Below are 72089 nucleotides of genomic sequence, written 5' to 3' on the forward strand. Positions count from 1 at the left end.
ATATATACATATTACCTAGTGTTGGTCGCTAGTGGGTAGTTATACTTAGGATCTAGTTTCCATAGGTAACTTGTTTTTTGACGTGCCTATATCTTTGGTGCCATTTGAAGAATCCTAATAGAATGTTCATAACAAAGAGGCATATTTACGGCAGAATGGAGAAGCATGGCATTAAGCAAACATTGCCAATGCCATGCTTCTCCATTCTGAAAACGTAGGGATGTGCCGTATTCACAAGAATGCGGCGCACCTCTGCATTTCCCCTGAGTTCAGCTGCCTAGCGCTAATGCAGGCACCCATGCACTCTAGTGGAAGGGTGTCTGGGTTGGGGAAGATTGTTTATGTGCAGGAAGGTCACCCTTCCTGCGTATAAACAATCTATAAATGCCGTTTTGTAACTTCTATGAGGGACCTTCCTGTACATAAACAATCATAGGCAATTTGCTGTTTCTATGTGTACTGCCTTGTGCGGCACACATGGAAACAGCAAAAGCAAGGAGAAATAAAGCATTTCTCCTCGTTTCGCCTGTTTAAGACATGGTTTTCCCTGGTCTTGATTTTGGCGCTGCCTCCTATTTATGCTGCTCTTGTAAATAGGGGGCAGCTTCAAAATCAATGGGTGTTGCGGTGGAACACCCACGGCAACACCCATTGCCCTCCCCTTTCACGCTAAACACAGTGTGAAAGGGTGCCTCATTTACAAGGCAGTGTTAAGCCACGTTAAGGGGCTTACCGCTGCCTTGTAAATAAGGCGAGGCCCCTATCACCATCACAACGCCATTGAAAGTGACGTTGTGGTGGCGTTAGGGTCTTATAAATATGCCCCAAAGTGCCCTGGTGATTCTTGTTGTACATGGAAAGTTTCGGGCAATCAGTCAAGTGGGGCCTGAGAAAAAGGGGGGAACAAAAAAGTGTGATTCCCATGTTAATAGGAATTTTAGACACGACTACAGCCTGAACCACTGAACCGAATAACACCAAATTTGGTAGAAAGCCGTTGGTCCAGAAAGCGACCTTTTGTCAATTGGTGTAAATCTGTTCAGTAGTTTTAGAGAAATTCCCAAAAAAGAAATTGTATATATGGGGACACAGATTCTCCGAGGATCCGACAGTCCCTATGCTGAAATCTGTTTGGCTGCTAATACTTCAACCAGAAAGTGTTGGCAGCCATATTGGGACTTGGCTTCTGCCAAGTGCCGCAAAAACTTTCTTCTTTTTAAAGAAAAAAGGGCAGGGTTGGAATACCCTCACCTCCTTACTGTATTCCTGGGGTCCGCCTGGAACCCCTTAGGGTAGAAATGCATTTTTTATTTCTTTTTCGGTGAGATCTGCAGATCCTACCAAAAAATAAAAAAAAGAAGTGCAGGCTCCCATGTTTCTCTACTGTTTAGCCCCTGGGTAGGTCAGGTACTGGGGTCATGCAGGACAAAAAAAAGGAGGGGGCGCAGGGGGCCCTTTTGAGGCTCTTTTAAGCCCCGGGGACCACATCCTCCATGGGGCTTTCATAATATAATGGGGGGGGGGCTGCACAGACCCCCCCTTCATGGATTCTTTTGAGCCCTGAGGACCACCACCTCCTCAGGGCTTTATTTTAAATTTGATGGGAGCTGTATGGACCCACCCTTCTGAGGCAGATTCAAGCCCCAGGGACACCGCCTCCCCGGAGCAAAATGCTAAGAAATGGGGAGCCTCCTGAACTCCACTGAACCCCGGGGACCGCCACCTTCCTGGGGCAGGCCCTTGAAAATCAAAGGAAGGTGGCCGTGCTGCTCCCCCCCCTCCTGGAGCCATGGAGCCATACATGGCCCTTGGGACTCCACCTCTCAGGGTTGGCTGCTGCTTTGTCCCGGGGTGCCCAACCCTGGGACATAGCTGTTTGCTTTAGCTTAGAAAGAGGCTCCCCCAAGCTAAAGCCAACACTCCGCTTCCAGCAGGAGGGAGCTGTCAACGTGCTCCCGCCAACTGGAAGCGGAGGTTTCATCTCTTTCCCTGCCCACAGACATGCAGGCAGGAAAAGAGATGAAATGATTTTTCCTGCATGGGGGGAGATGCCTTTCCAGCAGATCAATCCGTGCAGCAGCCATGCCGGTTCCCACAGGAGGCAGTAGGCGACTGCGGGGGCCTTGAGGCTCCCCCCGCATAACAGAGCTGGTTCTCTCACTGACATTATTGCGGTGTGGCGAAGCCATGCCTCTGTGTATTAATACTCCTGTGTCAGTGTTACATTTGATGAGATCCCCTCGTTTCACATATGACTTAACTGGTCCCACTCTGCAATACGTGGCTTTCTGCAAGTGAACAGTGACTTATATGAGAGAGCAATATTTAGCAGCACTGCCACAGTCTGTGTGTACGTACACCACAGCAACCATGAAAGTGTTGCTTCCTACGCATGCGTGGTTATTGTCCCTGGTCAGGGTAGATAAGGACCGCGGACTCTGATATCACGTGGGTAGGGAGGGACACTGGGGCAGCTGACTGCATTTGGCCGCCAGGAGAGTGAAGCACTGGAGCAGATAGCGTGCACTGCAGCAGGAGGCTAAGCAGCACCCCTGAGGGAATTTGAATAGGTGCACTGACAGGCGAGGCACTGCCAACAGCAGGCTAAGAGTCTGCCGGTGCGCAGGGCTGCACTGCGGCAGACAGTAACATGGCAGGTAAGTGCACCCACTGCCTTGTAGAGTGTGCTTGAATACACGGTTAGTGAGCTCTACCACTTCAGTTATTCCCTATGTGTCCTCTTTCAAGCTCCTGGCTACGCAACTCCAGTGTTCACATTACCTGCTAGTTTCAGAGTTGGCAATATGTTGCGCTGTATCGGGGGGGGGCATCATAACCAGCGGAAGAAAGACACCAGCCCTGAAAGAGTCAGTTGGGGAGGAGCGGTGACCTTCAGAGACAGGTCTGCCTTTAACTGGTGAGAGGAGCGGGAGACAGCATGGGTGCAGAGACATGGATGGAAGAAACAGAGATAGCCTGAGGCAGCAGAGGGAGGAGGAGGAGACAGAGGGGTGGTGGCCGACCAGAATGAGCTGTGAGTGCCTTGCAATGGACTAGGCTGACCAGGAACAAAAGCATCACTTAGTGAAATCGCCTGGGCGTCAACCAGGCACCCAATGGAGGGCCCAATAAAAAGCCAGCATTTCTGAATGGCACAACAAAGAACGAATGGCAATCGATAGGCGTGGTTTAAGCCCATATTGTACTTACACCATGTCTTGCAGACAGTGCATGCATGCTGCCAAGGCTTGAACTAAAAATCAGCCCCATAATGTTAAGGTAACAGAAAATGAGGTATTATTGAAGTTAGTAATAGACATGGTAATGGAAAAAGTAGTTGTGATGTAGATTATTTTGTCTCATTTTCCACCCTTTACTCATATATCTGTGGCATCTACAACCCCTGTTCCTTAACAGGCTAACCCTGCTTTCTTTCTCTGAGTTTTGATTCTCCTAGAATTGCCCATACGAAAGCACACTTAGGCCTGAGTACTGGCTGGGTGCAAATTATGTGCCCTAATTACCAGTACTCTGCCTAATACCCCTTCAGTAGCTTGCAATTTTGCAATTAGAAGTTAAACCCCATTTAACAGTGACTTTCTGAGTGAACCCATTTGTACTGTACATAAAACCACAGGAACATTTCAATTCCATGGGTTTTAACATTCACATGTACCCTCTAATCTGGGGACGCCACTTGGCTGCTATTGCAGCTGCAGCTTAAAGCAATTTTGTCAGCTGTTTTTCCGGCGAGTAAAATAGGGTCAAGTGATCCCACCAATGGGAAGACATGTATTAAAACACTGGGCCATTCTTGAACTGGAGGAGTGGAATTCCACACTAGAATTCCACTCTGCCTGACTTGTATGGAGGGCCTTAAAGAGCTCCTTTAACTCAGACTTAGCACTATGCAGATACGTGAGTACTTACAAATGTTTATATGAGTACAACATTCCATGCCACACCTTTCCCAATTCTGGGTGATGTGAATAGCAGGTCTTATTATTACTCGATATAGTGGTACTCAATTCTCCAACATCAGGAGAATGGACAACTGAGTTCACATTGCCAGGATTCAAGTGAGTGGTCTGCAGATAACGGCAGATAACAGCAGCAATAGTTTCACTACTACAAGTGTCTTAAGATGGTCACCGTTCCTACTAATGAAAAAGGTTTTTACTGATTTTGTCCACCTCTTTAGCCAATATGTGAGGATTTTTCTTTAGTCCTGTTAATAGAGAAAGATAATCTAGACTTAGGCAGAAAAAGAGTGACTTGGCTCCTTGAAGACACCATTGCTATCATATTGGTAGTAATCTGAACAAAAATGTATTGTATTTGGATATTTGTAAAGCGCAATCTTTCGCTCTGAAGGGAGCATCTTGGCGCTGAGCATGCGAATAGGGAAGAAGTGGTGAAAGATCTAAATAGCTGCCAACACATAGGTATCAGATTGCTGATAAACCCAGGTCTTCAGTTGTTTCCTAAAGAGACACTCGGTCTCGGTCAGTCTAAGATCTACGGGCAGTTTGTTCCAAGCCCTTGCTGCCAGGACTGTGAAGGTTTTTCCACCCCTAGTTTTGTATTTGTACCTCGGGATCTTAGCAAGGTTGGCCCCTGAGGATCGCAGGCATCGTACGGGATCATAATGAATGAAACGATTAACGAGGTATTTGGGACCTATGATTTTCAAGGATTTGAAAACTGTAAGTAAGAGTTTGAAAAGGATTCTCTTATGCAGTGGCAACCAGTGAAGAGAATTTAATGCAGTTGAAGCTGAAGATTTCCTGGGAAGTTTTAACACTAGTCTTGCCGCCGCGTGCTGTACACTTTGCAACTTCTTCAGAGTGGACTTTTTCACTCCTGCCATCAACCCATTGCAGTAATCTAGTCGGGAGAGTATCAGTGCTACCACGACCGATTTCCTAGAAGCAAGGGGTAGGAAGTCAAAAAATTTCTTTAGGGATTTAATGAGTCTGAAACAGCAACCGGTCGTGATCCTGACGTGATCGTCAAAGGATAATGTTGCATCAAATTGCACGCCCAGATTGCGCGCAGAAGACACAGCACTAGGTGGGGCCTCTGAGTCTTTGGGCCACCAGTCCTTCGGGCAGAAAAGTAAATCCTGGCCCAATGGTATGATTTCAGTTTTCCCACTGTTGCACTTCAAGTGGTTTTTATTCAACCACTGAAATACCTCCGTGAGACAATTCTGAAATCGCAGCTCTGTATCCGTGCGGTTTTTGTCGATAGAGACGACCAGTTGGGTGTCGTCAGCATATGACGTGACGAGGATCCCACGAGACTCTATCACAGCAAGGAGGGGTGCCATATAGATGTTAAAAAGAAGTGGACTTAATATGGACCCCTGCGGTACTCCCGATGTAATGGTTTTTTCACTGGATAGGTAGGGACCCAAAGATACAGATTGGGACCTATTGGACAAGAAGGATTTTACCCATGCCAAGGCTGTGTCTGTCATGCCAATCTCTCGCATCCTATCACTCAAGATGACGTGAGAGATAGTGTCGAAAGCTGCTGTTAGATCAAGCAGGATGAGGACGGCTTGCCTTCCCTCATCCTGCAAGAACTTGATGGAATCAGAGAGTTCTATCAGGCCCGTTTCGGTGGAGTGGCCAGGGCGAAACCCAGATTGCTGGGGATGCAGGATGTTATGGTTCTCCACAAATGCTTTTAGCTCCCAATGCACTATCCGTTCAGTGATCTTTCCTAGAACAGGCAGGAGTGAAATGGGGCGCATGTTCGTCAGATCCGTTGGAGATTTGTTCTGCTTTTTCATCAGGGGTTTCACGATGGCCTTTTTCCATTCATTAGGCACTATCCCTGATTCTAAGGATGCGTTTATAATGGCGTTGATGGTAGGATTGACTACCTCAATTAGATGATGCAGAATGCGAGGGGGACAGGAGTCGGTTGGTGCTCCTGATTTGCAAGCCAAGATCGCCTTGCGGGTCTGTTGAAGGGAGACCGGTTGGAAGCTGCAAAGGGAATGGCGATTGTCGACTACATGTTTTTGGGAACTTAGAGTGGAGGAGATCAAAGGAGGCAAGAAATCCTTTTGAATATTTGCAATTTTTTCCCCGAAAAAATCTGCAATTTGGTTGCACAGAGTTTCGGAGGGCGGGATTTCGGGCTGAAGAGCTTTGGGGTGAGTAAAGGATTTAACTATAGAGCAGACGTTTTTTTGCTTCTGGTGGGCATCGTTGATAGCTTTAGTGTAATACACCTTTTTGGCAACCTTTATGCTAGAGAGGTATGATATCCTCTGCTGAACATAAAGGGCTCTTGAGGCCTCGTCGTATGTTTTCCTCCACTTCCTTTCTTTTATTCTACAAAGTAGATGACTTTCAGTTAAGGCCTGGGTGTACCATGGGGCACTTAACTTCATTTTAAGACAGTTCACGCGATCGCCTTTGGAGTTAGAATTTTCCGAAATAATCTGATCCATCCAGACGTGGAAGTTGCGAGAATCGACCGATACGTCTCCCATCAGTTTAGGAGCCTGGGCCAATGGCTGAGTGTCCAGCTTAATACGATCAATCACCTTTCTCCAATTTACCGAGAAGGAAGGTTGAGGGCGCTTTGTTGTTAATGAAGCTAGAACTTGTTTCTTGATGTCAAAGGGAATGAGACTATGGTCGGTCCAAATTTGCGGAATGGGGGGGGACGTAGTCATGGTACTTAAGTTGGAGCAGATACCATCAAGAGTGTGGCCGGCTAGGTGGGTAGGTGCAGTCACTAGTTGAGCCAGTCCAAAAATATTCAGGGTATGCTGGAAACAAATAGCATGAGGGTCGACACGTGATTCCAGATGCATATTCATGTCTCCTAATAGAGTGAAGTGGGGGTAGCGTAACATGAGTGACCCGAGAACTTCATCTAGGGAGTCCAGAAAGGGGGTGGCATTGCCTGGAGGGCGATAGATTAGGCCTCCCGAGAAGGAGGTAGAGGCATTAAGTTTAATCGAGAAGCCGATGCTCTCACTTCCTTTGAGAAGGCCCAGATCAAATGTATGACACAAGAAGGACTTTTTAACAATGAATGCAACCCCCCCTCCTCGCCCAATTGGTCTGTCCTGCCTGAAGATAGTGAAATCTGGAGGAAGGGCAGTAACCAAATCAGGATTGGAAGAGTCGTTGAGCCATGTTTCTGTTATAAAAAGGGCATCAAGATCATGACACATTATTAAATCGTGTATGTCTTGGCTGTGGCCACACAGAGAGTGGGCATTGATAAGACCTCCCTTGAAGCTATTACCGCCGTGCATAGAGGGAACAGAAATTTTGGGCATCTCTAGGGATGTCCCGGGAGGAGTCCATTTACAATGTAAACATGAGATGGGGCCCCAGAGAAAATCAGTGGGGGGACAACCCTTACACAGAGCCCCCAACTTAGGACGAAGTGCTAATAATGCCCTATTGTCGTACCTAACGGTGAGTGGCTGTTGCCCGGCGTGCCCTGCGGCCGGCGCGATCCTGGCGCAGACGGGCTTGGCTTAGGCGCGGCTTCGGCGCGCATCCGGCGCGCCCGCTGCGCCAGCCCGCTGCGCCGTCTGGCCGGTCTGCACATTATATAGGGAGAAAGCAGGGCGGGAGGACGGCGCGACTAGAGCGCTCCCCCAGCCTCACCAAAGATGGCGCCCACCGCCGCCGAGTGTCAGCTGAAAAGCGGCTGTGCAGAGTGAAAGGAAATCACAAGATGGTAAGAATGTCAGTGTGCCTGGCTTAAAATTCCCCTTAACGCTATTAAAAGCCCCCAAAGATGAAGACACAACAAATATAAAATCGCTCCAAAGTGCATTCAAGATCGTTGCTAGTATAAAGATTGTCACCACATTCTGGTAACACGCAGCTCGCAGCCCCAGTTACCCTCACTAGGGAGAGCCCCTCATAAGGTGGAATGGCACACAGAGGTAGGGCAACCCGAAGCACACAAACACATACATTCACACACACCACAAACACAAAAGCCTGCATGTGTATACAAGCATTGACACCACCAACACACACTCACACAGTAAACACACAAACTGTTTCACAAAAAGATAATGATCAGTGTTAAGGTAATGAAATCGCACAATAAGAAGAATTGAAAAAAGGCAAAAACTAAAATTTAGGAAAAAAACTCAACATGTGCAAAATAATTCTTATCAAGTTTGAAGTTTCAAGTTTAAAAAACATAGAAATTCGTTTTTGGTGTTAGCCTTTTGATACAGCTGATCATACACTGTAGCACAAAACACAAGGTAGCAAAAACATAAACACAAAAAGTAACTAAAATATAGTTGTGGGGGAAGAGCATTAAATGGGCAAAATAAATAGTTCTGTTAACTCTCCGGGGTCTGTGCCAAACTGTTCAAATAGCTCATGAAGTTTCCAAACTGCAACACAGTGCCCAGTGGTTATCTTCATGTTAGGTACATTTAGAGGAGGTGCACATAATTCTTGTGTTATCATTCTTGCATTGGGTTTTGTCTATGCTGAGGAAATCAATGTCCCATTTTGAGGTGTTTGTTTTATTTCAAATCTTCTTTTAGACATAAATAGTGAAAATGTTTCCGCTACAACAGCCCACTACTATATTATTTTTCAAGCAGATATGAATAGTTAACAGACACTTTTCCTTTGCATTTTGGTTTTTAGTGCACCCGCAAGTTCTCTGTGGGTCTGTCTACATTCTTTTTTTTTTTGATTATGTTTGAAGTTCTTTTAAGAAGCTCCTTGCACTGTTGGATTTCATTGGAAGCCTCTTTCTCTTTTGCCCTCTGGGGAGTTCATGCTCCCTATACCAGGACGACAGAATCTGCGCCCCCACTTGGAGGGCATGTAACCTAGATGGATGCACTGCTGAGCTCCTCTTTTTCATTCCTCTACTGACTGGTCCACACTCTGCATCCTGTTGCCAGGGTAACAGCCTTAGTCCCTCACAGGCAGAAGTATCCTTGAAAAGAGAGGATGTAAAATAACTGCGAGAGCGGTCGACCTCGTAGCTGGAGAACCGGGTTCTAGTTTCAGCAGGGATTTTCAACATCCTCTGATTCTGGGTAAATCACTTATTCTCCCCATGCCTAACAAAAATGAATGTGTCCGACTGTAAGGCAACTGGTGTTCATGCAAGGCGCTCTGATACCTTTGGGTCAAGTTTGCGCTTATATAAACCGCCGCCCCAAAGAAAATGTCTAAATAATTCTACTAAAGGTGTACCAATGGCATCATGCCCTGCTGCGCTTGTCCACATGCCAACCAGGTGGAAGTTGAGACACTGACCAAGGTGTTCCTATCAACTTTGCCTTGATCAAGCTTTTCTTTTATCTTTTCATTGCCATCTGGTCTGCTGGACCTCTCCTGAGGGCCTGTCTTTGGACGTTTAATGAAATCATTAGCGAAGTAAACCCACTTCAAACAGTAAATCTCATTTAGGTCCCTTTACGTGTTAGTAAATGTGCTTTGTGCGCCAAAGCGTAGTCTTTACATTTATGTTCTCATTGCAGGCTCAACACTGGTTGTATTGTTTGTAATGGAATGCCCCAAGGAGCCACCAGAACCAGGCATCTGTTCAATGATGCTTTCAACCCATACTACTATTCACCTACACAAGGAGCATGAGATTAACGGGAAGTCATGGCTAGCAATGAAAATAATTTCAGCAACTCCCAGGGAATGGGTTATTTAGAGTTTGGCTGATTTGGTAGTTTTCCTCTGTTTGCCATCGTGTTCATTTCTGCTAATTGATCCTCCTCTGCTCCTTCCTCCCCTCCTCTTTCTCTTCCTGTATTGCTCTCTTAGGGGATCACTGATACAATATTGTGGTAAACCATATTGTTGACAAAAATATTGTGTCAAAAATATCGTTTACCACAATAATGTGCTCCTATACTTATAATGGAAGCCCCAAAATATCGAAAACAAATATTGTTAGGACTAATATCGTCCACAAATATACAAATATATAGATTTTTTTAATGTGAATAGTTTAAACAGTGAATGTTAAATATTTTAAAATATAAATTTAATTTAATGTAAATTAAATAAATTCCACTAATTTTAAATACTATAAATACATTTATACTTATATAGATATATAGATATACAAACAAATAAATATATGTATTTGTGTTTACATATATATATATTCAGTGAAAAAACCATAGGTTTCACACATGTTATAGTTAGCTGGACATTTTACTCGTAAAAAACCAATGAAATTGCCCCGTTATAGTTAGTTCAGCTAACTATAACTCACGCGCCCGCAATGCACTGCTGATGACGTCACATATTACATCACTCATGACATGGTCAGTGACATCACTCATGACATCACTGATGACATCTCAAATGACATCACTGATGACCTCACTGATGACATCATCCTTGTGATAGAGTGGCAGACCTCCTCTCACCTTAATATAAGCTTTGATACACACATTCAAAAATAGAGACTAAAATTTTCAAAACAATGGACATACCAATACCAGTTACAACAACCTCTTCAGTAATTCTAAGATCCACATACACATCCACTCATTCACCAACAGTCCTATACAGTCACTCATACATGTACTCACTCATCATATGTACTCATACACCTATACATCCTGTTACATAATGCCACTCATCCATAGAGTTACTCACACACATAGTCACTCATGCTAATAAAGAATCAAACATACATTCACCTGCATATACAGTTATACACACACCACCACACTTACTTCTACGGAAACTTACACATACTTAGTCTTTTAAACAATCACTTATAGAAACACATACTTATTCATACAGGAACTCTTTCAATCTGTCCCTCTCACATATACTCACATATATACACCAATAGTCACATATACTAGTTTAAAACATATGTAGTTACTCCTGAAGACACTATTGGGACAGTCATTCACTCACTAACACACCCATACACACACTCATCCACCCATACAGTCCTGCACACATGCTGTCTTCAACACATACAAACAGTGAGTCACTCATTCATGCACCTATGCACTACGTAATACCCCCCACCGAACCATACAGACACTCAGACTGATACTCAAAAAAACAACTACTAACCTATATAGACACCCATGTAGCTACTCACCAACCCATGCAGCCACTTATACACAAAGTGAGAGATACACTTAATCAGTCAGTTACACAATCAATTTTTTAAAAACAAATCATCCATTTAGACACTTATATACCCATTTATTCTTCCATCGACCTTGAGATATACATATATAAAACATATTTAATTTTCAGAAAAACACACATTCACTGGATGATGTCATCAGTGAGGTCATCAGTGATGTCATTTGAGATGTCATCAGTGATGTCATGAGTGATGTCACTGACCATGTCATGAGTGATGTAATATGTGACGTCATCAGCAGTGCATTGCGGGCGCGTGAGTTATAGTTAGCTGAACTAACTATAACGGGGCAATTTCATTGGTTTTTTACGAGTAAAATGTCCAGCTAACTATAACATGTGTGAAACCTATGGTTTTTTCACTGAATTTCTAAGGTTTTTTAAATGCTAATTCCTAACTATAACGTGTGTGAAACCTATGGTTTTTTCAGTGAATTTCTAAGGTTTTTTAAATGCTAATTCCTAACTATAACGTGTGTGAAACCCATGGTTTTTTCAGTGAATTTGCAAGGTTTTTTAAATGCTAATTCCTAACTATAACGTGTGTGTAACCCATGGTTTTTTCAGTGAATTTGCAAGGTTTTTTAAATGCTAATTTTTTTTTTTATTCTTCATTTTTTTCAAACATATTTTTAATTTAATTTTCTTTCATTTTATAAAGACTATGCTTAAATTTTTAAAATCCTTAAATATTTTTTTTAATATATTTTTTAAAATAAACATGTAAAATTTATTACCAGATTTTTTTTTTTTTTTAATTTTTTTTTTTAGTACGCGTACCGTAAGCTCACGGTAAGCGTACGGTTTACGCAACGTCCGTAATCTATCTACGCTGCTTGCGTATAGTTACGCAATTTGCGTAGCCGCGCGTACTGCGCGTGGGACGCGTGCGCGCTTACGCCACACGCGCACGTTACGCGGAAGTGCCGGGGAGTGACTGTTATGCGCATGCGCGGAAGCGCGTGTCTTTTTTACGCGCACGCGTACTTTTTGCCGTAAGCGTACCGTAAGCGTACCGTAAGCGTACGGTAGGTCATGTGATCTTGAAACACAACTTTTGATTGGTTGAAACTACTTTCAGTTCTAGAACTCTCCTACACCACACCCATTCCCCTCATTTCTGCTTGTGATCCCTTGGGAGAAGGAGCTGGTTTGTCTTTGGGATACGATGGCAGAACAGCAGAGCTCTTCTGAGAGTGAGCCTAGCACCAGCAGCACTGTCTTGAGGCAGAGATCGAGGAAACAAAAGCCTTCTTATGTTTGGGATTATTTTACTTTTCCAGAAGGCCAGCAAAAGGTGAATGCACCCTTAGTTACTTGCTGTCTGTGTAAGCGTGTACTTTCTAGAGGTAATCCTAACAGGAAGTATTCCTTTGGGAATCACACCATGAAGAGGCACCTCCAGGATGTACACGGAAGGACACATGGTCATCTTTTTGGAGGTAACTCTTCAGAAAGACGAGCCAGTACATCCACAGCAGCTCAGCCTGGACCATCATCTGCAGGGCTGACTCCTTCTTCTGCAGGTCAGGTGAGCCCTTCATCTGTGGGGGGAGAATCTCCTTTTGCTGGCCCTCTGGAAATGAACCTTCGATTTCGGAAGGTTGATATTCATTGCACATTTTGTAAAGGTCTAATTTGTCATAGGGAGACCAGTGTTTCCCTAGTGAACAACAAAATAGATCAGCACATTTGTAGCTTTGAATGATTTTCCCATGCTTCCTTTCCTCTGTCCCTGCATGAACACAACGGTTCTTTTAAGAGCCAACCTTATCTTTCATCTTTTTTTTACATATGTTTTTTAAAACCTTTTTTTTTTTTTTTTTACCGTACGCGTACGGTGCGCGTACCTTTTTTTTATTTTTAAAAAAAACCACTAAAAATCAATTATCACATTACAAGGTCCTTGAGAGACTACAATTATTATTATTGACTTACCATACTCACTCAAAAAAATATTTATTCATTTGTTTTTTTAAAAAATAGTTTTAAAAATGGTTGTAGTTTTTCGAAAATTTTCTATATCGATCTGAAAAAAAAGAAAAAAGTATTAATATTTTTTTAACAATTTATAATACAGTATACATATTTACATTTTTTTCAAAAAAATATTTTTGCCTTATTTTTGCTGTTTTCAGAATATATTGCATTTCACTATAAATTGTGAAAGCAATTGCATTCATCATTTTACAGCGGGCAAAAAAAAATAACAATCTCAAAGATTGTATTAAAAAAGCCCAGAATCTCTTCTCACTTAAACTTATCATTACAGAAATGCATATTATTCTAAAAAAATATCATCTAAAAACAATACTTATTTCTTTAAAATACCGTCTGATATGTTTGTTTCAGAAGTATAATCACAATATTATATCTCAAATAACTCCAAAATACATCTGATTTCATTTCCTTTAGGCCAAATAGTATTTTTTTTTTTTTTTTTGGAATAAATTTCCAAGGGAAATCCATTAAAATTCTAAAGTTTAATCTGTCCAGATCTCACCGATTCTCTGTAACATTTTGGTTCACGAAAATTTTTTGAATAATTTATTTAGTCCACAATAGAATTGCTTACTTTTCCACATGGCCAAATAGTAATTTTTTAAATCATTTTTGAAAAAATTTCCAATGGCAGTCCAATAGCATTCCAAAATTTAAAATGTGCAGAAGTTACCGATTATCTATAAATTATTGGTTTTTCAAAATTGCATTAAAAATTAAAAAAGTCCACATTACAATTGGTTATCTTTCCTTTAGGCCAAATGATAATTTTAAAAATATTTTTTCTACAAAATTGCAATGGTAATCCAGTAAAATGGTAAAATGATTTTGTCCAGATCTTGCCAAGTCTCTCTAAAATTTAGGTTTCAGGAAGATTAGATAGGAATTTGCTAAATCAAAAGGCAAACGTTGTTTGAAAATCAATTGGGAATCATTACACAGTGTCCAGCCTTTTTCACATTTTAGATAAACTGTGTAATGTCCAGAAGTAACAGTAGGTCCATCGTGGAAAATTATTGCAACAGTTACAAAAGTTTTTCCTGAAATTGATAATTGCTGTCCTGTAAACTTCTTTATTAAAGTATCCAATTTTGAACCATCAGCTCTACATCGTTGCATCATTAAAATTACATACTGTCCGTATTCCCTTAAAATTAATGTTGAAAACATGTCAGAATTACACTCACCACATTTCATGCTATGATTAGCATCTTTAACTAATTTTGCAAAAGTGACTGTTTTACTCTCTGGCAATGTCAAATAAATAAACCTTTCATTATCAACAATAGAGCCACATATATTATAACAATTATCACAACTATGTTCCCATTTATAAGAGAGACCAAAAAAAATGTCAATGGGAACTCCTTCTTCTTCCACTACCTGAAGAAAATACATCAAAAATTTGTGTGCATCTTGCTGTTCATTTTGTGAAAACTGTGTTCGTCCTGAACATACATCTAAAAGTTTTCTAATGTCAGTAGCACTTTCTATTTGAGTTTTATCTTTACTCAGCTTTTGAAAAAGGAGACTCAGCTCTGAACAGAATCTTTTTCCCTGATTTACTATTATCTGCTCTTGCAAACTTTCCAGATAAAATGCAACATTCAGCACTACATTTGCGTAGCAGTTGACACCAGAGCTATTTTCAAAATGACATCCTACAACCTGTTCTTCATTTTCCTTTTTCTTTTTGCTTGCAATTACATCACTCCTCTTTTTTTTCCTCTTCTCTATATCTTCATTACAGATATTCTCATTTCTCCTTTTACAAGAAACTACACGTTTCTCCAACACAGGATACTGACCTAAATGAGGAGCATAGCTTCTTCTTAATCTATTATACTCCTTTACACAGTTTGTATCAGCACTAACTTTTGAGTCATCAAAGTCTATCATGAATAAACCTGATAATGTTTTGACTCGTGACAAAGCTACATATGCCATACCTTCTTTGAACACAGTTGAACCAATGTTCACAAATGCACAATCTACAGTCAATCCTTGAGACTTGTGGATAGTTACAGCATATGCTAGTGAAAACGGAAACTGCTTCCTACGTACATATAAGTCTTTCACAAGCATAAAACGAACTGTACAACGACAAATATCTTTAACTTCATCTATCTGATCAAATTTTATCTGTAAACATTCAATTCCTTCTTTTTTCTGATAATTAATAAAACCCACAACTCTTCCCATCGCTCCATTCACTAAGCCTTTCTCAACATCCAAATTTCTCCTTAAAAACACTCTACAGTTCATGCAAACATATAGATTTTTTTCTAATCCTGCTATTTTGGAGATGTTCTTCTCTAGTGAGTCCAATTTATTTTTCAGTTTGCCTGTTACTGTGACAGTAATTCTTCCATCCTCAATTTTGTCCACTGCTTCCAATTTCCTGATGTCTTCCTTTTCCAATTTCAAAAGCTCCTCATTAAATATTCAGCATTCACGTAGAGTTGGCATTAAGCAGATGACACTTTTGTTTTCTGCAATATTCTTGTATATTTTCTCTGCAACTATTTCTTCCTTTGGAAATAAATTATGTAGCAGCCGACTCTGTAATGCTTTTTTCCCAACTTCTGTGAGTAGTCCAATCCTGATATCTTTCAGAATACTTCCATATTCTTCATCGTTTGCTTGCCTCATATTAGTTGTAAGTTCCTTGTACTCAAAGAAGGACCAAATATTTGTATTTCCAATGCTTCCCAATGACTTCTTCGTGTCTTCATGTGTCACAGTATTAAACACTGGTTGTCCTTTAACTGGAGTAAGTTGCAAAAGATCCCCCAAAACTATGACGTGTTTTCCACCAAATAACACGTCATAGTCTGTCTTCAAAATTTGCTGCATTCTTAAATGCACAAAGGCAAGCATTAAGTTTGATACCATGCTCACCTCATCAATAATGAGAACTTGCATCTTCTTCAATACTCTTGAAACTTCCAAGGATGCTTCTCCAGTTAGCTTGTTGAATTGTATTTTGTTCTCATGCTCCACTGGTAACATTAGCAAACGATGTAAGGTGATTCCTTTTATGTTATATGCTGCTAACCCAGTTGGAGCAGTAACCACACAAGACAAAGTAGAATCCGTTTTTTGCTTTAGGTAGCTTCTGATGACTTTAATTAGGAATCTTTTTCCAGTGCCAGCTTGTCCGCTTACATACATCCTGATTGGATGAAATGATGTGCATGAGCACTCTTTTTTGATATGTAGAAATCCGTGATCAATTTTGTTTTTGATCTCTTCATAAATTTGTTGCTGCTCTTGATTCAGTTGTCTTTCCAAATTTTCTAAGTCTATAAATTCTTCTTGACCTTGATTCATAGCCGTTTCCACTTCATTCATGGCTATTGATGCTTCATTTTCAACGATTGGTTGTCCTAGGGGATCTTGACTGTATGTTCCTGAACTTTGGCTGTCCTGAGAACTGTCTCTAGCTATTTCTGCTGCAATTGTAGTTTCCTGTTCAATTTCTTCATTTAACATTTGCAGATAAGTTGAGAATGTACTGCATTGTATGCTGTCTTTGCAAGCATTAAAAGAATCTTCATAGCTCTGGAATTCTCCCAGTAGTTCATCCTCTGTACGCCATGGTTTAAACAACTGTAAAAGAGCCAAGTAGTAAAATTCTTTCTTGTCGGTAGTGTCGCAACTCAGCTTCCGGTGATTTATCAAACTTCCTTTGGTTTGCTTCACCAAACATCCTTCTTCACCAACAACTTTATATTTTCCACTGTTGATGTCTTCTGCAGCTTTCCGTGAATAAATGTAGTTCTGTAACACTTCATACAGACACATGTTCTCCAGATGATGACTTCTCTTGGGATAATATGTGTCCAACATGTTTGTTTTCAATATATCTGTACTTTCTGGGTCATTCTCAGCCAAATATTCAATTTCTCCAACAGATTTCAGTACCCGATTTCTCATTGCTGCAAGGCCTAAACTTGCCCAAATTATTCTTCTTGACTTCGAGTAGAGACTTGCAGAAGATAACCTATCTGAACATTCGTAGGATCCAATTTCTCGATGCGATAACATCTTCAAACTGAAACTGTACAGCTTCTTACTGACAGTCTTCTCGTGAGAAATCTCTTCCCACATTTCCTTCAATTCTGTTTTTTCTGATTTCGTAATGTAAGACGTTACATATCGAGCAACAGCAATGGAATTGTCAGCAACATACTGTATATCCATGTTAGCGTTCCACATGGATAAAATGACTGGGTTGTAGTCATTTATATTTTTTGATTCTTCTTTTCTTTTAAGGTTGTAGGTATTCTTAGGTGATTTTCTTGTGATACTATGTCTCACAGCTGACATAAAACTGTTGACTCTTCCATTTGAAAGAACAGGTCTAGGAAATCCAAATCGACATTTAGTTTAGTATTTTTCTTTGCTCTTGTATTTCCGTCGACAGTATTTTCCACACCGATGACTTTGGAAACGTAGAACTTGCTCCTTTAACTTGTTCTCTTCTGTGCTTTTAGGTATAGCACATGTTGCATATTCTTCAATGTAAGATAACACTGCTTCATCAGTATCTGTTCCAAACTTTGGGGCATCCTTGATCCACAGCAGCATATGAATATGAGGAGCACCTCTTGCCTGGTACTCTTTTCTCCAAAAGAAATCCACTACTTCTCCAAGGGGTGGATTTTTTTTATTGCAGATGAAGGATATCATAGCCTCAAATCTATGATTGAAATATCTGCAAACATTAACCGGATCCAATGAGCACAGTTCTCCTGCTGTCTTGTATTCGATGTTTTTAATGTTTGAATTGGCCTCTCGTAGAAAATCCAGTAAATCATCCCAAGCGTACTCGGCACAGCTTAGGGTAAGGAACCATGTTGGTGTTCCTAAATTGCGTAACATGCATTTTAGTTCACCATGGCGTCGGTACCAATATTCATTTGTCCCACGCTGACAAGCCATCAGATTGATCAGTTGTGTTTCCAAATGATCATCTCGGTGCTGCACTTTCTCCATAAAATCCTTAGCAGACACATTTTGTAAATGTACTCCACTTTTTAAAATGTGATTTACTGCATAAGACAGTGCAGACAAGTCGCTTTCAAATAAAAGATGGAACAAATAAGGAATACTTTGTCGAAATCTGGGATCTTCAGCATATAGTCTTGTAGTTCGATACTCTGAAGCTGGAATCTGTTCTGGACGTTCATCGTATCGTCCTCCTTTTCCTTTAGGAAACAGCTGGGGAAAACATCGAGCTTCCAAGCTCTCCTCCCATACACTCACGGGATTTCCTTTTGCTTTCTTCATCTGAAAGAGATCAAAATTGTCTCCCATAACTTCTTTCGAATGGAGAGGATGTATGCTAAAATGTTCATAAATTTCTTCTTCCTTTGACTTGTCCACTTTTTCAATTTGTCCAGTTGGTGTTTCTGTGTCTCCTTGTAAATCTTCTTCTTCTTCTTCTTCTTCTATATAAATTGATTCATACCATTTGTTATTTTTTTTCAAATACAAATTTGCTCTTTGTACTTTCCGCACATCTACCAGCTCCTGCCAAATCTTCTTATTCTTTGTAGGTACACCATTAACCAGAATAATTAATGGTTCAGTTTCCAAAGTATCCGCATCAATAGTTTCCATATTTTTTTTCAAATCCAAGGGCAAATACACCACTCTACCTTTTAAACCTCTCAGTAAATCTGAAGGAGGTAATTTACCAGTTTTGGGCTCCATACGTACTATGGTCTGGAACGGATGAACACATTGAATGAGTATAGACTCATATGTATTTAATTCAGAAAGTTCAGCAGGAATAGCATCCAATTCTAAATTATTATGTACAGCTCTGGTCGGCATTCTATTTTCCTCTAACTTGTTATAACAGTATTTACAAATACGCTGATCTTCACCCAATTCAAAACAATTTTCTAGAAATATATATGTGGCAAAATCCTTCCACTTATAATTATCTTCATTTTCACTCTTTCTGTAGAGATCAACATTCCTAGTTTGTTTTCTATAATGAGTTCTGCGGCAACAAATACAAGTAAAATTTGGTCTTTCATTAGAGACTATTGCAAATTTTGTTATGTGATCATTAAATGTGTTACTTACAGAGGGTTCTACATTGTCTTCCACTTCTGCCTCATTTACTGTGTCCTTCTCTGCACTGTTTTGTTCAGGACCAAAGTAACAAAACTGAATTTCATCAACAACCTTCTCTACATCTGATACCGTTCCTCGGAACAGAGCCCTATTCAATTCATTTAACTTTATTGCTGGACTTTTGGCAAAATACAACCGTCTCACAAACTTTCTCATTCCAGTATGATGAACAGCCAGCATCCTAAAATGATGGAAAACACTATTGCACACTTTTCTAGATAGACAAGCAAGAGAATGACCCTGCAAACCAGTATTCTCTCTCACTCTGCATGGATCCAGACTTTGAAGCACCTTAATCTTTTGTTTTACACTTTTTTTACTATATTCTCTTAGAAACTCTCGAAATCTGTCAATAGATTCCTGACGCACAGTGCAAATACTACTACAATTCCAAGTGTACACTGGGGCTTTAGGACGTCTCCCCATTGCCTCATCTGCCATCACTTGTACCTCATCTCTTGGAACCATTATCTCCTTCTCCATTATGCAACCATTTTTTACTTCGTATGAACGACCTCTGGTGTCAACTGCATGCAGCAAACTATTACTTTGAAAATAGCTCTCTTCATTAAAAAAAGGTTCACTACTTGAACTATGCATCCACTTTCCTAAAAACACTTTACAAAAGTTTGTTCTGTTCACTACTCTTTTGCTTTTGCTTTGTGATTTCAGTACATTAACCATTTTATCTAATGTACGCATCCTATTCAAAATTAATATGAATAGTTTCCTTTTTAATTCTAATGCTTTTGCTGCAATGGCTTCAATTTCTTTTTTTCTCTTGTAATATTTAGCCTTTTGCTTATATTTCTTTATATCCTTTATCAAATTGGACATAACTCTTCTCTGAAACATTTTTCTACGTATCTCTTTAAATGCTGTTTTTCTGTTTATGTTAAACTTTTCAATTGCAGAAGGTATATTTGCATTAACAAAATTCTCTATTTTTTGCTGTTCTCTATGTTTTGTTACATTTTTCCGAGAACAGACATTTTGTACATTTTTCTTTGTTTTGAATATTTTGTTTAGAAATTGTTTTTTTTGCTTACCAGAAGATTTTTTCTTTTTCCCAACATCAGCATCTTCTACTAACTTTGGTCCTCCAGTTGTCTTCAAATATAGTTTTTTTTTTAGCGTTTTTTGAACTCGAGATTTTGTAGGCATCTTAAATTTTGTTCACTGTTCTTCAGCAATACCTGAAAAAAACTAAAAAAAAAATCTGTTATTGTATTTAAATATATTACTACATTTCTTTTCACAATAGTCACAAAACGAAATTTCTTTGCCAATTTGAATGCACACAAACTGCTCTTTTTTTTGGGCAAGTGAAAATCTCTTTTACAAACTGTCACATTATGAAACCACTTTTCAGATTTTATAAAAAGCCCATGTCCACAGTGCTACACTCTACCAAGGGCAACCAGCCTTAGTGATGCTGAATGTATTTGCATTACAGACTTAAACCAGAAAACCCCACTGGCTTGTAAATACTGTGCATGACTATACACGGCAAGGACATGGGTGTGTGCTAAGCCTCTGCTTCTTCCCCCAATAATTCGCTCCCCCTTTCCATCTAATGCAACTGTGAAATCACCAGAGCAAGACGCAATAAATCTCTGCCTATAATTCTTCTATGCACACAGAGTCATGTTTTCACATTAGTGCCAAAACGAAATTTCTTTGCCAATTTCAAAGCACACTTACTGCTCTTTTTTTTTCGGGCCAAGTGAAAATCTCTTTTTACAATTTGAAATCACTTTTACAGACTGACACATTATGAAACCACTATTTTTGATTTATTTAATTGCACGTGTCCAAGCTGTTTTTTTTTCAGACCACCACCATGTGCATTCTCTGTGACTGCCTACACTCCAGCAAGGGCAACCAGCCTTATTGATGCTGAATGTATTTGCATTACAGACTTAAACCTGAAAACCCCACTGGCTTGTAAATACTGTGCATGACTATACACGGCAAGGACATGGGTGTGTGCTAAGCCTCTGCTTCTTCCCCCAATAATTCGCTCCCCCTTTCCATCTAATGCAACTGTGAAATCACCAGAGCAAGACGCAATAAATCTCTGCCTATAATTCTTCTATGCACACAGAGTCATGTTTTCACATTAGTGCCAAAACGAAATTTCTTTGCCAATTTGAATGCACACTTACTGCTCTTTTTTTTTCGGGCCAAGTGAAAATCTCTTTTTACAATTTGAAATCACTTTTACAGACTGACACATTATGAAACCACTATTTTTGATTTATTTAATTGCACGTGTCCAAGCTGTTTTTTTTTCAGACCACCACCATGTGCATTCTCTGTGACTGCCTACACTCCACCAAGGGCAACCAGCCATAGTGATGCTGAATGTATTTGCATTACAGACTTAAACCTGAAAACCCCACTGGCTTGTAAATACTGTGCATGACTATACACGGCAAGGACATGGGTGTGTGCTAAGCCTCTGCTTCTTCCCCCAATAATTCCCTCCCCCTTTCCATCTAATGCAACTGTGAAATCACCAGAGCAAGACGCAATAAATCTCTGCCTATAATTCTTCTATGCACACAGAGTCATGTTTTCACATTAGTCCCAAAACGAAATTTCTTTGCCAATTTGAAAGCACACTTACTGCTCTTTTTTTTTTCGGGCCAAGTGAAAATCTCTTTTTACAATTTGAAATCACTTTTACAGACTGACACATTATGAAACCACTATTTTTGATTTATTTAATTGCACGTGTCCAAGCTGTTTTTTTTTCAGACCACCACCATGTGCATTCTCTGTGACTGCCTACACTCCACCAAGGGCAACCAGCCTTAGTGATGCTGAATGTATTTGCATTACAGACTTAAACCTGAAAACCCCACTGGCTTGTAAATACTGTGCATGACTATACACGGCAAGGACATGGGTGTGTGCTAAGCCTCTGCTTCTTCCCCCAATAATTCGCTCCCCCTTTCCATCTAATGCAACTGTGAAATCACCAGAGCAAGACGCAATAAATCTCTGCCTATAATTCTTCTATGCACACAGAGTCATGTTTTCACATTAGTGCCAAAACGAAATTTCTTTGCCAATTTGAATGCACACTTACTGCTCTTTTTTTTTCGGGCCAAGTGAAAATCTCTTTTTACAATTTGAAATCACTTTTACAGACTGACACATTATGAAACCACTATTTTTGATTTATTTAATTGCACGTGTCCAAGCTGTTTTTTTTTCAGACCACCACCATGTGCATTCTCTGTGACTGCCTACACTCCAGCAAGGGCAACCAGCCTTAGTGATGCTGAATGTATTTGCATTACAGACTTAAACCTGAAAACCCCACTGGCTTGTAAATACTGTGCATGACTATACACGGCAAGGACATGGGTGTGTGCTAAGCCTCTGCTTCTTCCCCCAATAATTCGCTCCCCCTTTCCATCTAATCCAACTGTAAAATCACCAGAGCAAGACGCAATAAATCTCTGCCTATAATTCTTCTATGCACACAGAGTCATGTTTTCACATTAGTCCCAAAACGAAATTTCTTTGCCAATTTGAAAGCACACTTACTGCTCTTTTTTTTTTTCGGGGCAAGTGTAAATCACTTTTACACACTGACACATTATGAAACCACCATGTGTAACTACAACAAAAACAATTCCCATTTCTATTATTCATTTCTTAAGTTACCACATACATCCCCTCTCAAACTGTAAACTCACCTTTAAAATTAGTTAGTTGTGAAAGAAATGTGACACTCAAACAGCAGATTATCAGAGCCAGGATCTCTGTTGTGTTCACCTCTCTCCTCTCAGCAGAACCAGATAATGGCAAACTTTCCCTCTATTTTTCCACACATATACATGTAAGTTTCAAATCTCAGTGCTTCCCCCTTTTTTTCACATGTATTCACACATTTCTATTGGTTGAAAACGAACCCTTTTCCAAAAGTACCCTTCCCCCAACTTGACTTCTGCCTAGTACCCTTCCCCCAACTTGACTTCTGCCTGCTACCATAGCAACAGCTCATGGAACACTGCTGTGTTCAGTTAGGTCAGAAGTTCGACACACAATGTTTCAATTCCACAGAGCAAGAGTGCTTGACTTTTCAAACCTAACAGCAAATCCATAGTACTGTTCTTTGGTTACACATTTTTTTGTACCAATACAAAACATGCTTCTATTAATTTTCACATACAGCCTAGTTTTTATTCTGGAATGGTATGAAACAGCCAATCAGTTCTTTTTGTTTTAAAAAAATATGTATGCCTCCATTTCCAAACTGTCTTTCTTTTCATATTGCCATTCTACTGAAAGACACCTCCTGAGTGCATCCAGTTCTCCTTTGAAGATGTTCACAGTGTGGATTGTAGGGCACAGCTATGTCTTCTGGAGTGAAAAGTTTGCAGAGAAAACAGATATGGTGAGAGACCTTGCTTTGCCAAATGTAGACATTAAATGGATTGGTCAGAGAGGGTTAAAGTGGCACCAATTGATGCCATTGGTGAAATCCTTCATTCAAATCCAACACCCTGACCTCATAATAGTGCACTGTGGTGGCAATGACCTAGGCACTTTGACTGGGGTAGGTCTGGAAATGCTTATGAAGGACACCTTTGCACAACTGTTTACACTTTTCCCTAAAACTGCCTTTGTGTTTTCCAACATATGCCAAAGGCAAAAATGGAACTGGTCCAATCATTTCTGTCCACAGATTGACAAAGCAAGAAAGCACGTCAACAAATCTGTTTCTGCTTTCCTCCGTGACTATGGTATGGGTGCCATTTACCACAACAACTTGCGTTATGACATGCAAGACATTTATAGAGGAGATGGTGTGCACTTCAATGATGAAGGGAACAGAGTCTTCCTCTTGAACCTTAGACTCTGCATCGGTACTTACTTGTAGGTACCACTAAAAAAATGACTTCATAAACACAACAGCTCTTTTTAGAGCTCCCTAATTTCTAAACTCTTAAATCTGCTTTTCATTTATTTATTTTTATTTTTTTTACCGTACGCTTACCGTAAGCTTACCGTACGCGTACCCCGTGATTTTTTTTAAAATCAATAAATGTTTTTTTTGTACTTTTCTGTCCTTCTTTGACCCCCTTACAATTGTTAGGGGGTCTGTAACTCTCCTCATTGCCCCCTTTCCTTGTTTTCACTCTTTTTTTTCAGAGTGAAATACACAAAATGGCGGCCGCCGCTTCCTGGTTTCGGCCGATTCGAATGTTTACTAAGATCTAAGAGCCAATCAGAATCGCGCTCGCGCACGCCACCGTACGCTTACCGTAAGCGTACGGTAAGCGTACCGTAAGCGGGCTCAGATATATATATTGATTTAAAGGCTATTTTCTCAGAATCTACTGAACAGATTTACACCAAACCTACAAAAGGCACTTCCTTGACCTAGGGACTACCTCTCTGCAAAATTTTGAGTAATTCTGTTCAGCCGTTCGGGCTGTAGCTCGTTCTAAAGGTCCTATGGAAAAATGCATGGGAAAAACGCGTTTTGGGACCCCCCTTTTATCTCAGCTCCCGCTTGACGGATCCCCCCGAGACTTTCAGGGTAGGAGCGGAGCGTAGCGCCCCACCTATTTTGAGAAATTCGCGAGGATTCGTCGACCGGCGCCAAAGTTATTCAAAATAGAATGTTGAGGTTTTCCTATGGAAACGTGGTCCTAACTATAACTACCTACTGGCGACCGCCAGTAGGTAATATATATATATATATATATATATAGTGTTAACTGAATAACCTGAAGTATGACATTGTACTCACCCTCGCTGCATTGGCAATATTTGCATAAGCCACGACTTGAAAGATAAACAACTGACTGTCCCTTTAAATCAAGATTGGAAGAATAGACATTTGTCCTTTTTCAATGTCCTATGAGTTACGTTTTAAAAGCTAACGAACCCACTGATGTAACAGCGTGGCATATGATGAAGAGTCGTTAGACTCGAAACACGTAATGCCTGTTGGTTTGGCATTAAAGAATTTTCTTTTAAAGCATCGTTGGTGTGGCCTGTATTACGTTGCTGTAAGAGCGCGTGTTGCTGTGGATGTTAAAGAGGTGTCTGACACACCTGAAAACGGGCCCCGATCCGTGAGGAAGTGGCGCTCCCATCTGTCAGGATGTTGTGCTGAAGCTTGGAGCTTTTTTTGAAAGGAGTGCCCTCCGGCTGGGATATTGTGCAGGAACGAAGTTTTGACCGAAGGGCCACGTTGAGAGGCCCGCCTCAACTTGGGGAATAAACTTTACACCAGCTAGAATTTGCGAGTGGATTGTCCCTGCGCACTTCATGCTTGAAATAATCACTTTTAAAAGCAAACTATAAGCTGTAAAAGGACTCGGTGGTAGCGGGACTGTCCTGTGGAATACTGTGACCGAGTAATGGATTATCCTTTTGAAGCAAGTTTTGCACTCAGAAAACAGCAAAGCAAGCCAAGTGAGTCTTGCCAAAATCGACATTGAAAACCAATAAAGAAAGGTAAAGGGCGGTTATGAAGCATTTTGGGAGCTGTAGTCCAATTAATTTTGAGAATAAAAACAAATGAATTTTTCAACGAGGGAACACATGTACTGCAGAACCATTTGGGGGTTAACTGAATAACCTGAAGTATGACATTGTACTCACCCTCGCTGCATTGGCAATATTTGCATAAGCCACGACTTGAAAGATTAACAACTGACTGTCCCTTTAAATCAAGATTGGAAGAATAGACGTTTGTCCTTTTTCAATGTCCTATGAGTTACGTTTTAAAAGCTAACGAACCCACTGATGTAACAGCGTGGCATATGATGAAGAGTCGTTAGACTCGAAGCGCGTAATGCCTGTTGGTATGGCATTAAAGAATTTTCTTTTAAAGCATCGTTGGTGTGGCCTGTATTACGTTGCTGTAAGAGCGTGTCTTGCTGTGGATATATATATATATATATATATATATATTGTCCAAACTTCTCCAAACTTAAGAAAAGCAATCGACGCCGTGTCTGTGCTGAAAGTTATTTATTGCCAGCTGAAAAAGCTAGACGCGTTTCGCCTGTCCTGCAGGCTTGTTCGCTAGTGAACAAGGCTGCAGGACAGGCGAAACGCGTCTAGCTTTTTCAGCTGGCAATAAATAACTTTCAGCACAGACACGGCGTCGATTGCTTTTCTTAAGTTTGGAGAAGTTTGGACAATATTTGTGACCGCGTTTGGGAGGTCTCTTCTTCGACGCGCCCTTCGTTCTGGAGGCAACGGGTGTTCCCATCCATTTGTGGATCATATATATATATATATATATATATATATATATATACATTCTTTTCCAATCCTGGCAGCGGCGAACAGTCAGGCACAGACTCCGTGAAATTGTGGCAAAAATGAAATTTTAATCCAACAAAGGTTAGAAGCGTTTCGGCGGCGCACCGCCTTGGTCACTACGTCTAGTACATACTGGTTTGCTAGATATATATGCTTTACTTTAGTTGTCAAGGCAACCTCACAGAGGCGATCATAGACATAGAGAATCACTCTGTCAGTTTCAACATGACAATGCAAGAAAAAAGGGCGGCGAAAGAATACATGCCAAATAATAAATTAAATTAAATTACAAAGAAACACAAACATAATGTAAATATATTAATGGCATACATTCACCAGATTGTAGTGTGATACTAAAAAAGTACAGAAACTGAAATTGGGGGCAAGCAAATGCCCATGTGTAACAACGTCCTGTTAGCATGTATAGACATAGAAAAAACATGTGCGCACCTGGAAGACCCTGTGTGGTAATGTTACCTGAAGGATGGTGTGAAACTATCGTAGAGGATGATGTGGAGAATGCCGTGTATAGTAAGTAAGGACTGAGAAATTGCTTTTGCTCGGGCGTAAACGTATAATAGTGTACGCTATGCCCACTAGTGCTGTAAAGAAACATGTAAGACAGCACGCTAAGCTGACAGTGCCTCATAGTGATGTCTATAGCGGTGGAGTCTTAGTAGACAAGGGGGTAGGATGCAGAGATGGATCGTGTCTATAAGCGATCTAAATGAGACTCTGTAGATACTGAACAAAGAAAATTCATAAATTCAGTAAATGCACTTAAAGCAGTATTGCCCGAGTGGGCTCACGGCAAAAAATCTACTACGAAAGAGTATCTAAATATAGTCCGTTAATAACTATAGAGTGGGCCATCAACGGCGTTAGCGATCAAGTTGGTATATGGACGTACAAAAATCAAAAACCGGTTGCTAAATTATGTGTAAAGAAAACGTAAAGGCTAATGTGTGCCTAAGCTAAAAAAGTGTGTCCTAAACGTTGCAGGATTGGGAAAATGTAGCGGGCCAAGCAGCGAGGGACTAATCAGAGGTGTACAGTTAATGCTTCATCCGCATTCATTCCATTGGGGATTTTGGAATTGTAGAGGATGATGTAGCGTGATTCGAGTCTCCTAAGGGCAAGTTGTCTATTGCCTCCCCTAGGGTTTTTGGGGATGGTGTCCACCACATGGAAAGAAAGATCTTGCACCTTGCCATTGTGGGCTGTGTTGATGTGTCGAGCAACAGGGTAGGCAGGGTCATTATTAGTGATTGCTCTCAAGTGTTGTAAGATGCGTACGTGTACTGGGTGGATGGTGCTACCCACATAGGTTTTCCCACAAGTACACAATAAGACATACACAGCAAAATCAGATTTGCATGTGTAGTAACCTCTGATGATATAGGGGGATTGCCTGAAAGGTAATGTAACCTCTTTGGTATTGATGCAGTGCCTGCATGCCTTGCACTTGGTGCATTTATAAAAGCCTTTGGGTGATTTGAGCCAAGAGCCCTCATTTTTAATTTTTCCGGGAGCTTTGTTTACTATCTCTTGTCACATGGATTTGGGTCTCCTGAAGGTGATTTGAGGGTTTTTGCTTGAGATGGCCCCAATAACAGGATCATTCCTGACTGAATTCCAGTGTCTGTATATAATTTTTCTTACTTGAGCGTGATACGCATTGAAGCCTGTTATTAGTCTGGGAGTGTTGATAGCAGAACACTCAGTTTGTTTCACAGTGGTACCTTTCTCAGAGGCTAAAAGCTCTCTATGGGTTTTGGTTGCAGTTTTCATTCTAGCTTTGGTAAGTGTTTCTTGGCTATATATATATATATTCGCACAGGATCCTGTCCAACCAGAAGAAGAAAAGTGGCACACCAATTCCATTCAGAAGTGTTTATTTTACAAACCAACGTGTTTCAGCCGGCACAGCCTTTGTGAAGTTAGCGTGTGAATCCCAAGGTGCCCAAAAAATACGTCTGATATCATAATGGACATAGAAGAAACATTGTATATCTTGTAATGGTCCATCCCAAAGTCTCTGCATTTTCTCAACATGATTAATTCTCAGTTGAATAATTATTGCAAAACATACAGACATGTTCCTATTGATTTGCATTGTTTAGCAAAATTACTTCCTCTTTGGAGGACAATAGACATAGGGGTCTATTACATTGTTGTCCGGAACACTTTTCCCAATGACCGATTACAATGGCTGGAAAGTGTTCGAACTGTCCGAATCGGCTCCGAAAGGCATTGGGAGTAACTGAGTCAGTCGGAGCCGAATCGTAGCGGTCTATGGACCACGTTTCCAGTCGAGCGATTAGGATGTCAGATTCGGACAGACTTTTCGAATCAGTTGTGCTGACACAGACCGGCTGTGGGAATCTGGCTTTGGGGGCCAGTCACCCTGGGCCTTCTGAATCGGGCCTGTGGGGCTACCCATGGGTCCTCCCTTCCCATGCAGGCACTGTGTGGCAGGCACCATGGGTTGCCCGCCACAGGGTGCAAGGTTTTCTCCAACCTCCCCTTTTGTCAATGGGAGCCTGTGGTCTCAATCGGAACACAGTCTCCCATTAAAGTCAATGCGAGTCCAACCGAAAAATGTCCGGAACCATCATAGTCGTTCAGTAGGACTCGCAGAACCCGATTCGGTCCGAAACGATTCCGAAACCAAATAGGTCCGAAGGGTTTCCAGACAACATCATAATCGACACCATATTAGGAAGACTCTACATTTCATCACATCGACTTTTGTTTTCAACATCTATACAAAAAGTCCATTAGATTTATAATTAATGGGGTCATGGGTAGCCAAAAATTTCATTTATTTCACCTTATAAAAAGTGCATCAAGTGTCAAAATTATAACAACAAATGATCTGCTCTTGAGACAGTAAATATGATTGATACTCGTCTATCCATGTCTCTATAAAATCAAGAAATTGATCTGATTTGTTATACGATCATCATATATATTGAATCACCATATATCAATTTATCTAATATCGGACAAATGCCCCAATAAATTTCATGGATATTAATTCATCTTCGTAACAATACTGTCTGTCAATTATCACTGCAGAGCAAGTGCCCCAATGAATTATCTAAATAATTGGACAAGTGCCCCTTAATATCAGATTCAGATCATAATTAAAAGTGGTGTGATTCAAGTGTCATAGAGCAATAGATTACGGGAAAAAACAACAACATAAAAGCAAAACCCAAACTTCTTATTAAAAGCTCATACAGAATATTGATACATAGGTTATCAGAGAGACAGCCAATTACATTCCTATATGTGTTGCCAATTCCTCTTACCTATTCATGTCAAATAGCATCCTGGTATGCAGATCAATTATATATCGTGATTCAAGGAGGCACAGCTGTTTTTCTCTGTCACCTCCACGTATCTGTTTAATGATGCGATCTATTACAAAGAATTTTTCGAGGACTGTTGTCACTATTGTGTGTATTGTAAAAGTGTCTAGCCACAGCATAACTGAAATCCAGATTGGTAATGGTCATTTGGTGGTCTAAGATACACTTCTTTATCGCAGTTTCGTACTGCCTACGTATCTGAGGCCACATGGGCACTCCAGAATGTAAATTACAAACTCAGTGGCACAGGTGATGAACTTGCAATTTGTCTGTCCTTCCTATCTTGGGTCTTCAAACTCCTGCAATTATGACTGCGTTTACAAGCTTTACATGTATATATATATATTCACTGAAAAAACCATAGGATTCACACACGTTATAGTTAGGAATTAGCATTTAAAAAACCTTGCAAATTCACTGAAAAAACCATAGGTTTCACACATGTTATAGTTAGCTGGACATTTCACTCATAAAAAAACAATGAAATTCCCCCGTTATTGTTAGTTCAGCTAACTATAACTCGCGCGCCCGCAATCCACTGCTGATGACGTCACATATTACATCACTCATGACATGGTCAGTGACATCACTCATGACATCACTGATGATATCTCAAATGACATCACTGATGACATCACTGATGACATCATCCATTGAGTATGTGTTTCTTAACAATTTTAATATGTTTAATATATATAGGGAAAGGCCTGTTGAAGAATGAGTGGGGGGAAAAGTGTGTATATGGATGATTTTCTGTGGTGCATAACTGACTCTATAAGTGAGTCATTAAATGTATCTTACTGCAGACTAGTGACTTAACTGTGTAAATGTCTGTATGTGTCTGTGTGTTGGTGTCTAAGTTGCTCCATGGTTTTGTGATTAGCTATATGAGTGTCTATATGGGTTATTGATTGGTTGTCTGAGTATCTGTATGGGCGCCTGTTTGTTTGTGTGGGTAGGGTGTGTGTTACTCTGTGCATAGATGTGTTTCAGTGGGTGATTCTATGGGTGCATGGTTTTAAGAGTGCATCTGTGAGGGACTGTATGGTTGGATGAGTGTATGTATGGGTGTGTTAGGGATTGAATGTATATCTCAGTGGTACATGTGTGACTAACTACATATGTGAAAGGCTGTATATATGCGTGTAAGAGTATATAAGTGGGTATATGTGAGAGTGTGTAATTGTGAGAGTGGCTGTATGGATACGTGTGTGCTTGTATCAATTATTATATAAGAGCGTAAGAATGTGGTGCTATTTTTAAGAGTAAGTGAACTTGAGTGTGTTTAACTGTATAGGTGAGTAAATTGGACTGTGTTTAATTACTTGCACGACTGAGTAGGTGTGTTAGTACCTCAATGGATGATTGGCGGTGTGTGAGTGTCTATATAGGTGTCTAAAATAAATGCATATGATAGTCTTGTATGGAGTGACTGTAAGTATGAGTGACTGTACAGGTGAATGAGTGGAGTTGTATGTAGACCTAAGAGTTAATAAGGAGTATCTAGTTATTGGTATTTGAGTACGTATGGTTTTGAGAATGTAACTCTGAAATTTTCAGTCGGTGTTTGAAAGGTTATGTTAGGGTGTGAGAAAATGTGGTAATTTATCACATGGATGACGTCATCAGTGATGTCATTTGAGATGTCATCAGTGATGTCATGAGTGATGTCACTGACCATGTCATGAGTGATGTAATATGTGAAGTCATCAGCAGTGGATTGCGGGCGCGCGAGTTATAGTTAGCTGAACTAACTATAACGGGGGAATTTCATTGGTTTTTTACGAGTGAAATGTCCAGCTAACTATAACATGTGTGAAACCTATGGTTTTTCAGTGTATTTGCAAGGTTTATTAAATGCTAATTCCTGACTATAACGTGTGTGAAACCTATGGTTTTTTCAGTGAATTTCAAAGGTTTTTTAAATGCTAATTCCTAACTATAACGTGTGTGAAACCTATGGTTTTTTCAGTGAATTTGCAAGGTTTTTTAAATGCTAATTTTTGAATTTATTATTTTTTTTTAATTTATTTTTTTAACAATATGCTACCTATGTATATAATTATAGATTTACTGTATCCTGCAATATGGAATGGCTCACCTTTTTTTAAAAAAAAGTTTAGATATAGTTGAACAGCATAGTTAATATCTTCTACAAACCTCTAAACATTGCTTTTTGTTTTTTTTTAAGGGATTTTTACTGTGCGCGCACCGTAAGCTTACGGTGCGCGCACGGTACGGTACAAGTACGGTGCGCGCACGTAGTTTGCATGGCTACGTGCTCCGTGTGCGCATGCGTACGTGATTTACGTACGCATGCGTACTTCGTCTGCGATGCGTACGCGCGGGCTCCGTACGCGCATGCGTGCGTGTTCTTTTTGCGCATGCGCGCGTGCTCCTTACGCGGGTCCGCCGTACGCGCATGCGTGTGTGCCCCTAATGCGCACGCGCGCGTGCATCGTACACGCGTGCTCCGTACGCGCATGCGCGCGTCTTATGTATGCGCATGCGTGCTTGTACCGTGCGCGCACCGTAAGCAAACGGTGCGCGCACGGTTAGTCATGTGATCAAGAAACAACACTTTTCATTGGTTTAAAGTTCTTTCATTTCCAGAAACTTCCAACACCACACCCATTCCCCTCATTATTTCTTCTGATTCCCTGGGAGAAGGAGCTGAACTGTTGTTGTGATACAATGGCAGAGCAGCAGTAATCTTCTGGGAGTGAGCAGGAGAGCCTTATCAGACAGAGACAGAGGAAACAGAAAGATTCTTTTGTCTGGCAATATTTTACATTTCCACAGGGGCAGAAGAAAGTCAATACTCCCAAAGTCACCTGCAAACTTTGTGGGCGTGTCTTATCTAGAGGAGATCCTAAGAAGAAGTACTCTTTTAGTATCTTCACTATGTTCAGGCACATTAGGGATGTACATCCTGTGACTTTTGCTCGAGCTACTAGAGAAACCCCTCCAGCAGCTCAGCCGAGCACATCCGCAGCAGCTCAGCCGAGTACATCATCGGCAGCTCAGCCGAGCACTTCCTCTGCGGTGGGAGCGTCACCTTCTTCTGCTCCTCTGGACATTCACCCTATGTTTGAGAGGGTGCATATACAGTGCAATACTTGTTATGCTCTTCTTGCTTTTGGGGAGTCCAGCATTCCCCTAATAGATAACAAGATACAACTTAACAACAGGAGAGAGAGGGAAATTATTTGGAGCCACTCTTAGTCCCCAAGGGCTAGTATAAGTAAACAAGAGAAGAGTGTATCCGTCAAGGCTGAACAAGTGAAAAAGTGTTAAGAAAGGTGAATCACTGTGTTTTAAAAGAACCCTCACTCACCAACCTAGTTGGTGACATGCTTCATCATTGGGTTCCCACCGGAGAGACCGAATGTCTCTCCGGTGTGTTACGACGCCTGATTTACAGCGGAGCAGGGTTTTTTGTGTAGTGACAGTGCAATCTGTGAAAGTGCTGGTTTAAAAAGGTGTCGCAACTTTAACCAATAGGTAACTTTAATGTTGGTAAACTGGACACGGTTAAAAGGGGTGAGGTGGACGTGTGAACTCTGGTGACAATTAGACCAGCTACGTCCTAATCAAGGTGCAAAGTGGTCAACATGTTTCTGCTTCTAACGATACTACATGAAGCATTCTTCAGGACCTAATTGTGGACAACCATGGCGGTATACGCTCGCTAAGGCGCACCCTAACCAGTGGTGTCTAGAACCGCTAACACTTACGGTTATGGGAAAAAGGCCTTCAGGATTTCTGAAAGCTTTCAATTCTGTTGAAGCAAAAAAAGGATGAGGAGACAAAACAGAACAAACAGTGATTCACAACATACATGTATATTAACAGAAAACAAAGCATGGAGAAAATTCCAGTTTGTGAACAAACTTCACGTACACAAATAGTGAGTTGCCATTATACCGGGACAAGTGGGAATAAACACTCGTATCAGCCCATGCCGGTATGGTGAGTTATCGTGGCGCAATTGTGATGATGCCAGTAAAACTCACAGTGAAGCAACTGTGCAAAGAGGGCTACACCCTAATTGGCAGTTATTACGACAGAAGTGAAATATTCACGTGGCGTGTGCTCTATGCAGATAGAAATAGCCATCAGACTATGAATCGGCAACAAACTTTGGCTGACTGTAGGAGGCAAAAGAAAACGCTTGGATACAGAAACGGAGAAAAAAGGGCTTTTCACACTGATTCACAAACACCAAAACGGAACAGTGAGTTTGGTGATTGGTGCTTACATGATGTTGAATTAAACGTCACAGCATGAGTCCGGGTGGGGGGCGAGACTTATAGTCACACTCTATGTAGAGAAAGGTGAGTAGTATAGTTAGATATAACTTACGGGGTAATGGCGAAACAGCAGGGTCAAAAAAACGGAGCCTCTACTTACTACGCCAAAGCCTCCAACCCATAGGAAACCTACTTGTCCCTCCTTCGGACTCGAATGTTGTCGTTCGCTCCGTGAGCGATGCAAATATAGGAAGTGCTTTGCTCCAGAGACACGTAGCGTCATCACGCTTGTCACGTGGTGTGCTTAGCATAAAAACAAAGACTAGACCGCTTAGGTGGCCATTGGAGGCGGTCTCGTGATCGGTGCTTCACTACCGTAATTATTGGGGCAAATAAAAAGGAGATGAAAGAAGTTCTAATCGGAACAGAAAACACCAAGAGGTCCATGAGTGTAATCTATTTTTAGGAGGCTACAGCGCAAGTATAACGACATCACGTTAGTCATGTGGTATATCTAACGAAAAAAACTCAGATGACTATTGAAGGTAGTCTAGTAGTCAGGGTATACGCTGCCATGACTAATAAAGCTTTGGCTGTAGAAGGTGAAAAAGTGTGGGTTTTTGTTATAAAAATTAAGAATAAAGTACCAACAGGATCTGCAGATGTTACAAGCTTTTTTGAAGGAACAATTATGCAAGAAGAGCTTACACGCATGATCATGAAAGGCAAAAGGTCTGCGATACTAAACACAGGATCAATACAACATCATTGTGATTGTTCCCTTTATAAAAGTAGAAAGTTGAATCAAGCTTGAAAAAGGTTGGAAAAGGCTACGGCATTCTCACCAAAGGTGACGTCATCATTAGCATGGATCAGATCAACCCATTGAATTATTGATCACATTATAAGATCCAAGTATGTTAAATGATTTATCAAATTGAAAATGGGACTGAGGAGATAGAATTTTTGCATGCTGGTGCCTATACATTTAAGGGTAGTGTAATGTCTAGCGTTTAAGCACCGTGCCCCAAGGGATATTATCATTGAATCCCATAGTGTGAGTGGAAAGGCGGTAAATCCATCTTTGTTCTTTTTCAAACAGGATGTTAGATGACCTATTTCCTGGTTTGATTTGTTCAATTACTGTCCAGTTTACAATATAACTTTGAACCATGGCAGGGTTACACCCTCGCGCATATCCAAGATCATGTCAGTTGTATGATTCTAAATTAGAGAAGTGCTCTAGACATCAAGAGGGACAGCCACCTATGCCCCAATATTCCTCCGTCACACAGGTGATAAGAGGAAAACACTGAAAACCAAATAGACGTTCCCGAGCAAGAACAAGGCAGTTAAGCCAGTAAGCAATAATTCTCAATGAGAGTGACAAGAATAGTTCAGAGTCCAGTGAATCAAAAAGGTTTCTTCTTTATTTCCCTTAGTCTTCTTTGTTCGCATTAACAGCACCAAGATAAGGACAGTAGCCAACACGTGTTTCGTCTCGGGTAGGTTGCCCGGCGACTTCCTCAGGGCTACAACAATAACAACAGAGATTGTTCTATTCAGAATCTTAGCCACTTCTAGTTACATTTCTCACAAAATTCAATTATAAGTAGAAATAGACCATTAGTATGACGTAATTCAGATAGAAGAAATAAAAGACCATAAGTTGAGAAGAGCCAAAAGATATCCACACAGTGAAAAAAACAGAAAATGAAGGTGCTAAGCCACACCCGTAACCAAGAAAAAACGCTCACAACAGAGGATCACCTTTTAAGAGAAGGAAAGCAACTCCCTACTACACCTATATTTGGTTCCCAACATGGTGAAGTTAGAAAGGAGGCCCAACTATGTCTGGTGTGTCATAAAAAGTATATAACAAAAGATATCCAGTCACATCCCAAGAAAAATCTCTAAACGTTTACTCACCATAAAAGTTAATCACATACACAGTATATGTTTGTTGATCCGCCATGTATTTTTAATGTGGGTCCATACACTTTCGATCGCGTGTGTACAAAAAATATATATCTAAAAGGGATAGGATAAGGAAGGACATCAGCTTGTGTCCTACTCCACACTAGACAAAACACAATCCAAAACAGAGACCACAATATCCCTAAGTAACATCGCATAAAGGAAAGCCCTTTCTATCGAGGCATAATACCCCCTATATATGGAAAGTAACAATAAGATGGAGAACAAAGTGAAAAGGGTCAAATTAAAGCCTTTCTTACTAGACCAATACCTATTAGAAAGCAATATTCTCAAAGGGCATAGACCACTCTGTATATCGGTTAACAGATATATTACAAATATTAAAATGTAACCTTTGAACACTTTCTCAATCCCGATCAAAATATCAGATGAAAGGGGAGGTTAACGTATCTAAAAATGAAAGACCAAACAAATAGGTCAAGCAACTACTAAATCACTATCCAATCTATGTAAAGCGGAGATTCATTGAAACAAATATATCTAAAACATGTATTCCACTGATACGAAGCGTCGACTGTTAGCTCCATTGAAAATCTATATACATCATAATCCAGTGATAACAATTTATATGAAATATAATGTTGCGCGCTGTTACCAGTTAAAAACCGAGCCCAATAATTGGCTACAAACAGACAATTTACGTGAAATATAATGTTGCGTGCCGTTGCTAGTTAAAGACTGAGCCCAATAATTGGCTACAAACAGACGCAAAGTAGGCCAAAAAGTACTACCGGTTCCCACTATGTCAATGCAGTACTCTAGTGTACATCAACACCAGCTAACAGATATTTCAAAGTACTCACCTAAGAACCGAAAGGAAGGGGAAGGGAGAGTGCTCCGATCGCCACCAGTATTCAATGTAAGTGACAACCCGGGCGCCACCTTAGGTTCCAATTTATCCGTGTGCACGCCAATCAAAACGCGGACGGCTCCGTCCAATGATTAGAGGAAGGACCAGTCTTTGCAGCGTCTGCACTGGCCGCCATCTTAAAAGATGCAAAAGCCCCACATTAAATTGCAAAAAGTATATATCGAAGCTAATGGAGACGCTTGACAATATCGGTACCGTGAAAGTTGACATATTAATTCCTAAACAAGTAACAACCAATCAAGTTACTTTTTTGTTTTTTTAAAAACGCATATTCTTACCAATCCATAAAGCATAGTTCCGTCATATCCTCAAAAGGGACCAGTCATTGGGACATCTATACTGGTCGCCATCTTGTAGTGTATAAATATCAACGTGTGTTGTTTCCTGGGTACATATCATGGTCTAAAGAGGACTTGAATATATCGATTCCCAGATTAAACCACTATACCCCGAATCAAGGTAATCGTGTGAAGTATCGCCTATCTCCGAAACTTAACCCGCATCGTATCAACATCAATTCAGTTGAACCATTGTCAGGATCACCAGTGATTCCTGGTGCTCAAGCTATTTTCCCGTTAGTAAGTATATAGATGAAGACTTCTCAGGAACGTGATCGGCCGATCACGTCCCAAGTACATGCTACTTTTTACCATATAATGACAAGGGGGGGCATTATCTCTAATGTAATCAATAGGTAGGAGTCATATTTCCCACAATCAAGATGTGCCAAGGAATCCGGGAAAAAAGGAAAATAGAATAGAGATAAAAGTAAAGAGCATAAGTCGGAACAAGGTGATGTTTATACTCTGTGGAAGGACAGTGAGATCAAAAGAGGCCAAGAGAACACTTAACATATCAGGTTCTGTTGCACAAATCAGTACATTGGGTATATCACTGCCAATCACGAGACCTAAGGATGCACATCAACAGAGGCAAGATAAGTATGACAATATAATGATGCCTGTAAACAGTTACTGTCAATAAGTACATATAACCATATTCCTATACAGGTTGGTATACGTGAAACATGTTGTTATAAACAAGAATGAAGGTTGGACACAGCACAAAATACATTTAGTCATGGAGAAAGTAATGCAATTCGTGATCGACATTGATCCCACATTCCACTGCCCGTAATTTAAGGATCCATCGGGCCTCGCATTGGCGTAGTCTTAACTCCCTATTGCCACCCCGGGAGTCAAATTTAACAACCTCTATACCATGGAAGCGAAAGCCTAGTGATTTATCCTGGTTGGGGCAGATTGAGGCATGATGGCCTAAAGGGTATCTGACATCAAGGTTCTTAACTACACGAAAGTGTTCAGCCATTCGTTCTTAAGATCGTCGGGGGCATGTTTGACACGTGCATAATGTTCAGTCAGTTTGGTGATATTTTTCCCACATCGGATGTTGCTCCTATGTTCAACAATACGCTGTTTTATTTTGCGTGTAGTCATACCAACGTATCTTGTATCGCACGGGCATGTTAACAAGTAAATTACGTTGGACGAATTGCAATTTGTATGTGCACGTTGAGTCCAAACTTTGTCTTGTTCAAGGTTTAGGGTTTTACTGGCTTTCGTGAGGTGACATACACTGCACAGACCGCACGGAAAATGGCCTGTCACTTTTGGGAGCCCCCAGGCCTGAAGTACAGAGGGAGTGTTGTCATTTGGTGCTGGCCTTGGTCTAGTGTGTACTAGGGCATCCTTGATGCTTCTTGCTTTCTTGAATGAGAAAAGGGGTTTCTACCATTTCAAGTTGTTACTTACAAGGATGCCCCAATGCTTGCGGATGGATTTTGTCACAGCATTAGATGCAGTGCTGTAGGTAGTCACACATGTCAGTGGGACTTCCTCCACTGGTCTTACTGATTCCTCAAGGAGGGCTTGTCTGTGTTGGTTCTTTGCCCTCTTGCAGCTCCGTTTGAGGATTTTGTCAGGGTAACCTCTGTTTTTCAGTTTTTTAGATAGACTGATTGATTGAGAGCGATAGTCTTCCATACGGCTGCAGTTGCGTCTGATACGCCAAATTTGCCCAAACGGGAGATTTTCTCTCAGAGGTCGCGGGTGGAAGCTGGAAAAAGCTAAAAGATTATTTTTTGAAGTTGGTTTATAGTGAGTTTTTGTCAGCAGTTTCCCTTCAAATTTGGTAATGACCAAGTCCAGAAATATATACGGTGCAATACTTGTTATGCTCTTCTTGCTTTTGGGGAGTCCAGCATTCCCGTAATAGATAACAAGATACAGCAGCACAAGTGCGGCACCATATAATTTTGCCATTTTTTCCTTCCTCTGTCCCTCTATTGACACAACGGCTCTTTTTAGAGCCACCTTACATCTTAAATTTATTTATTTTTATAATCAATTTTTTTAAAAAAATTTCCCCGCCGTGCGCGCACGGTGCGCGCACCCCTTGTGTTTTAAAATATAATAAAATATTTTTTCACCCTTCATGGTCCTTCAGGGACCTCATTTCAAAAGTTAGGGGGTTAGGAATTCAGTACCCTGCCCCCTTTTCACGTTCTGCACCTTTTTTTTAAATTGAAACACACTTTTTTTTTTTTTGTGCATATTTTAACCCATTCTAAATGATTTCTTCCCCCAACATGACTTCTGCCTGCTAGCATAGCATTAGGTCATGTAACAGTTGTGTGTGTAGAGACGTCAGAACTTCAGCACATAATGTTTCTAATCCAAAGAGCAACAGTACATTTCACAGATGAAGGGAACAGAGTCTTCCTCTTGATCTTTAGACACTGGATCGATACTTACTTATAGGTACCAAAAACCAATCAATTAACACAATGTCTCTTATTAGAGCCAACCAACACCCCAACACCCAAACACTTAATCTTTTTTTTTAATTCTATTTTTTATACGATTATTTTGTCGCATCTCTATGCTTCCCCAGCGCAGGCCTACAAACTGCAGCCATGCGCCAACGCAGGCTCCCTTGCACCATAGTACAAGGATTACTGCATGGTGGGAAGATTGTTCTTGTGCAGGAAGGGACACCATCCTGCACCAAAACATTCACAAAAGGCTTTTTCCTCTTTCAATGCATGCTGTAGAATGGAGGACGCACTTAAATTGGAAAAAACGAGGAGAAATAAAAACATTTCTCCTCGTTGTGCCTCGCAACACCACCTCTAGAGTTGCTTAGCATTCACACACATCTCTACAGTTACGATTTCTTGTAAACCTGGAGATGTGTCTAGTTCTTTGTGTGTTGCGTGTGAACACCCAAAACAACACCCATGGAACGCCCCTTCAACACACAGTGCTGCGTGTGAAGTGGCTGTATTTATGTGGGGAGGAAAAGTCACGCAGGGTGGCTTTTCCTCTCCTTGTAAATATGGAGGAGGTTCCTGCGCCACTAGTACGTTATGAAAAGTGACGTAGTGGTGGCGCAGGGGCCTTGTTAATCTTCCCCAGAGATGTTAAGCAAATTAAGGGTAAGACAGACAAAGGGAGAGAGACAGAAACAGAGACAGAGAGCAAGGAACTGAGAAGGAGTAAGGCAGTTATAATGACTGAGACACATGGAGTCAGGGAGAGATACATGGTTGAAAAAGTAGTGATGGAGGCAGTAAACCTAGGGGAGTAGTACAGAAGGAGTGAGGGAGTTACGAAAGAGCAGTAAAGGAAGAAGAGAGAGAGAAGGGGAATGAGAAAAGCAGAGTGAGGAGAAGTGAAGAAAAGGGAGCATGAAAGTGAAGGGGTGAGAAATACAGATATGTCAAACTTACCTGACCAACAAAATACCTTAATTCTAAATAAATGGTTTTTTTTAATTGCTAGAAAAAAGGATTACATTTCCTAAATTTTCTTTCTCGATCTGAAAAAAAAGAAAAAAAGTAGTAATATTTAACAATACATTTTAGAATACAGTACACATACTTTCATATTTAACAAAGTAATTTTTTGCCCTTTTTGCTGTTTTCAGAATATATTGAATTTCACTGCAAATTGTAAAACCAATTGCATTCATCACTTAACAGCGGGCAAAAAAATTTACAATCTGAAAGATTGTTTAAAAAAAGCCCTGAATCTCTTCTCAGTAAAACATACCTTGATTGAAATGTAATATATATAATAAAAATATCATCTAAGAACAATAACTATTTGCAATAAATATCGTCTGTAAATCTTGTTGCTTAAGCACATACACCAAAATAATATCTGTCAAAGAAGTCCACAAGAGAAATTTTTACCTTTCCATGAGGCCAAATGGTAATTTTTAAATTCTTTTTTGTTGAAATATCCAATGATAATCCAATAAAATCGAAATAATGGTTTGTTCAGATGCTGCAATTTGTATCTAAAATTTTGGTTTTAGAAAAATTAAGTAGGAATTTGGTAATTCTGCAGGCAAACGTTGCTTGAAAATCAATTGAGAATCATTACACAGTGTCCAGCCTTTTTCACATTTTAGATAAACTGTGTAATGACCAGAAGTTATAGAAGGTCCATCATTGAAAATTATTGCAACTGCAACAAAAGTATTTCCAGATATTGATAATTGATGTCCTGTAAACTTCTTTATTAAAGTGTCCAATTTTGTACCATCAGCTCTACAACGTTGCATCATTAAAATTACATACTGTCCATATTTATTTAAAAATACCGTTGATAACATGTCTGATTTACATTGAGAACATTCCATGTTGTGATTGGCATATTTAACTAATTTACTAAAAGTCACTGATTTACTCTCTGGTAATGTTAAATATATGAACCTTTCAGAATCAACATTAGAGCTGCATGTGTTCAAACAGTTTTCACAACTAAGTTCCCATTTATAAGAGAGACCAAACATATTTTCTATTTCTACCCCTTCATCTTCCAGTACCATAAGCATATACCTCAAGAATTCCTGTGCATCTTGCTGGACATTTTGAGTAAACTGTGTACATACTGAACATACATCTAAAAGTTTTCTAACATCAGAAGCACTTTCTATTTTAGTTTTACCATTACTCAGCTTCTCAAAAAGAAAACTCAGCAGAGAACAGAATCATTTTCCATGATTTAGTATTATCTGCTCTTGCAAACTTTCAAGATAAAATACAACATTCAGCACTACATTAGCGTAGCAGTTGACACCAGAGCTATTTTCAAAATGACAACCAACAACCTCTTCAACATTGTCCTTTTTCTTTTTGCTTGGAATCACATCACTCTCCTTTTGTTTTCTCTTCTGTACATCCTCATTACAGATATTCTCAATACTCCTTTTCCGACAAACAACACGTTTTTCAAACACAGGATACTGACCTAAATGAGGAGCATAGCTTCTTCTTAATCTATTATATTCCTTTACACAGTTTGCATCAGCACTAACTTTTGAGTCATTTAAGTCTATCATGAATAAACCAGATAATTTTTTCACTCGTGACAAAGCAACATATGCCATACCTTCTTTAAACACAGTAGATCCAATGTTTACAAAAGCACTATCTACAGTTAATCCTTGAGATTTGTGAATAGTTACAGCATATGCTAGAGAAAATGGAAACTGCTTCCTACGTACATATAAGTCTTTCACAAGCAAGAAACAAGCTGAACAACGACAAATGTCTTTAACCTCTTCAATCTGATCAAATTTTATTTTTAAAAATTCAATTCCAACTTTTTTCTGGTAATTAACAAAACCCACAACTTTACCCATAGCTCCATTCACTAAACCTTTCTCTACATCCAAATTACGTCTTAAAATTACTCAACAGTTCATACATACATAAAGATTATTTTCTAAACCGGCTGTTTTCGAGATGGTTTTCTCTAGAGAATCCAATTTAGTTGTCAATTTGCTTGTAAATATAATAGTTATTCCTTCATGTTGTATTTTATCCACAGCTTCCAGTTTGACAATCTCTTCATTTTCCAATTTCAAAAGTTCTTGATTGAATATAGAGCATTCATGTAGTGTTGGCATTAAGCAGATTACAGTATTTTTTCCAGCAATTTTCTTGTATATTTTCTCTGGAACAATTTGTTCTGTTGGGAACAAATTACATAGCAATCGACTCTGTAAAGCTTTTCTCCCATGTTCTGTGAGTAGTCCAATTCTGATATCTTTGAGAATGCTTGCATAATCATCATCATTTGCCTGCCGCATATTGGTAATGAGTTCTTTATACTCAAAGTATGTCCAAATATTCACATTACCTATACTTCCTAACGACTTTTTCGTGTCTTCATGTGTAAGAGTTTGAAATACTGGTTGTCCTTTAACTGGAGTGAGCTGCAGAAGATCCCCAAAAACTATAACATGTTTTCCTCCAAATAGCACGTCATAGTTTGTCTTTAGAATTTGCTGCATTCTTAAATGCACAAAGGCAAGCATTAAGTTTGATACCATGCTTACCTCATAAATGATGAGAACTTTCATTTTTTTCAATACTCTTGCAACTTCAAAACATGCTTCTCCTGTTAGCTTGTGGTATTGTATTTTGTTCTCGTGCTCTACTGGTAACATTAGCAAACGATGGAGGGTAATTCCTTTTATGTTATATGCTGCTAACCCAGTTGGAGCAGTAACAACACAAGACAAAGTTGAATCTGTTTTTTGCTGTAGGTAGCTTCTAATTACCTTAATCAAGAAACTTTTTCCAGTTCTGGCTTGTCCACTCACATACATTCTGATTGGTTCAAACGATGTGCATGAGCACTCTTTATTTTCATGTAGTAATCCATGATCAATTTGTTTTGTGACTTCCTCATAAATTTGTTTGTGTTCATCATTCAGTTGCTGTTCCAAACTTGGTAAGTTTATTAAATCTTCCTGAGCTTGATTCATAGCTGTTTCCACTTCAGTCATGGCTATTGCAGCTTCACTTTCTACGATTGGTTGTCCTAGGGGATCTTGACTGAGCGTCCCAGAACTTTGACTGTCTTGAGAACTGTCTCTAGCTACTTCAGCTGCAATTGTTGCTTCTTGTTCAATTTCTTCATTTAACATTTCTACATAAGTTGTGAAAGTACTGCATTCGATGGTATCTTTGCATGCATTAAAGGAATCTTCATAGCTTTGAAAATGTCCAAGTAATTCATCCTCTGAGCGCCATGGTTTAAACAACTGTAAAAGTGCTAAGTGGTAAAATTCCTTCTTGTCAGTAGTGTCGCAACTCAGCTTTCTGTCATTAATCAAACTTCCTTTTGTTTGTTTTACCAAACATCCTTCCTCACCAATGACTTTATATTTTCCATTGTTGATGTCTTCTGTGGCATTCCGTTTATAAATGTAGTTCTGCAGCACTTCATAGAGACACATGTTCTCAAGATGATGACTTCTCTTTGGGTAATATGTGTCCAACATGTTTGTTCTTAAAATGTCTGTACTTTCAGGTTCGTACTCTGCTAAATATTCAATTTCTCGAATAGATTTCAGTACCCAATTTCGCATTCCTGCAAGGCCTAAACTTACCCAAATTATTCTTCTGGATTTGGAGTACAGACTTGCAGATAATAACCTATATGAGCATTCGTAGGATCCAATTTCTCGATGCGATAACATCTTTAAACTGAAACTGTATAGCTTTTTACTGACAGTCTTCTCGTGAGAAATCTCTTCCCACATTTCTTTCAATTCCATTTTCTCAGATTTAGTGATGTAAGATGTGACATACCGAGCAACAGCAATAGAATTGTCAGCTACATACTGTATATCCATGTTAGCATTCCACATGGATAAAATGACTGGGTTGTAGTCATTTATATATTTTGACTCTTCTTTTCTTCTTAGGTTATAGGTATTCTTAGGCGATTTTCTTGTAATAGTATGTCGCACAGCTGACATAAAACTGTTTACTCTTCCTTTTGAAAGAACAGGTCGTGGAAATCCAAATCGACATTTTGTGTATAATTTATCTTTACTCTTGTACTTTCTTCGACAGTATTTTCCACACCGATGACTTTGGAAACGTAAAACTTGCTCTTTTAAGTTTTTTTCTTCTGTGCTTTTAGGTATAGCACATGTTGCATATCCTTCAATGTTATGTTATGTTATGTTAAGTGATATTTGTAGAGCGCACTGACACCATGGGTTTCCTGGCGCTAAAAAAGAACGAGGAGAGTCAGGGGAACCAGAGGAGGTAGGGATTAGCCAGGTAGAGAGAAAAGAAAGGTTTTAAGCAATTTCCTGAAATGAAGAAGAGAGCCGCTGGATTTGATGGGTAAGGGAAGAGGGTTCCAAAACTGAGGAGCAAGGTTGGAAAATTGGCGTCCGCCAAATTTGTTGGCTTTAGATTTAGGGACAACACGCAGGTTAAGGAGGGCTGAGCGTAGATTGCGTGTAGGGCGGTGAGGGTTGATGAGAATCGTCAGAAAAGCAGGACTGGGGCAATGGAGAGATTTGAACGTGAGGCAGCCCAACTTGAATGCCGCCCTTTGTTCTATGGGTAGCCAGTGCAATTTATGTAGCAGAGGTTTGGCCGACTGCCATCTGGGAGAGTTGTAAATTAGACGGGCTGCTTGATTCTGTACAACCTGGAGACGATGCAACAGGGATTTCGGGAGGCCGTAGCACAAGGAGTTAGAGAAGTCCAGACGGGAAAGTAGCCGGGAAATGACTACCTGGATAAGAGCGGCAGATGATAGTAGGTGACTCACATAGCTGGAACATACAAGAGGAGATCACAGTGCCCACATGAGGTCTGAGAGAAAGTTCGGCATCGATGGTCACTCCTAGGCTTTTCCTCTGCCCTCTTACCACACAGTATGCTTCATACATCAAAGATACAGGACATATGATATCAACTCTTGAAAACATACCTTTTGACCACAAATCAAAATTCCTTGTCACCCTTGACATAGAATCTTTGTATACCAACATTCCCCAGGACCTAGCCATAGAGGCAGTGGCAGCCCTCTTGGCTAGAGTTCCTGGGGAGAGACCAGATACATTTATTCTAGAGTGTCTCCAAATAGTCTTACAACACAACTATTTTGAATTCAAACAGGACATTTTCCATCAAATCAAGGGCACTAGCATGGGGGCATCTTGTGCCCCCAGTGTAGCAAACATCTACATGGGCGAATACGAGAGGAAACATATCTACAACGAAGCAGCGCCCTTTTATGAAAATGTCACACAGTGGCGCAGATTTATAGATGACATTTTCTTCATTTGGTCAGGTACAGAATCAGAACTATCAGAATTTACATCTTGGTTGAATTTAAGCGACAACAATCTTACATTTACTTGTAATTACTCATCTGATAAAGTCGAATTTTTGGACATATGGATTATGGGTAGAGAAGGACAACTATCAGTTAGTTTATACAGAAAACCTACTGCGAAAAATACTATTTTAGAACACAGCAGTTACCATCCTCCATGTCAAAAAGATTCGATCCCATTTGGGGAATTTCTGAGAATTAGGAGGAACTGCATAAGTATAAAAGACTATATGATACATGCAGAACAGCTACAAGAGCGTCTCCTCCTCCGAGGCTACCCAAAAAGACTCATAAAACAATCGCTCAAAAGAGCAAAATACTATAATAGAGACACCCTTTTCAACAATGAAACCAAACCAAAACAAGACAAGTTAGTCTGTGTCATAGATCATTCCAATCTGAACTATAAGATCAAGCAAGTCCTAGACAAAAATTGGAAGATCCTTAATGTAAATGATGAAGAAACACCTACACAGAAACCGTTGGTAGCTTTCAGAAGAAACCCCAACCTCAGAGACAAATTAGTACATAGCAGAGACAAACCCCATGTGCCTACTAAACAAACTACTATAGATGGCCTACCTCCCCCAGTAGGCAATTATAGCTGCGGCAATTGCCACGCATGTGCTTCAGCTATTATCACAAAGACCTGGACCTACAGAGAAAGAAAAGGTATTTTAAAAACTATGACTAACTGTAGAAGCTCCAATGTGATCTATATGATACTATGTCCTTGTAACTTAGGCTACGTAGGTAAAACGTCTAGAGAATTTCGCATACGATTGTCTGAACACAAATCTGCCATAAGAACAGGCAAAACACAAGCACCTCTAGTCAGATATTATGCAGAAAACCAACACACAGAAACAGACCTTCGTTGGTTAATTTTGGAACGAGTCAGATGCACACCGGGTAAAGACCCAACTAAAACCCGCAAACAACGAGAAACCTTTTGGATCGTCTCTTTAGACACAGTAAAAAAAGGTCTAAATGAAGATATTACATGGCTAGTGACATCATACATCCATGTATTTTACCTTTCTGATTACTATCATTCAAGCTGACATGTCCTTTACATTTAATAGACAATGATGTCTCTCAGTTGATCCTCATTATGCCTGATTATTATATACAGGAGTTTGTTAGAATATCTATTTATATCAATATCATTGTCATGTTCATCAAACAATTAGTAACTCCACAGGCAGCATCAGACTCCATACTAACAATTGATTTTTCTCCTAGTACGAACTCCCCTTGGAAGCTCATTAGGATTCGCCTTATTCTGATTAAGATTTACACCAATGCGAGTAACCATATGGAGATTTACACCTAATATGTCTTCTTGTACCTTTGACTCCCCTTTAGATTATGTCCAACTGGTCTACTTCAGAAATACTATACGCTCAGAATATATCCCTGAACTCTGTATCTCTTTGTAGGTAGAATTTCTTTTGATTATAAATGATATTTAGTTGAATTTTCTCCTCTTCATTTGTTTAGAACTGGTATTTGTTCTACATCTTTTTTTTTTTTGTAAAATAATTTTTATTGTTTTGTAAAACAGTTAAAACAATAGGACACTGAAACAAACCTTGCGTACATACCCCTTGATAGATCACCACCCAATTGCACAATTCCTCAACCAACCCTAGCTCTACTGCAGTGCGAAAGACTCTGGCTCCCCACCTCCCCACCAACCTGCAGGCCCTCTTAACCATCCGAGTCAGAGGAGTCTTCATCTGAAAGAGGCGGCGGATCGCATATTCCTCCCCTGTACTTGTTCCATGCCCCCCAGACCTTGGCCCACTTGCGAGGACATCCCCGTCTAATAAATACAGAACGCTCTGCAAACATGGCTGCGTCCATCTCCCTACGCCATATGGACAGCAATGGCGCCTCCACCGCACCCCATTTTTGGGCTATATTCCTTTTGGCCGTCATGATCCCCAGTGTCACCCAGCCCTGCGTCTGACGATCGAGATCATTGGGTTCCCATACATTTACCAAACAGTGTCTGGGCTCCGGCACCAACGATATCCCACACGCCTGTGACATTGTACGTAGCACTCGCTTCCAAAAGTCTTGAATGATTGGGCAGTCCCAGATAGTGTGGTAAAAAGTTCCCTCCTCCCCACAACCCCGCAAGCAGAAGGGGTGCGGCGCTCTGCCCATCCTATGTAGTAAGCACCTGGTGTAGTAGGAGCGATGTAAAATACGAAGCTGCACCAGTCGCAGTCTCGATGGTATACCCGCCTCGCGCGGCGAGGCCAGTGCCTCACGCCACTCTGGGTCATCAAAGTCGCCGATCTCGTCAGCCCACCTCTCCCGCAAGAACCCCATAGGATCCGGCAGATTGTTGATCAGTTTGCTGTACGTGAAGGAAGTAGCCTTCTTTGGCATGTATTCCGTCAGCAACCTGTCCTCCAACGGGGACGCCTCCGGAACCTTCGCGCCAGGAGTCAGCTGTGTCATCAGGGCATGCCTCATCTGGAGGTATCTGAACCACTCCGAGGGGGCCAGCTCGTACTGCTGTTGCAGGCGCGCGAACTGGACGACCTCCCCCTTTTGCCACACATCGCCTATCACCGATATTCCAATGTTGTCCCAAACGTCGAAGCCCTTGCTGTCCCTCAAACATCCCAGCTTCTTGGCATCCCATAGAGGTGTAAGCTGAGTCAAGACCCCTCGCCATCCCAACCTGGCTTGCGCAGCATGCCAGATGGATATAGTCTGCCTCAAAGGGCCGATCATCCTCGAGGCCAGTCGGGTATCATACAGTGGGGACAGCATACCCCTCTCACCCAGCACGTCCCTGTCCGCCTTAAATGCCGGGTCAGATTGAGGCGCGTGGAGCCACTGGTTAATCACCTTCAGCTGCGCCGCCCAGTAATAAAGCTGGATATCCGGGAGCGCAATTCCTCCATCATACCACCCGCAAACCAGTTTGGACTGCGCTATGCGCGCCGGCTTGTTGCCCCAGAGCAGGCTGGACACCTGCGCCGCTATCGCGCGGAAGTAGACCGGAGGCACCTGGTACGGGGTATTCTCCAGCACGTATAGAAACCGCGGCAGAGCCATCATCTTGAAGAGCGCCGCTCTCCCAACCAGGGTCAGGGGCAACGCTCCCCAGTACTGCACATCCCGCTTAAGGCGGTCCATCTGAGGGCTGAGGTTGCGCTTGAAGAACTCCGTCTGATCCAACGAGATGTGTATCCCCAGGTATTTGAACGACCCCTCCGCCACCCGGAGTGGGCAACTCATCGGTAGCCGCGGAGGTGGGCCCCGCAGCACCAGGAGGACCGACTTCGACCAGTTGATCGTATAGCCAGACGCCCGGCCGAAAATCTCGCAGATGTTAAGTAGTGTCAAGATGGAACGCCTCGGGGAGGACAAATAGAGCAGTATGTCATCCGCGTAGAGAGAGACGCGGTCCTCCCAGTCAGCAGACCACTGGAGGCCCCGCATCATGGGCTCCCAGCGGATCCAAGCCGCGAGCGGCTCGAGCACTAGGGCGAAAAGCAGAGGCGACAGAGGGCAGCCCTGCCTCGTGCCACGCGTCAAGTGGAAGTCCTCCGACATGTGTCCGTTGGCCGCGACATGGGCTAGCGGTTTAGCATAAAGGAGTTGGATCCAGGCGCAAAATTTCGGTCCGAACCCCAGATGCTGGAGCACCGCAAAGAGAAAGGGCCATTCCACCATGTCGAACGCCATTCGTGCGTCAAGGGAGAGAATAACAGCCGGTTCCTGCAACTGCTCCACTCGGGCCAGCACACCATGCAGTCGCCTCAAATTGTGAGACGTACTTCTGTCAGGCATAAAACCGGATTGATCCGGGTGTACAATGTCAGATAACTGAGGTGTGAGCCGGGCGGCCAACACTTTCGCGAGGATCTTGGCCTCTGCGTTGATCAGCGAAATGGGACGGTAGGAGGTACATAGGTCCGCCGGCTTACCCAGCTTCGGAATTACCACAATGGTGGCCGTTCGCTGGTCCTCAGGGAGTTCTCCCACCTCGAGGCTGTGCGTAAACATATTCAGTAGGTGCGGTGCTAACGTCTCGGAGAGCCGCTGGTAAAGCTCGATTGGGATGCCGTTCGGTCCGAGCGCCTTACCAGGCTGCAGCGCGCCGATAGCCGCCTGGAGCTCCTCCACCGTGAGCTCAGCCTCAAGTGCCTCTCGAGCCTCAGGGGAAAGCTTGGGCATCTGCAGGTCTCGGATGTATGTCAGTGCCATCTCCACCGTCATGGACGAGTTGGAGGAGTATACTCCACGAAAGTGCTCTGCCGGAGTGCGCACTATTACTCGTGGGTCTGTCGCTGCCAACCCCTCATCAGTGCTCAGCTGCGCAATCCACCTGGCGCCATTATCGCGCCTGTCAAGCCACGCCAGCAGCCTACCGGTTTTATCTCCCACATCATAAACCGTGTGCCTCGAGGCCTCTAGGCGCTGCCTGACGCGCTCTGCGAGGTGCTCTTTATATTTCGTCTGAATCACATGCAGGTCATGTGAGGCTGCACGGGAGGGAGCCGCGGCCTGGCGTGCCTCCGCCGCCCGGAGCTCGAGCTCAAGCGACTGTAGCTCAGCCACCTGTTCACGCCTGTGTTCCGAAACTGCGGCCATCGCCCGGCCCCGCACCACCGTTTTGTACGCTTCCCAGAGAACCGCAGGGGAGTCGACCGAGGCGGCATTTTCCTGGAAGTAAAATTTCGTCGCCTGCACTATGGATTTATTAATCTTTGGTAGGCGCATGTGGCTAGGGCGTAGCGGATAAACGCGACGGCGCATCAGGTGGTAACTGGTGTATTGCAAGAGGATCGGGGAGTGATCAGAGATGCCTCTGGGTCTAATGTCTATACTGTCAATATTGTGGAGACAACCGGGGGAACCCAGAAAGTAATCAATGCGGGTGAGACTGTCATGCACCCCAGAGTGATACGTGTAATGCTGTGCCGTCGGATGATGGAGCCGCCATAAGTCCGTTAACCCGATCGCCGTCGCGAAGCCCGCAAGGTGGGACACTCCCCCACTCTTCCCCCGAGGTGGAGACCGGTCAGTGAGATCGTTCATTACAGCATTAAAGTCGCCACCCAATAACACCTCCCCCTCCGGTAGTGCGAGCAGAACCTCACTGAGTGCCGGGAGAGCCGAAGCGTGTAGTCCAGGTGGGATATAGGCAGACACTATGTTGAGGGGCCGCCCCACCCACTGAGTGTGCGCTGCAGCGAAGCGCCCAGCCCCGTCCGTGTGTACACTGAGCACGATCAAGTGGGACCGAAGCCGCAGCAATATGCCAACCCCCCGGGACCCAGAGGTGAATTCAGAGTGCGCCACCATTTAATACCCCCATCTGTCCAGCGCTTTAATTGTGGTGCCAGTGAGGTGGGTCTCTTGGAGCAGGACCACTGTCGGGGAACATCTTTTGAGGCTGTGCAGGACCAGGCCCCGCTTGATTTTATCCCCCAATCCCCGTACATTCCACGTGAGTAAAGAGAGGGGTTGCACCGGAGTCAGAGTGTTGTCAGGGGGTGGGTCTTGCATCACGCCAGACATTACAGTGGCTGGGCAAAGTGACGGATCATGGTGCGGATAGCGTGGCGTGATGCATGTGTCATGCAGCGAGATCGCGCTGGGTTTAGGTCAAAGGCCCGTGTCCTACAGAACCCCAACATAACAACAAAACCGTAAAACATTCCCCACCCCCAAACCCCCCTCCCTGCCTCCCTGCCACACGGACTTAGAACTGCCCGCCACCCCAACTCAGCAGAGTGCTCCATTCCCAGAACCCCAACCAGTACTTGCGCTGTAAGGAGCGTGGGGTCCGAGGAAGACCAAAACATCCCCTGTCCCCAGGTCCCATCGTTCACACCCTCTGGCAATAGGACGTAGGCCAGTCCAGCATCGGCGGGCACCAGATATTAGTCTCCGACTGCATGCCGGGGGCAGCCGCTGCCACGACTTCATCCGGTTGGCTCCCCCTCAGCCTCCTCCGCGTGCCGGTCGCGGCCATCAGAGTCCTCCTCACTCCCTAGGCGCCTCGTCCTGCGGGCCGAGCGCCCACCACCCGTAGCTTGGCGCCATCCCTCCAGCCAGTCGTGAGCCTCCTCCGGTGTGTTGAAGAATACAGTTTTGCCATCCGCCACAACGCGGAGTCGCGCCGGGACGATCTTAGCGTAGGGAAGTTCTCGGGCCCTTAGTTTATTTTTGACCTCCAAGAAGCTTCGGCGCTGCGCTGCCACCGCCGCCGTGTAATCCGGGAAGAAGGACACCATGGAGTTCTGGAGACGGATGGGCGGCGCCACCCGCGCCGCTTGAAGAATGGCGTCCCTGTCGCGGAAATTGAACAGGCGGGCCAGGACAGGCCGAGGAGGCGCACCCACTCGCGGTCGGCCGCCGGGTACTCTATGGGCACGTTCCACCGAGAAAAAGGTCGACAGGCCCCTGGGCTGCAATTTGGACTTGATCAAGTCTTCAATGTAGAGGTCCATGGCCGGGTGCCCCTCGCTTTCGGGAATCCCGGTGATGCGCACGTTGTTGCGGCGAGAGCGCCCCTCTTGGTCATCCAGCCTGGCCGCCATGCGCTTGTTGTCCGTCTCCAACTGAGACACCTTTTGTAGGAGATAGCTTGAGTCTTTTGCCAGGGTCTCCGTCACCTGCTCCACATCCGCAACCCTGGCGGACATTTTCTGGAAGTCCGCGCGGAGAAGAGACACGTCCGCGGAAATTGACCCCACAGTCGTCTGCACTTGCGTCAAGGCAGCCATAATGTCTTCCAGCGTTACCTTAGGCGTCTCCTTGTCCGTCGTCATCTTCTCGGTGCGCCCGCCACGGTCCGGCAATGCGGAGGAGTCCTTGGTGTAGGCGAATTTGTCGAGCTTGCCCTGCGGGTTCCCTTTGGGCCCCTTCCCGCTCATGGTCACAGCAGGTGGTGCCACCAGACTTTCCCTCTCGCTCACCGCTAGTGAGCCGGTGAAATGGGCCTCCCTGACCGGGCAACGTCTCACTCAGGCAGCCCAGGAGATGCACACCGCTTCCAGCCGCTCACCTGGGGTCAGCACGGCGAAGCGTCCAGGTCTCGGCGAAATCCGGCACAGGGCGGGTGCACAGCCCTCAGTCCTCCCCTCCGGTCACAATAATTAATAGGCGCCCCGGGGGGCCTCACCGGTGCCAGGCAGCAGCCCCAGGAGTCGTGATACAGGCAGCCAAGACGAGCAGCACCTCAGCTCCGTTCTGCCAGCCGGTCCTCGCAGCAGGGGCCGACCAGGATCTCTGGGCCCGAGTGCTCCGCCCCCGCAGGGCCACTCGCTTCGGTATCGCTCAGGCCTCGCCCCTCCACTCAGGCATCAGTCCGCCAGGGGCCGCAAACACACCGCCTCCGCCTCAGAGATGGCCCGGTCCGGTCGCGCTCCGCCCGGGGCACCGCAGTCACTCGAGGCCCCGGCTTTCAGCGCCGATGCAGGCCGCAAATCTCCGAACCTCGCTGCTCACGCCCTGGGTGACCGGGAAACTCCGGGACCGGATCAAGCGGCGTCGCTTCGCCTCCGCCGTCAGTACAGGGACCCTGGAGCCGGATCGCTTCAAAGATGCTGCGCGGATGTTAGGGGAGTCGATCTCACCCTCGGAGCCCAACTAGGCTGCGGCCATCGTGCTCGGCTGCAAGCCACGCCCCCTTGTTCTACATCTTTTAAATTTCTCCAAGATGGCGTATTTTTGCTCCATCACATAAACATTAAATACTTAGATTATAGACTGATACACTGTATCTCTTTGGAATAAACATCTCTACAGAAACCAGCTTCTCTCCTGAACACATAAGATATCTATGTGCTCTCTCCCTGTCAAGTACTACACGTACGACTAACACCATAGATTATGACAATCTATGGATTTATTTGTCTTTTCTAATCCTCTCAAGATGGCATCCATATGTTCTACCACTCAATAGGACGCACTCTCTAGTTTGAGAGATTACCATCTAGGAAGCCCTAACATACTATTTCGCTGCGGGTATCTCCTCCTTACGTCTGCCCTACTATATAGAAGGCGTTTTGCCACTATCTGCCTGTTCTGCCAATTTTGCAGTTTGATTTTATGGAAAGATCTCATGTACAGATATTTCTTCAGGTGAAGATTACGACTCTGTTCACACATAATACAACCAAACACATACACTAATAACCGCTTTCCTAGGTACTCCGGTTTTTCGTCTTAAACTTAGCGTATCTCTTTAGGATTTCTCTCACTCCATATCTTTCTCCATTGTGAGATGTCCTTTCCAAAATGTCGCCCAAACGCAGAAAAAACCGTAGTTACACAAAACCGGAAATAAAGAAAACACCGCGAGACTACGTAATGACACGCATGTCTTTCTCCATTGTGAGATGACCTTTCCAAAATGGCGCTCAACGTCACAATAACCGTAGTTACACAAAACCGGAAATAAAGAAAATATCGCGAGATCACGCAATGACACGCAGGATATTTAAACATGCTAACAACTGACCGACACAACCTTTGTATCGGACAGAAACAAGGCAACGCTCTACAGAATCACGGAAGGTAAGTGGATTCCAGACAACACGATTTAGATTTTTTCTTCCCTTTACTCTACGGACTCGGTTTTACTTTGTCTGTTTCCACGACAATGTATCTTTGAACCTGAGAGCGAGAAGACCATATGCTTGTCTAATATATTTAGAGATAGAGATCCCATCCTGTTTTACTTTTCACTTGTCTCATTTAACTATTTACGATTTAGGCTAGTGACTGACACATTCGCATGTTAGCAGATGTTTTTTCGTTCTTTTTATATAGTGACAAGACACACTCTCTAGAAATGCTCAGCGTCGACAGAAATCTAAATTTCGATGATCAAGTCTAAGATTGGTCTATCTAGAGACACATCTTATGTGACAACATTGTTCAAATCAAAATTTTTCGTTATAAAACCAAGTGAATGGATCTTTGCATTTATGTAATCGATTACCTACCCACTCATACCATAACAAGTGATTTTAACATGTAGCTTTAGCGAAACGATAACCCGTTCATCTATGCCACAATAAGAAAATGAAACATAGAGTTCCAATAAAACCTCAACTATATTCCAATCAAGCTCTTGTGTCAGCTATCCTTTTGACATAAACACCGACATGTCTTAGATAGATGATTCATGAACAGATTGACAGTCCCATAAACGTGATATAGTGATGCTAAGCATTTTTAAATGTACTCTATGTGTGTTTCCTATAAACCCTGATATTTGATTAGAATATATTTGGAAACCTGTCTATTTTTGTCTTCTAGAATTGATCGATAAACATAGCCACTCAAAACCCTATGTGGTGAACTATCATTTAAGCCTCCTAAAAAGTTAAGCAAGGCCAAAGGAAAACACCTTTTTTGTCTCCCATACCTTCTATGAAGGTAAGATCAATAGCAGGCTCCTTGTATACATCCAATGACATAAGTTTTCTGCACTTTAGAACCATCATCTTATATGTCCTTTCACTGTAGGTATACCCTAATCCAGGAGACAACAGATATCTGGCGCTGACACATGTTAACTCAGAGAGAATATTACCGATACAAGACCTTTTGACACCGAAGAATTCTATATTCGAAGAGTAAGAGAAGACACCACCCTTTTGTAGTTACAACCCCTTAAGAAATAAGAATGCCCTTCTAATTTGATTTAAATTCATTTCTAGTTATTAATAGATCACGTATATATCGGATCAAGTCCTACCTAACAGCCACCCTAGAGGAACTGGCATCTAAGGCCTATCAACACATATAATGACCACTCGCCATCCTCAAACAGGTATTCTTTAGTAATTATTGGTTTCAATTTAACGCAGGGTATCTGGGCTCGTTCATTCTTTCTTTCCTTAATCAATGGGTGTATGAATCAAGACTTATATGGCTTTCTGTCTCTAAACGATAAGTAGAGCTTTCTACGTCACGATAGGGTGTGAATCCACTTTCTATCTTCTTCTACCTTGAAGGTTTCCCCCACTTTTTCGTTGCTGAGACTTGCATGCATAAGCAATCTTAAAGAAATAGACATAAATAGTTGTTCCAAATAAAACATTGAGTATATCAATTTTCCCTATATCTCATATACAATGTGTTTATATTTTCAGAATAAAAGTCCCCTCTCCCTCCTTTTTACTTTTTGATGGTCCTGAGGAAGGTGATCATAGTTACACTTTCACCGAAACGTACGTAGACCAGCTACTTCACAACTGGACAACAAGCACTAAATGGATTAATTTTAACTCAATGAGAAAAGAAATCCAGCCTGATGTCAATGTCATCAAAGTAAAACTCGACAAATTGTAAAACTAATGTGTAGAAGATCTATCCAGTTGTGTGTTTTTACAATTCCCTTTGTGTATATTTCTTTGTGTATGGTATGTATGTTGTGATGCAAGATTAGTTAGCAAGTTGTGAATGAAGATATTTATGTTTGCTTGATGAGGGGCATTTTCAATTGTTCAAGTGGTGTTTTTTGATACCAAGGTAATTGTTATTCACATTATTGATTACTTATATTTATTCATCTCTAGAATTTCTGTTAAGTACAAAAAAAGGAAATGTAATATGAATATATTTTTTGATACAAAAAAATCTTTTTGCTTCTTACTAAAATAAAAAAAACAAAGAAAAAAAGCAATAATTGTGTGTAGACATTGTATTTATGGGGAACATTGTTGTGTTGTTATTTTGATTCTTGTGAGTATTTACCATTTAAAGTAAGAAAGGTCGGTTAAGAGGCACAAAAACTTACACATTTGTTTCTTTTCCCCCCTCTTGGACCTCAAAGTAACTGGGGAAAACCTTTTTTCTATAATCAATTTTGCGATTTTTAATTGCAGGTACTTTAAACTAATTTTCTTTCACACTATTGTCTCAGCCTCCCCTTCTTTTCACTTCTCCTTATTTTTCAATCTTTTCCACTTTCTCATTTCTTCTTTATTTATACATAGTGAGTTCAGAGCCTGTTCCTAGTCGGAAGGGTAGCTCTTCCTTCTATACCCTAGTGTTACATCATGGAAGGCCTCAAAACATTTGGTTTTTCCGATGAGGATTTTGCAGCTGTGATTGGACAAATAGCAGGTAGTAGTAACACCAATCTCACTACAATGAACAGCAATAACACCGAATGGATGAAACTATTAAACCTTAAAAAAAAGGCAAAGAGGATGTAATCCCATGCTTTTTTTATGCTAGAATACTTAAAATCTGGAGTAATCCCCTCAGGTTTAAGAGTCAGAAATGTGCCAGCGCTTTTCATTGAAGTACGCCGATTTCTGGAGCGCTGGTCACTTATTGCTAACCGGTGCTCCAGAGATTGGATGCTCCTCATCATAGAGACCGTACGAGAAATGATAGGCACATTAAACCAAGAAATCTCAGAACTAGAAGACAAACTTAAAGCCAGTTCAGCTTTGGAAGATGCCAAAATCAAAGTAGACAATATCATCCAAGAAATGCAAGAATTTGATGACTATCTAATAAAGAAAAAAACTAACAAATTGAAAAAAGATATTAGATGGTTCTCTCAGGAGAAAATATACCCCTACCTCTCCAGTAGCTACTATCAAGAGGGCCTTCCACAACAAGGTCAATATAACCAACGATCGGATAGAAGAAACAAAATTGTGACCTTTTCAGACACTAATTCGTCTGACTCTGATTTTGAGGGACACAGCACAGGAGAAGACCTAAATTATAATGATAGAAACCAGAGAAGTCACCTTACTGAACAATATCAAAGAGGCCAACAATCTTCTCCTTTTTTATCGAGAGGCAGGGGCAGAACAAGGCCAAGATTCTCGAGACCAACAAGAAACTATTATCAACCAACAGACCCTCCACATCAGCAGCCATATATGAGGACAAGGAACCATCAGTATTGGAAATGACAAAGTTTTCAACACAAGAGCAAATTCCCATTTTAAATTTATCCAAACACGAATTGTCCATAGAAGAAATCAAACTGCTCAGTAAAGGTCTCTCATTCGTACCTAGCACACAGCTCAATTCGTTCAGACTTAACAAGGATATTTTTTCGTTTTTTCGGAAAATAAGATTAAAAAAATACTTTTCCACGGTAGATCTAGAAGAACAAGACACTAACTATTCAGGCTGTAAACCTCCATCCAATTTTACACCGACTCTGGACATGGTTGGCCCTGAAGTGGCTGTATTCGAAAAAACAGTTGTAAAAGAAATACAGAGAATAACAAAATGTATTCCTAAACCGACACCAAACTTAACCAGCAAAGAAATAGAGGCATTTAAATCTCTACAGAACAACTCGCTTATCACAATTAAACCATGTGACAAAGCAGGAGGAATCGTCATAATGGACACCTCTTACTATACTGATAAAGTAAAATCTATGTTACAAACACCCGAACATTACCAACCATCCAATATAAGAGCGATCACATGTCTTAAGGAAACTATAAATAATGTCACAACCAAAGCCTTTATAGATGGCTACATTTGCCAAAAAGAATTGGATTTCCTTAACAAAACCAATACAGTTACACCCGCTTTATATGGAATACCCAAAACTCATAAAAATATTCTAGACCCACCGTTGAGACCGATAGTTTCCTCCATAAACTCATGTACAGAACCCCTATCACAATATGTTGACACCTTCCTCTGCCCGCTTACCACACAGTATGCTTCATACATCAAAGATACAGGACATATGATATCAACTCTTGAAAACATACCTTTTGACCACAAAACACAATTCCTTTTCACCCTTGACATAGAATCTTTGTATACCAACATTCCCCAGGACCTAGCCATAGAGGCAGTGGCAGCCCTCTTGGCTAGAGTTCCTGGGGAGAGACCAGATACATTTATTCTAGAGTGTCTCCAAATAGTCTTACAACACAACTATTTTGAATTCAAACAGGACATTTTCCATCAAATCAAGGGCACTAGCATGGGGGCATCTTGTGCCCCCAGTGTAGCAAACATCTACATGGGCGAATACGAGAAGAAAACATATCTACAACGAAGCAGCGCCCTTTTATGAAAATGTCACACAGTGGCGCAGATTTATAGATGACATTTTCTTCATTTGGTCAGGTACAGAATCAGAACTATCAGAATTTATATCTTGGTTGAATTTAAGCGACAACAATCTTACATTTACTTGTAATTACTCATCTGATAAATTCGAATTTTTGGACATATGGATTATGGGTAGAGAAGGACAACTATCAGTTAGTTTATACAGAAAACCTACTGCGAAAAATACTATTTTAGAACACAGCAGTTACCATCCTCCATGTCAAAAAGATTCGATCCCATTTGGGGAATTTCTGAGAATTAGGAGGAACTGCATAAGTATAAAAGACTATATGATACATGCAGAACAGCTACAAGAGCGTCTCCTCCTCCGAGGCTACCCAAAAAGACTCATAAAACAATCGCTCAAAAGAGCAAAATACTATAATAGAGACACCCTTTTCAACAATGAAACCAAACCAAAACAAGACAAGTTAGTCTGTGTCATAGATCATTCCAATCTGAACTATAAGATCAAGCAAGTCCTAGACAAAAATTGGAAGATCCTTAATGTAAATGATGAAGAAACACCTACACAGAAACCGTTGGTAGCTTTCAGAAGAAACCCCAACCTCAGAGACAAATTAGTACATAGCAGAGACAAACCCCATGTGCCTACTAAACAAACTACTATAGATGGCCTACCTCCCCCAGTAGGCAATTATAGCTGCGGCAATTGCCACGCATGTGCTTCAGCTATTATCAAAAGACCTGGACCTACAGAGAAAGAAAAGGTATTTTAAAAACTATGACTAACTGTAGAAGCTCCAATGTGATCTATATGATACTATGTCCTTGTAACTTAGGCTACGTAGGTGAAACGTCTAGAGAATTTCGCATACGATTGTCTGAACACAAATCTGCCATAAGAACAGGCAAAACACAAGCACCTCTAGTCAGACATTATGCAGAAAACCAACACACAGAAACAGACCTTCGTTGGTTAATTTTGGAACGAGTCAGATGCACACCGGGTCAAGACCCAACTAAAACCCGCAAACAACGAGAAACCTTTTAGATCGTCTCTTTAGACACAGTAAAAAAAGGTCTAAATGAAGATATTACATGGCTAGTGACATCATACATCCATGTATTTTACCTTTCTGATTACTATCATTCAAGCTGACATGTCCTTTACATTTAATAGACAATGATGTCTCTCAGTTGATCCTCATTATGCCTGATTATTCTATACAGGAGTTTGTTAGAATATCTATTTATATCAATATCATTGTCATGTTCATCAAACAATTAGTAACTCCACAGGCAGCATCAGACTCCATACTAACAATTGATTTTTCTCCTAGTACGAACTCCCCTTGGAAGCTCATTAGGATTCGCCTTATTCTGATTAAGATTTACACCAATGCGAGTAACCATATGGAGATTTACACCTAATATGTCTTCTTGTACCTTTGACTCCCCTTTAGATTATGTCCAACTGGTCTACTTCAGAAATACCATACGCTCAGAATATATCCCTGAACTCTGTATCTCTTTGTAGTAAGAATTTCTTTTGATTATAAACGATATTTAGTTGAATTTTCTCCTCTTCATTTGTTTAGAACTGGTATTTGTTCTACATCTTTTTTTTTTTGTAAAAGAATTTTTATTGTTGTGTAAAACAGTTAAAACAATAGGACACTGAAACAAACCTTGCGTACATACCCCTTGATAGATCACCACCCAATTGCACAATTCCTCAACCAACCCTAGCTCTACTGCAGTGCAAAAGACTCTGGCTCCCCACCTCCCCACCAACCTGCAGGCCCTCTTAACTATCCGAGTCAGAGGAGTCTTCATCTGAAAGAGGCGGCGGATCGCATATTCCTCCCCTGTACTTGTTCCATGCCCCCCAGACCTTGGCCCACTTGCGAGGACATCCCCGTCTAATAAAGACAGAACGCTCTGCAAACATGGCTGCGTCCATCTCCCTACGCCATATGGACAGCAATGGCGCCTCCACCACACCCCATTTTTGGGCTATATTCCTTTTGGCCGTCATGATCCCCAGCGTCACCCAGCCCTGCGTCTGACGATCGAGATCATTGGGTTCCCATACATTTACCAAACAGCGTCTGGGCTCCGGCACCAACGATATCCCACACGCCTGTGACATTGTACGTAGCACTCGCTTCCAAAAGTCTTGAATGATTGGGCAGTCCCAGATAGTGTGGTAAAAAGTTCCCTCCTCCCCACAACCCCGCAAGCAGAAGGGGTGCGGCGCTCTGCCCATCCTATGTAGTAAGCACCTGGTGTAGTAGGAGCGATGTAAAATACGAAGCTGCACCAGTCGCAGTCTCGATGGTATACCCGCCTCGCGCGGCGAGGCCAGTGCCTCACGCCACTCTGGGTCATCAAAGTCGCCGATCTCATCAGCCCACCTCTCCTGCAAGAGCCCCATAGGGTCCGGCAGATTGTTGATCAGTTTGCTGTACGTGAAGGAAGTAGCCTTCTTTGGCATGTATTCCGTCAGCAACCTGTCCTCCAACGGGGACGCCTCCGGAACCTTCGCGCCAGGAGTCAGCTGTGTCATCAGGGCATGCCTCATCTGGAGGTATCTGAACCACTCCGAGGGGGCCAGCTCGTACTGCTGTTGCAGGCGCGCGAACTGGACGACCTCCCCCTTTTGCCACACATCGCCTATCACCGATATTCCAATGTTGTCCCAAACGTCGAAGCCCTTGCTGTCCCTCAAACGTCCCAGCTTCTTGGCATCCCATAGAGGTGTAAGCTGAGTCAAGACCCCTCGCCATCCCAACCTGGCCTGCGCAGCATGCCAGATGGATATAGTCTGCCTCAAAGGGCCGATCATCCTCGAGGCCAGTCGGGTATCATACAGTGGGGACAGCATACCCCTCTCACCCAGCACGTCCCTGTCCGCCTTAAATGCCGGGTCAGATTGAGGCGCGTGGAGCCACTGGTTAATCACCTTCAGCTGCGCCGCCCAGTAATAAAGCTGGATATCCGGGAGCGCAATTCCTCCATCATACCACCCGCAAACCAGTTTGGACTGCGCTATGCGCGCCGCCTTGTTGCCCCAGAGCAGGCTGGACACCTGCGCCGCTATCGCACGGAAGTAGGCCGGAGGCACCTGGTACGGGGTATTCTCCAGCACATATAGAAACCGCGGCAGAGCCATCATCTTGACGAGCGCCGCTCTCCCAACCAGGGTCAGGGGCAACGCTCCCCAGTACTGCACATCCCGCTTAAGGCGGTCCATCTGAGGGCTGAGGTTGCGCTTGAAGAACTCCGTCTGATCCAACGAGATGTGTATCCCCAGGTATTTGAACGACCCCTCCGCCACCCGGAGCGGGCAACTCGTCGGTAGCCACGGAGGCGGGCCCCGCAGCACCAGGAGGACCGACTTCGACCAGTTGATCGTATAGACAGACGCCCGGCCGAAAATCTCGCAGATGTTAAGTAGTGTCAAGATGGAACGCCTCGGGGAGGACAAATAGAGCAGTATGTCATCCGCGTAGAGAGAGACGCGGTCCTCCCAGTCGGCAGACCACCGGAGGCCCCGCATCATGGGCTCCCAGTGGATCCAAGCCGCGAGCGGCTCGAGCACTAGGGCGAAAAGCAGAGGCGACAGAGGGCAGCCCTGCCTCGTGCCACGCGTCAAGGGGAAGTCCTCCGACATGTGTCCGTTGGCCGCGACATGGGCTAGCGGTTTAGCATAAAGGAGTTGGATCCAGGCGCAAAATTTCGGTCCGAACCCCAGATGCTGGAGCACCGCAAAGAGAAAGGGCCATTCCACCATGGCGAACGCCATTCGGGCGTCAAGGGAGAGAATAACAGCCGGTTCCTGCAACTGCTCCACTCGGGCCAGCACACCATGCAGTCGCCTCAAATTGTGAGACGTACTTCTGCCAGGCATAAAACCGGATTGATCCGGGTGTACAATGTCAGATAACTGAGGTGTGAGCCGGGCGGCCAACACTTTCGCGAGGATCTTGGCCTCTGCGTTGATCAGCGAAATGGGACGGTAGGAGGTACATCGGTCCGCCGGCTTACCCAGCTTCGGAATTACCACAATGGTGGCCGTTCGCTGGTCCTCAGGGAGTTCTCCCACCTCGAGGCTGTGCGTAAACATATTCAGTAGGTGCGGTGCTAACGTCTCGGAGAGCCGCTGGTAAAGCTCGATTGGGATGCCGTTCGGTCCGAGCGCCTTACCAGGCTGCAGCACGCCGATAGCCGCCTGGAGCTCCTCCACCGTGAGCTCAGCCTCAAGTGCCTCTCGAGCCTCAGGGGAAAGCTTGGGCATCTGCAGGTCTCGGATGTATGTCAGTGCCATCTCCACCGTCATGGACGAGTTGGAGGAGTATACTCCACGAAAGGGCTCTGCCAGAGTGCGCACTATTACTCGTGGGTCTGTCGCTGCCAACCCCTCATCAGTGCTCAGCTGCGCAATCCACCTGGCGCCCTTATCGCGCCTGTCAAGCCATGCCAGCAGCCTACCGGTTTTATCTCCCACATCATAAACCGTGTGCCTCGAGGCCTCTAGGCGCTGCCTGACGCGCTCTGCGAGGTGCTCTTTATATTTCGTCTGAATCACATGCAGGTCATGTGAGGCTGCACGGGAGGGAGCCGCGGCCTGGCGTGCCTCCGCCGCCCGGAGCTCGAGCTCAAGCGACTGTAGCTCAGCCACCTGTTCACGCCTGTGTTCCGAAACTGCGGCCATCGCCCGGCCCCGCACCACCGTTTTGTACGCTTCCCAGAGAACCGCAGGGGAGTCGACCGAGGCGGCATTTTCCTGGAAGTAAAATTTCGTCGCCTGCACTATGGATTTATTAATCTTTGGTAGGCGCATGTAGCTAGGGTGTAGCGGATAAACGCGACGGCGCATCAGGTGGTAACTGGTGTATTGCAAGAGGATCGGGGAGTGATCAGAGATGCCTCTGGGTCTAATGTCTATACTGTCAATATTGTGGAGACAACCGGGGGAACCCAGAAAGTAATCAATGCGGGTGAGACTGTCATGCACCCCGGAGTGATACGTGTAATGCTGTGCCGTCGGATGATGGAGCCGCCATAAGTCCATTAACCCGATCGCCGTCGCGAAGCCCGCAAGGCGGGACACTCCCCCACTCTTCCCCCGAGGTGGAGACCGGTCAGTGAGATCGTTCATTACAGCATTAAAGTCGCCACCCAATAACACCTCCCCCTCCAGTAGTGCGAGCAGAAACTCACTGAGTGCCGGGAGCGCCGAAGCGTGCAGTCCAGGTGGGATATAGGCAGACACTATGTTGAGGGGCCGCCCCTCCCACTGAGTGTGCGCTGCGGCGAAGCGCCCAGCCCCGTCCGTGTGTACACTGAGCACGATCAAGTGGGACCGAAGCCGCAGCAATATACCAACCCCCCGGGACCCTGAGGTGAATTCAGAGTGCGCCACCATCTTATACCCCTATCTGTCCAGCGCTTTAATTGTGGTGCCAGTGAGGTGGGTCTCTTGGAGCAGGACCACTGTCGGGGAACATCTTTTGAGGCTGTGCAGGACCAGGCCCCGCTTGATTTTATCCCCCAATCCCCGTACATTCCACGTGAGTAAAGAGAGGGGTTGCACCGGAGTCAGAGTGTTGTCAGGGGGTGGGTCTTGCATCACGCCAGACATTACGGTGGCTGGGCAAAGTGACGGATCATGGTGCGGATAGCGTGGCGTGATGCATGTGTCATGCAGCGAGATCGCGCTGGGTTTAGGTCAAAGGCCCGTGTCCTACACAACCCCAACATAACAACAAAACCGTAAAACATTCCCCACCCCCAAACCCCCCTCCCTGCGTCCCTGCCACACGGACTTAGAACTGCCCGCCACCCCAACTCAGCAGAGTGCTCCATTCCCAGAACCCCAACCAGTACTTGCGCTGTAAAGAGCGTGGGGTCCGAGGAAGACCAAAACATCCCCTGTCCCTAGGTCCCATCGTTCACACCCTCTGGCAATAGGACGTAGGCCAGTCCAGCATCGGCGGGCACCAGATATTAGTCTCCGACTGCATGCCGGGGGCAGCCGCTGCCACGACTTCATCCGGTGGGCTCCCCCTCAGCCTCCTCCGCGTGCCGGTCGCGGCCATCAGAGTCCTCCTCACTCCCTAGGCGCCTCGTCCTGCGGGCCGAGCGCCCACCACCCGTAGCTTGGCGCCATCCCTCCAGCCAGTCGTGAGCCTCCTCCGGTGTGTTGAAGAATACAGTTTTGCCATCCGCCACAACGCGGAGTCGCGCCGGGACGATCATAGCGTAGGGAAGTTCTCGGGCCCTTAGTTTCTTTTTGACCTCCAAGAAGCTTCGGCGCTGCGCTGCCACCGCCGCCGTGTAATCCGGGAAGAAGGACACCATGGAGTTCTGGAGACGGATGGGCAGCGCCACCCGCGCCGCTTGAAGAATGGCGTCCCTGTCGCGGAAATTGAACAGGCGGGCCAGGACAGGCCGAGGAGGCGCACCCACTCGCGGTCGGCCGCCGGGTACTCTATGGGCGCGTCCCACCGAGAAAAAGGTCGAAAGGCCCCTGGGCTGCAATTTGGACTTGATCAAGTCTTCAATGTAGAGGTCCATGGCCGGGTGCCCCTCGCTTTCGGGAATCCCGGTGATGCGCACGTTGTTGCGGCGAGAGCGCCCCTCTTGGTCATCCAGCCTGGCCGCCATGCGCTTGTTGTCCGTCTCCAACTGAGACACCTTTTGTAGGAGATAGCTTGAGTCTTTTGCCAGGGTCTCCGTCACCTGCTCCACATCCGCAACCCTGGCGGACATTTTCTGGAAGTCCGCGCGGAGAAGAGACACGTCCGCGGAAATTGACCCCACAGTCGTCTGCACTTGCGTCAAGGCAGCCATAATGTCTTCCAGCGTTACCTTAGGCGTCTCCTTGTCCGTCGTCATCTTCTCGGTGCGCCCGCCACGGTCCGGCAATGCGGAGGAGTCCTTGGTGTAGGCGAATTTGTCGAGCTTGCCCTGCGGGTTCCCTTTGGTCCCCTTCCCGCTCATGGTCACAGCAGGTGGTGCCACCAGACTTTCCCTCTCGCTCACCGCTAGTGAGCCGGTGAAATGGGCCTCCCTGACCGGGCGACGTCTCACTCAGGCAGCCCAGGAGATGCACACCGCTTCCAGCCGCTCACCTGGGGTCAGCACGGCGAAGCGTCCAGGTCTCGGCGAAATCCGGCACAGGGCGGGTGCACAGCCCTCAGTCCTCCCCTCCGGTCACAATAATTAATAGGCGCCCCGGGGGGCCTCACCGGTGCCAGGCAGCAGCCCCAGGAGTCGTGATACAGGCAGCCAAGACGAGCAGCACCTCAGCTCCGTTCTGCCAGCCGGTCCTCGCAGCAGGGGCCGACCAGGATCTCTGGGCCCGAGTGCTCCTCCTTACGTCTGCCCTACTATATAGAAGGCGTTTTGCCACTATCTGCCTGTTCTGCCAATTTTGCAGTTTGATTTTATAGAAAGATCTCATGTACAGATATTTCTTCAGGTAAAGATTACGACTCTGTTCACACATAATACAACCAAACACATACACTAATAACCGCTTTCCTAGGTACTCCGGTTTTTCGTCTTAAACTTAGCTTATCTCTTTAGGATTTCTCTCACTCCATATCTTTCTCCATTGTGAGATGTCCTTTCCAAAATGTCGCTCAAACGCAGAAAAAAACGTAGTTACACAAAACCGGAAATAAAGAAAACACCGCGAGACTACGTAATGACACGCATCTCTTTCTCCATTGTGAGATGCCCTTTCCAAAATGGCGCTCAACGTCACAATAACCGTAGTTACACAAAACCGGAAATAAAGAAAATATCGCGAGATCACGCAATGACACGCAGGATATTTAAACATGCTAACAACTGACCGACACAACCTTTGTATCGGACAGAAACAAGGCAACGCTCTACAGAATCACGGAAGGTAAGTGGATTCCAGACAACACGATTTAGATTTTTTCTTCCCTTTACTCTACGGACTCGGTTTTACTTTGTCTGTTTCCACGACAATGTATCTTTGAACCTGAGAGCGAGAAGACCATATGCTTGTCTAATATATTTAGAGATAGAGATCTCTTCCTGTTTTACTTTTCACTTGTCTCATTTAACTATTTACGATTTAGGCTAGTGACTGACACATTCGCATGTTAGCAGATGTTTTTTCGTTCTTTTTATATAGTGACAAGACACACTCTCTAGAAATGCTCAGCGTCGACAGAAATCTAAAATTCGATGATCAAGTCTAAGATTGGTCTATCTAGAGACACATCTTATGTGACAACATTGTTCAAATCAAAATTTTTCGTTATAAAACCAAGTGAATGGATCTTTGCATTTATGTAATCGACTACCTACCCACTCATACCATAACAAGTGATTTTAACATGTAGCTTTAGCGAAACTATAACCCGTTCATCTATGCCACAATGAGAAAATGAAACATAGAGTTCCAATAAAACCTCAACTATATTCCAATCAAGCTCTTGTGTCAGCTATCCTTTTGACATAAATACCGACATGTCTTAGATAGATGATTCATGAACAGATAGACAGTCCCATAAACGTTATATAGTGATGCTAAGCATTTTTAAATGTACTCTTTGTGTGTTTCCTATAAACCCTGATATTTGATTAGAATATATTTGGAAACCTGTCTATTTTTGTCTTCTAGAATTGATCGATAAACATAGCCACTCAAAACCCTATGTGGTGAACTATCATTTAAGCCTCCTAAAAACTTAAGCAAGGCCAAAGGAAAACACCTTTTTTGTCTCCCATACCTTCTCTGAAGGTAAGATCAATAGCAGGCTCCTTGGATACATCCAATGACATAAGTTTTCTGCACTTTAGAACCATCATCTTATATGTCCTTTCACTGTAGGTATACCCTAATCCAGGAGACAACAGATATCTGGCGCTGACACATGGTAACCCAGAGAGAATATTACCGATACAAGACCTTTTGACACCGAAGAATTCTATATTCGAAGAGTAAGAGAAAACACCACCCTTTTGTAGTTACAACCCCTTAAGAAATAAGAATGCCCTTCTAATTTGATTTAAATTCATTTCTAGTTATTAATAGATCACGTATATATCGGATCAAGTCCTACCTGACAGCCACCCTAGAGGAACTGGCATCTAAGGCCTATCAACACATATAACGACCACTCGCCATCCTCAAACAGGTATTCTTTAGTAATTATTGGTTTCAATTTAACGCAGGGTATCTGGGCTCGTTCATTCTTTCTTTCCTTAATCAATGGGTGTATGAATCAAGACTTATATGGCTTTCTGTCTCTAAACGATAAGTAGAGCTTTCTACGTCACGATAGGGTGTGAATCCACTTTCTATCTTCTTCTACCTTGAAGGTTTCCCCCACGTTTTCGTTGCTGAGACTTGCATGCATAAGCAATCTTAAAGAAATAGACATAAATAGTTGTTCCAAATAAAACATTGAGTACATCAATTTTCCCTATATCTCATATACAATGTGTTTATATTTTCAGAATAAAAGTCCCCTCTCCCTCCTTTTTACTTTTTGATGGTCCTGAGGAAGGTGATCATAGTTACACTTTCACCGAAACGTACGTAGACCAGCTACTTCACAACTGGACAACAAGCACTAAATGGATTAATTTTAACTCAATGAGAAAAGAAATCCAGCCTGATGTCAATGTCATCAAAGTAAAACTCGACAAATTGTAAAACTAATGTGTAGAAGATCTATCCAGTTGTGTGTTTTTACAATTCCCTTTGTGTATCTTTCTTTGTGTATGGTATGTATGTTGTGATGCAAGATTAGTTAGCAAGTTGTGAATGAAGATATTTATGTTTTCTTGATGAGGGGCATTTTCAATTGTTCAAGTGGTGTTTTTTGATACCAAGGTAATTGTTATTCACATTATTGATTACTTATATTTATTCAGCTCTAGAATTTCTGTTAAGTACAAAAAAAGGAAATGTAATATGAATATATTTTTTGATACAAAAAAATCTTTTTGCTTCTTACTAAAATAAAAAAAACAAAGAAAAAAAGCAATAATTGTGTGTAGACATTGTATTTATGGGGAACATTGTTGTGTTGTTATTTTGATTCTTGTGAGTATTTACCATTTAAAGTAAGAAAGGTCGATTAAGAGGCACAAAAACTTACACATTTGTTTCTTTTCCCCCCTCTTGGACCTCAAAGTAACTGGGGAAAACCTTTTTTCTATAATCACGCCTAGGCTTTTTACTGATTTCAGAGGGACCGGGGGAGGGCCAAAGTTATCAGGCCAAAACTGTGGGCCCCAATAGGAGGGGCTAGAGCCAGGGAGGAGAAGCTCCGTTTTGCCGGGGTTTAATTTTAACTGATTGCAGTCCATCCACTCCTGGATGTGTATCATGGTGGAACGGAAGTTGTTTACAGCATCCGGAGAATCGAGTGGAAAGATGATCTGCAAGTCATCAGCATGATTAAACACTGTGACGTCCCAGCTGTGAAGCGAGTGGATTAAGGGACAGAGGTAAAGATTGAACAACAGAGGTGACAGGGCAGAGCCCTGAGGGACCCCACAAGTGGTGAAGGTTTTGGGCGCAGTGTAAGGACCCTGGCGGACAGCTTGTGTTCTGTCATTCAGAAATGACTGGGTCCACTGCAGGGCCGGGCCCTGGATGCCCGCCTGCTCGACACGTTGGGGAAGGATGTTATGATCAACCGTGTCGAACGCGGCGGACAAATCCAGGAGTACAAGGGCCTGGGGGATCCCTGTATCGGCATTCCGCCTCAGAGTGTCCAGAACTGCTAAAATAACTGCCTCAGTGGAGTGGGCTGGCCGAAAGCCAGCTTGGTTGGGCTCCAAGTAACAGGAGGTCTCGATGAAGCTGGAAAGACACCGGGTGACGTGAGCCTCAATAAGTTTGGAGAAATAAGGCAAAAGCGATATAGGGCGGTAGTTAGTTCCGCAGGGTCCAAACCAGGTTTCGTCAGAAGCGGCACCAGAATGGCCTCTTTGAAGGAGTTAGGAATGCTACCGGTGCTGAGAGAGCCATTCAGTAGGGGTAGAATGCAGTCGGGTAATTTGAGGCAGACATCCCGCAGGATCGAAGGGGGGCAACAGTCGTTGGGGGAACCTGATTTTACCCGGATTGCCAGATCAGCTAGTGAGGTGGGGTTGAGGAAGGGAAAGTGAGTGAAAGTAGAAGAGTTGTTCAAAGGAAGGACTGGGGGAAGTATCAAGGAGAGGGGGGGAATGGAATCCTTAATTTTATTAATTTTCTCGATGAAGAAAAGATTAAGGGCATCACAGGTCTCTTGAGTAGGGGTCTGACCCGGGAGGGTTCTATCATCCGAGGTTAGATCATTCATGATTTTAAAAACCTCCTTCAATTTGTTATCCGCAGAAAGGATTCTGGTAGCAAAATGTTCCGATTTGGCTAGGAGAATTGCGTGTTTGTATTCTCTGCGGGCTATAATGTAAAGTAATCTGTCTGACTCGGAGTAGTCACGTCTCCAAGTCCGTTCCAGCTGGCGCACCCTCAGTTTGTGCTTCTTAAGTTCGCCCGAGAACCATCTGTGAGAGTTGGAATGCCTAGTACTGGGGAATTTAGTAAGAGGGGCAAATTGATCACTAGCCGCCATTAACCAGGTGCCAATATCACTGTCCAACATGTCGATCTTGGCGGAGATGTCAATGGCAGGGCGGGTGTTAGCTAAGGTCGTAAAGAAGCTTTGGGAGTCGTAAGAGTTCCATTTACGAGAGAGGCCACCAGCCAGCAAAGGGGCAGGAGTCCAACCAGTGAGTAAGGGTGGAATCAATTAGATAATGGTCTGACCAGAAACAAGGGGACACAAATGGCTTGGAGAGCGCTATATTATGGGTCCAAATTTGATCCAGGATGTGGCCCTTGATATGGGTTGGCGAGGAGATTTGTTGGGTCAAATTAAGGCTACAAAGGGCATCAAAGAGTGCTGTAGCGTGTGGCCCAGCGTTGACATCATTAAACCAATAATTAAAGTCGCCACAAAGAGCTAGTCTGGGGTAGGATGTCAGTAGGTCAGAGAGTTGTTCGGACAGAGAGGAAGCAAAGAGCGGCATAGGGTGTGGAGGCCGATATAGGAGGAGGAGTATTAAAACCCCTGCGTTGGTTTTCAGGCTATTGATTAAATTGTCTACTTCCGGAAGGGCAAATGGTGGAATGGAAGTAGCATTGACGTGTTTAGAAATAATAGCTGCCACCCCACCCCCAGAGCGATTACCGCAACGGTCGGCATGGAGAATATAGTAGTCTGGGGGAGGGCTGCCAGGATGTCAGGAAGAGAATCTGAGGTCAGCCAGGTTTCTGTAAGTAGAAGTACATCTGGTTTCTCATTAGATAAAAGGATGAGAATATCTACTTGATGTTTAATTAGGGAGCGGGTGTTCAAATACAGCAACCGGATAGGGGTGTCATTCCTGGCTGAGTTAGCAGGGGGCAGAGGCCAACTGGAGAGATGTACGCCAGGGCGCGTGAGGCCAGCTGTAATAATTCATCTGGAAGTGGCGGGGGATGGTTTTTAGATATGAAAATTGAAGATCTCTAAGTGAATGGGCCGAGTATGTGATGTGGTTGGCAGCGTGCCTGGTCCCTGGGCCCGGCCTGGTGCGGATGGGCGCAGACGGGCTTGCCTTGGGCGCGCCCTTGGCGCGCCGGAGGCGCGCCCGCTGCGCGCGCTCGTGTAGCCATCGTC

The sequence above is a fragment of the Triturus cristatus genome, chromosome 11, assembly GCF_964204655.1.
Source record: "Triturus cristatus chromosome 11, aTriCri1.1, whole genome shotgun sequence".
Classification (NCBI taxonomy): Eukaryota; Metazoa; Chordata; class Amphibia; order Caudata; family Salamandridae; genus Triturus; species Triturus cristatus.